The following is a 71,632-nucleotide window of genomic DNA, read 5'->3' as shown; positions in this document are numbered from 1 at the left end:
GCCTCTTGGTCCTAATGAGCTCTCTGCTTATTATAAAGATTGATTCAGATTAACAGGCTGCTATATTGTAGACTTTGGAAATAGGTAATTCTAAAAGATACTTTTAAGTTAAGAAATATTAATTTTAGAAATATCCAATTGTTTATACTGTTAAAATTTGGGTTTTGTCTTCTAAATGTATGGTTATTATGTTCTACCTTCATTATAAAAAATGTAGAAATTGCTGCCTTGGTAGTATGTTTGGCTTTACTTTCTGAATATGCCTATGTTTTTAAATTGCCTGCCATGGCCTTTATTACCACATGGTGGGTTGCCATGTTGATTCAGTGATAAAAAATGGTGGGGCCATAGCCTCTCCACCATCTTAGCTAAGGGCAGTCACATGACTAGCAGCCATTTTGATTGTTGGAGATTCAAGCCTCTCTATTAAAGGCTGCCAAAAGCATTCAGTTGCCTTGCTTAGCACCAAGGGCAAACTTTGTCCTTTAACCTAGATTTTGCTGTTTAGTCTTAATGATGAAATGTGGCAGAATCTGCAAGATTGCCAGTCCCTCAATGAACTGTACCTATGATTAAAAGTTTTGCTTTAATATTAGTTCAGAAATACATATAAAGCTATACCAAGAACTAATAGAGTTTATGGTCAGCTATATCAATGAATCAGTTGCCTGATAGTGAATAAAACAATTCCAAGAGAATGATGCCCCATCCCCTGGATGGGGTAGATGGTTTTCAGTTATTCAAATCTTTGTATACTGATATAAAATTAAAGTTATATTTTGATTGCATCATACTATGTATCAGTTCTTTTAAGATATTGTGCCTATGTAATTCTCTAAAATACTATGTGCAGATCCAGTCCTTTTAAAAGGTACTATCACAAACTATTTAGGATAATTAAAGCTCCTCCTTCTCCTCCTCCTACTCCTCCTCCTCCTTCTCCCTTGACTCTGCAGAGAAATTATTCTCTGCTTTTTGAAGTTTGCTATTTTAGAAATTGCATGAAGCAGGGGGCCAGGAAGAGGAAGGTCCCAATGGCCAGTCAATCCAGGGCAAAGGAGGGAAAGAAGTCAAGCTCCCAGAAAACTTGAGGACCAGGGCATAGCAGACTTGGAGGCCTCACTGGAGATCCTTAACTGCCCATTTGTTTTGTTCTACTAGCCCAGATTCATTAACATAGGAACAGCCTTCCTCCCCCAGTACAACCCAAGCCTCTGATTAGCTGTCAGCAGGTCAAGAGCTCTACTGTTTTGTAAAGCAACTCCAGATAGGGATGCTATCTGCTGCTGAAGGGACTGGACGGTGGGTAGGCAGATGAGGCATGGCATGGTCAAGCTTGTCCTGGAGGTCAACAGCCAGGTCTTCTGTTTGTGCTAGAGTTGCCCCAGAGGCCCCTGCTGCTCCTGATGAAGTGGGCAGGCTCAATCCTGCAAGCAAGGGAATGTAGTTCTCTCTCTCTCTCTCTCTCTCTCTCTCTCTCTCTCTCTCTCTCTCTCTCTCTCTCTCTCTCTCTCTCCTCCCTCCCTCCCTCCCTCCTAGCCAACTGATGACGTTTTTGCACCAGAGAAGAACAGGGGGGGCAGTGGTTAACACATTGGCTCAATGACAGTGATGTAATGGGAGCACGCAGCAGGATGGAAGCTCCCCCCACATCCAAGATGGCCCTACAAGCCAAACAGGGAAGTACATACCCCACTCAGCAAAATGCTGTCCATAAAGGTAGTGCTGGCAGCCAATGGGTGCACCTTGAAAAATGGTGGCACTTAGCATATTTGTGCCTTAAGGACCATCATGCACATTCATGAAAAGATATATCCACTCACTTCTGACACAGTGATTGGGATCCTCAAGCTTAAAGGAATTTTGGGTGTCACTGGCAAATTCCTTATACCAACAAAGTGCATGTGGGCAATGAGTAACAAATAGCACCTCTTTATTTATTTTTATTGCTCACATACCTATGGCATAGTTGTACTGATTCAGGAAAATTGAAGGGTTCCTCAGGGAGCTGGAATTAGGATAGAAATGAACAGGAGTCATGTGGACTCCTTGGTGTTTCCTGACACTGACATTGACAGTGTGTTGTCTGCAAGTAGGTACTCAGAACCTGTTGGAGGCCTGAGTGCCTCATGTGCCAGCCTTCCTCTACCAGCTCAGCTGATGTTGCAGAGCCCAACATCAGTCCTGATTTGCCATGAGGAGGAGCATTATGAATGCATGTGTTCTGATCCATACCAATACAGCAAAAGGATGGACGAGAAGGCAGAGCTAGCAGCCAATGGGTGACCCTGAAAGGCCTTAAATCCCATGTACATTTATGAGGAGAGAAGAACATTCATTTCTTCTGACACAAGATTAGAGTTGTCAAACTTACTGTATTCTGAATGTTACTGCCCAATTCTCCATAATCAACCAAATACATGTGGACAATTGGCCTGGGCACATATTCTGGCAGCCAGGGGCCTAAAAACCCGAAGACTGACCATCCAAAGACAGTTCTACTACATCTCAGATGACAGCCCTCAGATAAACTATGATGATTTAAATGATACTGAGCAAGGGTTGGGGCTTCTGCTGCGATTCCAGACAGAGCGCTGCTCTGCCCTGCTGCACAGGCGCTTTTCTCAGCTTACCTTGTCAGAAAGTAGAAAATACAGTTCACGAGGGAGACTGCTTTGAAAGCCTTTATCTTCCCACAGAATCCTGTAGTCTGTACTACTTTGTCAAAGGAACAGCAGAGCCTCAATATGAGCTGCCGCTCCCTGACAGCCCTAGATCTCTCCCACAACACACACACACACACACACACACACACACACACACACACACACACACACACACACACACACCAATGCTGCCCTGAACATGATCTTCCATTGTAGGTGCCAACCTTTTCAAACCTACTTTATTTAGGGTTCTTTAAATGCTTATACCTCCCTTCCAACCCACCTACCATAAATAGGAGAGAAAGGAAGTTTATGGGAACAAAAGTAGACATTTTTGGACTCAGTTCCTAGGAGCGATTCCCCTGGCATAGTTGGCAGGACTTCAGCAGACCAGCAATTCAATCAAAGTTGCTGCAGGAACCTGGAACAGCAGCTGGAGCCCAGAGCCTCGAAGCCTTCACTGGAGCAGTCTCTCTAGGAACATCTCAAAAAGGAGCGATGAACAGCCAAACAAAACCAAGTCCCCAAAAGCCCCAGCCTCCTGTTGTGGGCCTATGTATATATCTCCTCTCAGAAGCTGTACTAGGATGTGTTTCAGCCAGCAAAACTCAAGCCTCCATGAAGTGGTTCAACTTCTAAATGGATAAACATCACCTGCTCTCTCACAAGCCTGTTCCCCATCCCACACTTGGGATCAAAATAGAAACATATTTATATCCACTATACTTCATACATCAGGAAAAGCCTATAGGAGCACTTGGGATGCCACATGGACCTTAACACGTGTCCTAGTGAAAAGTGAGAAGCAGAAATGTTCTCAGCCTACATTTCTGTGAACTAGGACCAACCCAGGAGCCCAACAGCTGCTGTCCTGTGCCTAAATGCAGAAAGTCACACCAGTTGGACTGTCAACCCTTGACATCACTTCGTAGAAGAGAGTGGCAGGGAGGATCATGGAATCCTCGCCCGAGTGTCCAGCCACTCCACACCGCGTGTTACATGCAATTCTACTCTAATAGCATATGGCCTCCAAGAGAGGCTAGAGTACATAGGCTCCATCTACCCAACTGTGAGAAAGTCTGATGACTTTCTCTTACATCCTGCCAGGAAAAGACTTTCTAGTGCAGCCTTTTGCCGGGAGCGCCCACAGTCATGTGTGTAACCTCTCACCTGTGTGTGGGAAGTAACCCCGATAAACCCATTAGTATGGAGGATTAAAATTGTTGGCACCATGCCTTGGCATGTCACTGGAACACTGGGGAAGGGGGAAGATATTGTTTCTATATCCTCAAGGGAGAGAATTATATCCACAACATTGTCTACTGCCAGCATCACTGAGAGGTCCAGAACACAGCGGGGTGCATGGCTACCCACAGATCTCAGCTCCCTCCTTTCCATTTGCATGGAGCAGACAAATTATGAGTCCCAGGAAAGTGAAGACAAAATATTTAAATTCCTCCCCACTGAATGTGAGCTCTAGAGCACTGCCCTTCCCTTCGTCTCTAACTTGTTCTCTCTCTCCCTCCACAGCCACACACCTCTCCCTGTGCACAGTTGTCTCCCCTTTGGTCCTCAGCCTACTTCCTTTCTTGTCATCTCCCCACATTGTCCATCTTCATTGTCCTGAAAAGAGGGAGCACATCAAGACAGGTTTGAGATATGGCAAGATTCAGAGAGTGAAGGTGCTTGCCATCAGGCTAGACCACCTGCTTTCAGTCCCTGGGACCTCCCTGGTAGAAGAAAGAGAACTGACTTCAGACATACATGGCCAGGACATGCAAGTGCATGCATGCATACAGGCACACACACACAAAATAAATAAGTAAATAAAGTAATTAATTAATATTTGTATAAATGTAGAAATAAATATAAATGGAAAAAAGAAATAACTTTGGGTGGCTTATGACATGGTTCTTAGCTGTATAAGGAAGTTAACCCCTGCCCCCCAAAAAACCCTGTCATGTCCACAGAGACAATGACAATTCAAAGCAGGTATGGGGTTGACAATCTTATAGGGATAAATATTGACACCTTCTAAACTTGGATCTTGTCTCTTCTGCCTTTAGGTACCACAGACAGCACAAGAGTCTCACCTAACACCAAGATTTCCTCTTCCTCCAGTTCATTAGCACATTTCCACAGACAGAAAACCCATAAAAACAAATTAAGAAACCACCGTAGGTAAGCAAAAGATCTCCAGGATAAGCAAACAACAGCAAACACCATTGCATTCATTCTGTATTGGCTAATCACCACCAGGCATGAAGCCTGCCATTCAGTGTGGTTTATATACTCAGTGAGATTTGGAAGGAAAAACAAACCTTTTCTTTTTCTTTGAAAGCCATTATCAGTTGGCAATAACTTCTGTGTTAGGAGAGAGGATTTGTGTCCACTTCTACTCTTAGCACTGAATCCTCCTCTGCCTTAGTCCTGTGCAGGCCTTGTGTGTGCTGCCAGTTTCTGCAAGTTTCTATTTGCTTATGTCCTACTGTGTCTATAAGGCCTTGTGTCCCTGGTGTCCTCCATGCCCTCTGGCTCTTACAGTATTTCTGCTTCCTCTTCAGAAGAGTTCACTGAGGAACCTAGGAATTTGATGACAGCAGCCTACTTGAGATTGAGTGTTCCAAGGTCTCACCCTCTGCATAATGTCCAGGTGTGGGTCTCCACATTTGCTCTCTGATGAGAACTGAGCAAGGCACTGATCTATGAGTATAACAGATGCCATTAGGAATCCTGTTGTATACCCTGTATAGTCCCCTGTCTATCTAATCTCAGGTTCTTGGCCACTGGAGCAGTGTCTGCATGGGTTATATTTAAATTACAACCAGAAGAGAGTGGTTTGTTGCTCCTAAAACTTTTGTGCCACTGTCACACCAGGATCTCTTTGCAAGAAGATCACCATTGTCAATCACAGGTTTTGTAGCTGGGTTGGTGATTAGCTTTCAACTCTGGCAGTATACAGAGTGCCTTCAAATACCATAAACACTATTTTCAATGGGGGCAGAGGGGTGGGGAGGGAGGATGAAAGCTGTAGATAAGCACCAACTCAACTTCTCCATGTTCAGTGAGAGTAGGTGCTGTGTTCAGTGATAAGGCCTTACCACCATTTTGTGGGCAACAAACATTAGACCTGATAATTGTCTGGGTTGGTTCAGGGTTTCCATGGTACCCATTTGTCCAACAATTTACTTAGGTGTTATCTGTTCCCAGTGCTAGAGGTTTCATCTGGTGGTGAGAGATGCCTAGTTAGGGATTTGTCTCCCCTGTTATTGATGAATTCAATTTAGATTTATTTCCTATCATATATGTTATATTTTAAGAAGCTTCTACAATATTAAGTTTCCATATGACCCCCTCAAACGGCACTTAGTTTTAGCTGTCCCTCCCAGTATTCCCTCCCTTGTCCCCTTCCTCCTCCCCGACCCTTTGATTCTCCCTTTCCTGCCCTCCTCATTCATTCAGTCATAACTATCTATTCTTTTTCCCTTTTACAAAGAGTTTCTTCCTCCTTCACTAGTTCCCTATCTATACCTAACCTTTGTTGTTATAAGGGCAGTAGCTTGCTTATCAAAGACTTAACAGCTAACAAATAAGCAAAGACATCCAATATTTGTCTATTAGGATCTTGGTTATTTCTAACTCTATCTACTTACCTGTAAACTCTTTTGTTGATGTTGGTGGTGGTGGTGATGGTGGTGGTGGAGGTGGTGGTGGTGGTGGTGCTGCTGCTGCTGCTGCTGCTGTTACTTAAGTTGAGCAGGGTAGATCTGAAAGAATTTAAGGAGAGGGAGATGCAGGCAAATATGATCAAAATATATTGTATGAAATTCTCAAAGAATCAATAAAACACTTTAAAAGGAGTTGAATCCAAATTTCACCTATGACATAGTGTAACAAATCAAGATTATCTTCCTATGAGAGTTTTGACAAGATCCAAGATGCCGGCAAGCAGTGTGGACCATGTTTAGAAGCTCCAGTAAACAATTCAGGGAATTGCACAGAATTCTGAACCAGGAACACCGAGGTCCCCACACCACTGCAACAGGAGTGTTCCACGGTTAGAAGGGACCAGGTTGCAGAGGACCTGCATGCCCCTGCACACAGGAGGAGCGTGGATTTTCTTGGATTGGAGTGGCAGTGGCAGCAGTAGCAGCGGCAGCAGTGGCGGCAGTGGCGGCAGCAGCAGCAGCGGCAGCAGGAACAGCGGCAGCAGCGGCAGCAGTGACAGCAGCTGAGGTTTGCAACTCAGAGCTCTCCAGCGGGGCGATTGGTATGGTGGCCGGTGGGGGTTATTGTGGGAAAGGGGACTCTGGGCAAGATTTGGGCTGCATGGTGTCCCGAGACCCAAACTGTACTCGGCGGGCAGTTCAGCCCCTGAGACCCAAGCTCAGCTCAGTGCGCAGTTCTGCCACGGAGACACTAGCACAGCTCAGTGCGCAGTTCCGCTGCTGTGACACAGGCTGAGATCAGCACGCAGATTTGGCCCAGAGTCCCTAGCTGGACTTGCTGGACAGATTGGGCCTAGAGACTCTAGCAGAGCTTTGCGCACATCGCAGTCCTGAGACTCTGGCTGGACTCTCCACGCAGTTTAGGCCCAGAGTCCCTGGCTGAATTCAGCCCTCAGTGTGGGTCCAGAGTCCCTGGCTGAGCTCAGAGTATAATAACGCCCCTGAGACTCTGGCAGAGATAGGCATGCAGTTTGGGGCAAGAGTCCCTACATGCACTTGATGGGCAGTTTGGGGCCAGAGACTCTAGCTGAGCTTTTTATGCAGTCCCAGCCCTGAGACACTGGTTGGACACTGTGTGCTGTTTGGGGCCAGAATTCCTGGCTGAGCTTGGTGGAATGTTCAGGCCCTGAGACTATAACTGACCAAGGCACACACTTTGGGCCCAAAGAACCTAGCTGAGCTTGGTGTGCAGTCCCAGCCCAGAAAGTCTGGCTGGACTCTGTGTGCATTTTGGGCCCAGAGTCCTTAGCTGAGCTCGGCAGACATTTTGGGCCCTGAGAATCTAGTGACATTTGGCGAGTGGTTTGGGCCCAGTGTCCCTGGCTGGTCTTGGCAGGGGACCCAGAATGCTGTGGACACTTTGACCTGACCCAATGCACATTCAGAGACCTAGAACGATTGCAGGACTCACAGTACAGGGGAGCTGAGGATCACTGGCTGTAAGAGTCCAAAACGACAGGGCTAGTCTCCTGCTATCCACACCAGTGAAGCATCAGAGCTTCTGGCCTAGGGAAATCATGAGAAAACAGGTGAATCTATCATCAGACTCTCTCCACCCAACTCTGGAAGCTAGCTAACAAAAACAGAGATGGCAAGATATCTAAAGGACAGCATAAAAGCATACGAAAAAAAAAACCCAAAACAATATGGTGTCTCCAGATCCCAGCTATCCCAAAGAAAACAACCCAGGGAACTCAAACACAATGGAAATACAAGAAAATGACCTCAAATCCTTAGTAATGAGGATGATAATGGAGGAAACAAATAAAATTTGTAATCAAATGCAGGCAGACGCAGCCAAACAGGTGACAGACATAAAAGAAGCCCATAGAGTGGAACTGAAAAATTTTCAGGAAAACACAAACAACCAGATGAAAGAAATCAATAAAACAGTTCAAGCTCTGAAGGCATATAAAGAGGCAATGGAAGAAACTCAGGAGTATACAAACAATCAGATGAAAGAAATAAAAAAAATCAGTTCAAGATCTGAAGATGAAAATGGATTCAATGATAAACACACAGACGAAGAAAAACGAGAACGTGAGACCTCAGAGAAAAAGGCAAGCAACACAGAGGTGAGCTTTTCTAACAGAATCCAAGAGATGGAGGAACGAGTCTCAGGCCTAGAAGATACAATCACAGATCTTGAAACAACCATTAAAGAAAATGCTAAACTGGAAAAGTCCTGACACAAAACATACAAGAAATCAAGAACACCATGAAAAGAAGAAATCTGAGGATAATAGGCATTGAAGAAAGAGAAGATATCAGACTCCAGGGCCCAGAAACTATTCTCAACAAAATCATAGAAGAAAATTTCCCCAATTGAAAGAAAGAGATGCCTATAAACATACAAGAGGCCTACGGAACACCAAATAGAATAGACCAGAAAAGAAAAATTGCCTGTCACATAATAATCAAAACACAAAACATTCAGAACAAAGGAAAAATATTAAAAGCTGCAAAGGAAAAGGGCCAAATAACATTTAATGGCAAACCTATCAGAATTACACCCGACTTCTCAGCACAGACCATAAAAGCCAAACGAGCCTGGACAGAGATCCTGCAAACCTTAAGAGACCATAGATGCCAGGACAGACTATTTTACCCAGCAAAACTATCAATAACTATTGATGGAAAAAACAAAATACTCCATGACAAAAACAAATTCAAACAGTACCTATCCACAAATACAGCTTTACAGAAGGTACTAGAAGGAAAACTCCATCCCAAAAAGACAAGCTACAACCAAAACTACTTAGGAAATAGATAACTATAACATGGCAAAAACACAACTACACAAACGCTTGACTAGAACCAATATCAAAATTAAGACTCATAACAGTCACTGGTCATTGAAATCGCTCAACATCAATGGTCTCAATTCTCCAATAAAAAGACACAGACTAACTGAATGGATGCATAAACAGATCCAACATTTTTCTGCATTCAAGAAACACATCTCATCCATAACAATAGGCATTACCTCAGGGTAAAAGGTTGAAAAAAATATTCCAAGCAAATGGTCACAAGAAGCAAACAGGCATAGCCATTTTAATATTGAACAAAATAGACTTTCAACCAAAATTAATGCAAAGGGATGAGGAAGGATACTTCATACTCATCAAAGGTAAAGTCAAACAAGATGACACCAAAATTCTGAACATCTATGCTCCCAATAAAAGGGCACCCCCATTTGTAAAAGATCTGCTAATGAAGCTTAAACCACACATCGATCCCCACACAATAGTAGTGGGAGACTTCAACACCCCACTCTCATGGAAGGATAGGTCATTGAAAGAGAAACTAAGCTGAGAAATAACATCATTAACCAATGCCATGAATCAAATGGATCTAACAGACATCTATAGAACCTTTCACCCAAACAAGAAGGAATATACCTTCTTCTCTGCACCCCATGGAACCTTCTCCAAAATTGATCACATCGTAGGTCACAAAGCAAGTGTCAACAGTTACAAGAGGATTGAAATAATACCTTGTATCCTATCAGATCACCATGGTCTTAGGCTGCAATTCAACAACAACAGAAACAACAAAAAGCCTACATATACATGGAAACTAAACAACTCTCTGCTAAATGACACCTGGGTCAGGGAATAAAGAAAGAAAGAAATCAAGGACTTCCTGAAAGTCAATGAAAATAAAGTAACAACATACCCAAATTTGTGGGATACATTGAAAGCAGTACTAAGAGGAAAATTCATAGCACTAAGTGCCTTTAAAAAGAAATTGGAAAAATCACACATAAGCATCTTAATGACACAACTGGAAGCCCTAGAAAAAAAGAAGCAGAAACACCCAAGAGGAGTAGACATCTAGAAATAATCAAACTCAGGGCTGAAATTAACAAATTAGAAACTAAGAAAACAGTTCAAAGAATCAGCAAAACCAAGAGTTGGTTCTTTGAAAAAATCAACAAGATAGACAAACCATTAGCCAAACTAACTAAATAGCAGAGAGATAGTATTGAAATCAACAAAATCAGAAATGAAAAGGGAGACTTAACAACAGACACTGAAGAAATACAAAGAATCATAAGATTCTACTTTGAAGGCATATATGCCACAAAATTTGAAAATCTAAGGGAAATGGACAATGTTCTTGATCAATTTCACTTGTCAAAATTGAGTGAAGAACAGATAAACAAGCTAAATAGTCCCACTTCCCCTACAGAAATAGAAGCAATCATTGATAATCTCCCAACCAAAAAAAGCCCAGGGCCAGATGGTTTCAGTGCAGAATTCTACCAGACATTCAAGGGGGCACTAATACTGATACTCTTCAAGCTACTCCAAAAGATACAAAGGGATGGAACATTACCAAATTAACTCTATGAAGCCATAGTCACATTGATACCTAAACCTCACAAAGACCCAACAAAGAAAAAGAATTTCAGACCAATTTCTCTTATGAACATTGATGCAAAAATGCTCAATAAAATACTTGCAAAACAAATACAAGAACACATCAAAGATATCATTCACCATGACCAGGTAGGCTTCATTCCAGGCATGCAGGGATGGTTTAATATATGGAAATCCATCAATGTAATCCACCATATAAACAAACTGAAAATAAAAATCCACATGATCATCTCCTTAGATGCAGAGAAAGCATTTGATAAAATCCAACACCCATTCATGTTTAAAGTTTCTGAGAGATCGGGGATACAAGGCACTTTCCTCAACATAATAAAGGCTATATACAGCAAGCCAATAGCCAAAATCAAAGTAAATGGTGAGATACTCAAGGAAATTCCTCTAAAATCAGGAACAAGGCAAGGCTGCCCACTCTCTCCATATCTCTTCAATATAGTACTTGAAGTTCTAGCCAGAGCAATAAGACAACAAAAGGAGATCAAGGGGATCCAAATGGGAAAGGAGGAAGTCAAATTATCCCTATTTGCAGATGATATGATAGTCTACATAAGTGATCTTCAAAATTCCACCAGAGAACGCCTACAGCTGATAAACACCTTCAGCAAGTTGGCTGGATACAAAATTAACTCAAAAAAGTCTGTAGCCTTCCTATACACAAATGACAAGCTTGCAGAGGAAGAAATAAGGAAAACCACACCCTTCACATTAGACACAAGCAATATAAAATATTTAGGAGTTACTCTAACGATGCAAGTAAAGGACTTGTTTGAAAAAAATTTCAAAACTCTGAAGAAAGAGATTGAAGATGACATGAGAAGAAGGAATCATCTTCCTTGCTCATGGATTGGGATAATTAACATAGTAAAAATGGCCATCTTACCAAAAGCAATCTACAGATTTAATGCAATCCCTATCAAAATACCTAAACAATTTTTTAAAGACATTGAAAATTTAATTCTGAACTTCGTATGGAAAAACAAAAAACCCAGAATAGCTAAAATAATCGTGTACAATAAAAGATCATCCAGAGGAATCTCCATACCTGTACTATAAAGCAACAGTAATTAAAACAACATGGTACTAGCCCAGCAACAGGCTGGATGATCAGTGGAATCAAATCGAAGACCCAGATATGAATCCACACACATATGGCCACTTGATTTTTGACAAAGAAGCCAAATCCATTCAATGGAAAAAGGATAGCATCTTCAACAAATGGTGCTAGTCTAACTGGAGGTCTATGTGTAAAAAAAAATGCAACTGGATCCATATTTGTCACCTTGCACAAAACTTAAATCCAAGTGGATCAAAGACCTCAACATAAAACCAGTGACACTAAGTCAGATAGAAGAAAAAGTGGGGAAGAGCCTGGAACATATTGGCACAGGAGACAACTTCCTGAACAGAACACCAACAGCCCAGGCCTTAACATCAACAATTAATAAATGGAACCTCATGAGGCTGAGAAGCTTCTGTAAGGCAGGAGACACTGTCAAGAGAACAAAATGACAGCCTACAGACTGGGAAAAAAAATCTTCACCAACCCTACATCTGACAAAGGTCTAATATCCAAAATATATAAAGAACTCAAGAAATTAAACACCACCAAACCAAGTAACCCAATTGAGAAATGGGGCTTGGATCTAAACTGAGAATTCTCAACAGAGGAATATCAAATGGCTGGGAAACACTTAAAGAAATGCTCAACCTCCTTAGTCATCAGGGAAATGCAAATCAAAACAACTCTGAGATTCCATCTTACACCCATCAGAATGGCTAAGATCAAAAACTCAAGTGACACCACATGCTGGCGAGGATGTGGAGAGAGAGGAACACTCCTTCATTGCTGGTGGGAATGCAAACTAGTACAGCCACTTTAGAAATCTATCTGATGCTATCTCAGAAAACTGGGAATAGGACTTCCTCAAGACCCAGCTATTCCACTCCTTGGAATATACCCAGAAGATGCTCCAGCACACAAGAAAATTTGCTCAACCATGTTCAAAGCAGCCTTATTCATAATAGCCAGAACATGGAAACAGCCTAAGTGTCCCTCAGTAGAAGAATGGACAAAGAAACTGTGGTACATGTACACTATGGAATACTATTCAGCTATTAAAAACAAGGAATTCCCAAAATTTGTGGACAAATGGATTGAGCTAGAAATGATCATAATTAGTGAGTTAACCCAGAAGCAGAAAGAGTTAAATTGTATATACTCACTTATATCTGCATACTAGCCCAAGGGGCATGTCCCATGAAAGTCTTCACTAACCAGGACACTGGGACAGAGGGGAGGACATCCTATAGGGACTCTAGATGAGAGAAGCATGGGGGAATGGTAAAGTTGAAGGATCCAGAGGATCCTAGAAACCTACAAGAAGAACTTTATGATAGGCAGATTTGGGCCCAGGGGTCCTGCTCAAACTAAGGCACCAGCCGAGGACAATACAGGCAGTAAACTTCAAACCCCTACCCAGATCTAGCCAATGGACAGGACATTCTCCACAGTTGAGTGGAGAGTGGGGTCTGACTTTCACACATACTCTGTGCCTCATATTTGACCACGTCCCCTGAATGGGGAGACCTGGTGGCACTCAGAGGAAGGATACCAGGCTACCAAGAAGAGACTTGATACCCTATGAGCATATACAGAGGGAGGAGATCCCCCTCAGTCACAGTCATAAGACAGGGGAGTAAGGAGAAAATGGGAGGGAGGGAGGAATGGGAGGATACAAGGGATGGGATAACCATTGTGATGTAATATGAATAAATTAATAAAATAATATTTTTAAAAAGAGTTGTGGCTATTACAATTCCTTAGGCAAACCTCATTGTTACTTGGATTTTGTTAAAAAAATTTTTTACACATCGATTTCTCTCACAAAAACATGAGAATCACAAGATATCACACTGAGTTAGAGTAAACTAAGATAAAGGAAATTCCACGTAAACATGAACATTGAACTCTATTTGCAATCAGTAACAAGCAGATCAGAAACCACAGAGAGCCAAATAAAGTTTGCACATTAACCTTTTATTGAATACAAAAGGCATGTCCTCCCCTTCTGTTCTACCCATAGGTAATGAGAGGCCAGGTTCCAATGCGGTGATACTATGACCACCCTGTTATATGCCCAGCTCATTTGTCGAGCTCTCAACTCAGCCACAGGGGGGGTGACAAGGACCAGATATTTTCCTGTCTCTAACTCTTCTTTTCCCCTTTTGCCTTACATTAAAATAACTCCTTCAAAACAGAAATATGATCTTGTTGATTTTGACAACTATATCAATTACTCCATATACAGAAATGGCCTGTTATATTTATACTTTCAGTATTGAAATGTAACAGAATTTTAATTCAGAACATGGGTGCTCTGGCAAGAGATCACATCCAAAAGCCTTCTAGGTCCGTATGATCCAGCTGGAATATAGATACTCCTTTAAGCCCAGGAGACAAAAGCAAACAGACCTATAATTTCAAAGCCAGCCTGCTATAGAGCAGGTTTCAGATAAGGAAAGCTTAGATCCAGGGGAGGTGGTACACACTTGGATACATACCCAGGAGACAGAGGCTTACAGATCTCTGACTTCTGTTCAGGCAGTTTGGTTGAGTAAGTGAGTTGAGAGGCAGTGCAGTGGAGTTGAGTTCTTGGCAGCTCAGTTTGTGGAATCCAGAGGCAGTTTTTACCAGCAGAGTTTAACAGAGACAGGTTGAAGAGAGAACATACTAGACACATGAAAAGACAGAACGAGCCAGAGAAGAAGAAGGAGCCAGGAGATTAGAACAGATTGCTGAAGTTAGTTTGATGCCAAGCCGAGCTACCTAGTGAGAAACTAAAAGAAGCCAGATTGAATCTGTCAGCTTGGAGAGGAGTCTGAGCCAGAACAGATGAGTTGAACTAGCCAACCAGAGGTCAGAAAGAGCTAGAAAGGGTTAGCTTATTCAGCGGTAAGTCTCAGAGGCTGAAAACATTCTAGGCCTAGATTATATTGTAGAGAGGCTAAAAGCTCCAGATGTAGGCCTACATTAGCAAATGCAGGCAGTGAGCCTAAGAGAAGACAATCGCATATCCATTGGAGGACATGTTGCAGGAAGATTAAAAAGTATGGTCTTATTGGAGGAGATATGATACTGGAGATGGACTTTGAAGCTTCCAGAGAATTCTGCCACTCCTACTGCATTCTCTCCAACCTGCTCACTGATCAAGAAGGAAGCTTTCAACTGCCTTCAGGATCTCTCCAACCCTCGGAAACAAAATGTAAGTTTAATTAAATGCTTTCTCTTATAAGTTGCTTTGGCTGTGGGCTTTTGTAACAGCAGCACAAAATAACGAATATTCTGCCTGGTAGGGAGGTTTCCACTTATTTGGGTGAGCTTCCTGTTCTTTGCTCCCACACTGGATATGTTTATACCATGAGTCAGACAACAGTACACTCTGTTGACAATGTTTGCCCTAACTGTTCCCAAGGGTTCTTTCTCCATATCACAGGGGGGAAGGACGGGGAGTCTTTCTGAGCACAGGGTCTTAAAAAGGGACATTGGAGGTAAACGTGCCTGAGTCTGAAATTGAAGGAATGGTCTGGCTCTCAGATTCAGCTCTCCATGTTTGTAAACAGTATGTGTGAATTTACAGCTAGAAGTGGTAACAGGATGTGTCTTCAGAACCTCTTACTCATTTGCTACACAAAGCGTCTCACTTCAACACCTACCTTCGTGTCTTCTCCACAGCCAAGTGCACTGACCTGATAAATGTGTTGAGTGTCATTTACCTCATTTCTGTGTTGATGGACATGTCATTTATCACTGCTATGTCAATGGGGTCTGACTGAATGGTCAGAAAAATAAGGTGCTGCATAAACAGATTTTATCAAATAGCTGGCACAAGGAAAGAAGGCGGGGCAAGAGGCGGAACGCTTTGAATAGAAATATACATGGCAATTTAAAGTCTTGACTAACATGAGCCAGTTGTATAAACATGATGAGAATCAAAGAACAGAAAGCCATTGGAGGAAGAGAAAGAGGGAGAGAGGAGCATATGGAGGGAGGGAGAGAAGAAAGGAAGCAGTGGTGGAGAGAAACATCCTTTACCATCACTTGAAAACACACCATCTGGGGCTGGAGAGATAGCTCGAAGGTCAAGAGTACTGGCAGCTGATCTTCCAAAGGTCATGAGTTCAACTCCCAGCAACCACATGGTGGCTCACAACCATCTATGATGAGATCTTGTGTCCTCTTCTGGTATGCAGGTGTACATGTAGGCAGAGCACTATACATGTGAGAGAGAGAGAGAGAGAGAGAGAGAGAGAGAGAGAGAGAGAGAGGCCATCTACACCAAGGCTACTCCACGACTAGGCCTTCCTGCAGCACATCTCATTCCCTGTAAAATAGTTCCTCATACCCTCCCCTTGCTCAGGCTACCCTTCCCAGGGATTCTCCAGCCTGCTGGGGAGAGTTAAATACTGGTTGAAGGCACTGCTCATTCTTGACTGTGGTTGTTCACTAACTTATTGATCGGCCCACAAGTCTCTCTAGACTCCGGTAGACTACCTGAAGACCTTGCCCAAAATGAGTATTGCATGATCCCATAGAAAGTAAGAATGAGAGGAGACAATGTCCAGAAAGGAAGACTTTCAACTGTCATGTCCAGTATGTTGCAGCGGGGTTGGACACCCCTATCCAGATGGCTCTGCTATTTGTAGCACGCATGGTCTACAGCTGGTTCCACTTGTTTGCCGAGCATGTCCTCTACAGTTGCTCCAGGTTTTGTTACTTCTAACATCTTGGCATCTATACTACGGTGTGTGCTTCACTGTGGTAACCCCATGCATCAGTCTCTCAGAGTCTCTCAGAGTCTCCCTACAGGGGCTCTGTTCTTGTTATACATTACTCTGAGTTCACAGGCTTTCTTTAAAGTTTAAACAAGAGCTTCCATGGACTGAGAATTCTTGCATTCTTCGTGCCTGAAAAGCTAGCATTGTGTAAACGATGCTAAGCTTTACAGAAAATTACAGCAGCCTTTGGACTCTCTTGGGTCTAGTGTTTGAACCCAGGAAAACGCTTCTTAGCAAACCTATTTGAGTCCTGCAGCTCTCTCTTTGAAAGGGCTTTGAAATAATGTACTCACAGTTTTATACATGGGAGCCTGAGATCAAGAAACACAGTGTTCCTTTGGAATTTCCTTTCACAAATTATTTAGCCCACTACTTTTGAGTTGAGAGTTGCTTAAAATGTTTAGAGGATGAGTGAAACTGAGACAAACTCTTTGTCAGAACCTAACACAAGTGGTTTCTAGCCCAAATGATGTCTTTGTTCACATTTGAAATGGCACAGATCATATCTAAATGGTAGTATTTACCACCCATATATATTGGCATTCTGGTCTTCTGCTCTCCGACCAATCATGAACTATGATATGCTTATGATGTTCTAGAATTTGGTAACCTGTTCACATTATGGTGAACCATGAATCAGAGAGCAAAGGTAGAACCAGGGATACACTACTGCCTTTGAAGTCATCAGTTTCCCAGTGTCATCACTGGCACTCATTTTGTGGCATTGATTATTGCTGTTTGCTCTTAGGTTTACTCTGAGAATCGAGAGCCAAAGTAAACTGTGGGGCTGGAGAGGTGACTTGGCTGTTATTCTTAAAGAGTGCCCATGTTCCATCCCCACTACACAGGCATCAATTGACATAAAATTCACATGGTCATAAAAACAGTCTTGTCTGAAAGGAATTAAGAGATAGTTGGTTCTGGAGCCATTTTGAATGACCATGACTAGAAACACAGTTTTAAATAACTCCAAATGCCATGTTCCAACATGGAAGTAGTTTCATGGGGTTTTTTTATCATTTTACAGAATGGGAAAGTCATAAATCAAGGCAACTTTAAGATACATTGACAGATACACCAAAAAGGCAGGTACAAAAAGGTGTAGGAAACTATTCTATGAGCTAAAATGCTCTCTGATGACCTCCTTAGCTCTTGGATTAGTAGAAGTTAGTGTTCTGCTAAGTGGATAACTTCCAAGAAGCCCAGGCCAGATGGTCTTCACAAAGAATGTTACCAGACTTTCCAAGTAGAGTTGATGACAGTACTCCTCAAATTATTGCAAAAAATAAAAATAAAAAATAAAGGAACAGTGCCAAATTTGTTTCATGAGACCACAGTGACCCTAATACCCAAACTACTTTAAGAACCAACAAAGAGAGATTTAGAGAACAATTTTCTTTATGAACATAGATACAAACATTCTCAACAAAATACTTTCAAACTGAATCCAAGAGCACATCAAAAAGACCTTTGACTATGGTTGAGTTGGCTTAACCCAAGAGATGCAAAGATAGATCAACATATGTAAATTCATGAATGTAAACCACCATATAAATCAACTGATAGCCAAAACCCACAGGATCATTTTAATAGATGCAAAAAAAAAAGGCCTTTAACAAAACACAGCACCCCTTAATGATGAAAGTCTTGGATAGATCAAGAACACAAGAGACATACCTCAACATAATAAAGACAATTTATAACAAGGCCATAGCCAACATCAAATTAAATGAAGAGAAATTCAAAGCATTTCCATTAACATCAGGAACAAGACAAGCTTGAAGAGAAACAAGACATGTTGAAAAGGAACTCCATACCTATTCAATATACTACCTGAAGTCTTAGCTGGAGCAATAAGACAACAGAAAGAGATCAAGGGGTACATGTTGAAAAGAAAGAAGTCTTTATTTGCAGATAATTTGACAGTCTACTTAAATGATGTAAAAATATTCCAGTAGAAAACTCCAACAGCTGATAAACACTTACAACAAAGTATCAGTTTAGAAAATTAACTCATAAAAGTCACTAGCCTCCTATACACAAATGACAAGTAGACAAAGAAAGAAATCAGAGAAATAAAAACCTTTACACTAGTATGAAATAATATAAAATATCTTAGGGTAATTCTAACCAAGCATGTGAAAGATGTATGATGAAAACCCTTAGCCACTGGAAAAAATATTAGAATATGGAAAGACTCCATGCTCATAGCAATAATGGTCATCCTGCCAAAAGCAATCTACAGATTCAAGGCAGTCCCCATTAAAATTCCAGTACAATTCTTCAAAGAATTTCATATGATGCAGGCTTAGATTTTATAAAAGCTTACTTTATTTAGGGTTCTTAAACACTTCCACCTCCCCTCCAGCCCACTGACGAGAGATAAGAGGGAACAAAGGTTAATGTGGGATGTGGACCCTTTTACATAAAGTTCCTTAGCATGATTCCACTCTGCAACGTCAGGATACCACCAGCCCAGTCAAATAGCAAACACCAAACAGCAACAGGAATCAGCAGTGGTGGCATGATCCAGCAGAAACAACAAGACTCCACTGAATCGGCGTGAGTCAGCAGCCAGACTCAGTCGGAGTGCCACAGGAAGCTCTTTTTGGAGTGTTTCTCTCTGCAAACTGCAGTGTCAAAATAGGAAGACCAGTGAAGCAATGTCAATTGTTGCAAGGCGTAGCATGTAAAACCTGTGCCTCACTGTCTGTGGGCTTCTATTTATATCTTCTCAGAGTCCACACGAGGTGGTTTTTGAAACTTGCAAAAACCATTCCCCTCACACAAGACAGCTTCCCGTAAAACATCACAGGCCCTCTCATCAGATAGCTTACAGCCAAACATCACATGCCTTCTCATAGGTCTACTTTCTGCTAACAAAAGTCACAAAATCATCTTTAGCAGTGGAAAAACACTCCCACATCCCATACTTCGGACCAAAACAAAAAATACAATCACATGACACAACTGAGTCTTCAAAGAAACCAGGAACTTCCACTTCAATATAGAAACTCTCTCTCTCTCTCTCTCTCTCTCTCTCTCTCTCTCTCTCTCTCTCTCTCTCTCTCTCTCTCTCACACACACACACACACACACACACACACACACACACACACACAGAGAGAGAGAGAGAGAGAGAGAGAGAGAGAGAGAGACCCTAGGATAGTTAATACATTCCTGCTGGAGGTATCACTAGGTCTGATTTGTGTTTGTACTACAGAATTAAGGTTTTTTAAGGCAGACATAATTAATAGAATCTAATTAAAGACACAGACTTAAATTACATATCTATGGACACCTGAATTTTAATAAAGAGGCCAGAAATGCACACTAGAAAAAAGTATCTTGGGCAAATGGTACTGGTCAACCTGGATAGCTACATGTATAAGAATGCACTTAGATTGGTACTTATCACCCTGTATGAAACTCAACTCCTAAAGAATTAATGACCTCAAACACTAAACCAGATACATTGAAGTTGAAAGAAGAAAAAGTGGGAAATAGCCTTGAACTCATTCACACAGGGAAGACATTCTGAACATAGCACTGTTAGCATAGGCACCAAGATCAATAGTTAACAAATATGATCTAATGGAACTGAAAGTTTCTGCTGAGCAAAGGATACCCTAATTTAGACAAAGCAGCAGTATAGAGAATGGGAAAAGAGTTTTACCAACTACATATCCAATTGAGAGCTAAGATCCAAAATATTTAAAGAACTCAACAAACTAGATAACAAGAAAACAATCCAATTAAAAGTAGTGTACCAGTTTTTTAAAAAAGAGAAGAAGAAGAATTGTCAAAAGAGGAGACTCAAATGGCTGAGAAATGTTCACCATCCGTAGTCATAAGGGAACTGCAAACGAAAGCTACTTTGAGATTTCACCTTACACCAGTCAGAATGGCTAAGATCAATAGGACGAGTGAAAGCTCATACAGGTAAGGATGTGTAACAAGGGGAACACTCATCCATTGCTGGTGAGAGTGTAAACTTGTACAAACAATATGGAAGTCAGTGTGGCTTCCTCCGGAAGATGGAAATAGATGTACCTCAAGATCCAGCTATACCACTCATGGGTATATACTCAAAGGATGCTCCATCTTACCACAGAGACACTTCCTCAGCCACGTTCACTGATGTCCTATTGATTAGAGCCAGAAATTAGAAAAAGCATAGATGTCCACCAACAAATGAAAGGATAATTGAAATGTGGCAAAGTCGTTGAGGTGGGGTGGGGGAAGGGGCTGAGTGGCATCATGAACTTTGCAGATAAATAGAAAAAAATAGAAAAAACATCCTGAGTAAGGTAACTCAGACTGAAAAAGACACATATGATATGTATTCACTTATATGTGGACATTTAGCTGTGAAGTCAATGACCACACTACAGTCAGTAGAACAACAGAGTTTTGGTGTACAGTAAGGAGTTTGGGGTCAGACAGATCTCTCAAGGAAAGGGAAATGGAACAAATAATTATACATGAATGAAGGGAAGAGACTGGAATGAGAGGATTAAGGTGAGAAAGGGAGAGAAGAAGGGAAACAAGGAGGGAACACAGGGAGACAGCTAGAATTCAAGGCCATTTGACGGGCAATATGGACCTTAATATAGTAGAAGCTCATGAAAAAGATATGCGTACATGAGGGAGGCCTAAATGAAGTCAGCAAGCAGTGGGTGAGACAGAGCCCCAACTGTACATCTCCTGTCACCAAATGAAGCTTCCAGTACCAGGACTAGGTCACACCTAATTGGATTGTTGGCCAAAGGGGTCCCATGGGAGCCCTTAAACAAACGAAGCTGTTTCCAAAATGTCGGTTGTTCATGACAAACTGACAGCAAGGCCCCATTGCAGAGGAAACAGCTCCACAACTCAATGAACACGGAGAAGTCAATCCAGTGTCTACTTGAGCCTTCATTCTCACCTGCTGGCATCTTTGGTACTAGAATGCACTCTGCATGCTACCAAAGGAGAAATGAAAACACAAAGCCAGCCACGAATGCTCTGATCTATAATGGTGTCCTGCCTGCAACATATACTACTATAAAATGATGACACAAAGTTTGCAGCAGTAACCAGACAGCATCTTATTAGATTTAAGGCCCATTCCATGAGTTGGAACCTCATATCCTGCACTTCTTGGGTGACTAAGAACCACAGACTAGGTAATCCGGGGAGTGGAGGTAAAACCAAGTATTACTGTTCTGAAAGGGAAAACAAAACACCAATAAAATGGGTCCTAATGATGCTCTGCTATACTCATATATCAGTGCCTGGCTCAACCATCATCAGAGGAGCTTACTCCTGCAGCAGAAAGGAGAGAGAGAGAGAGAGAGAGAGAGAGAGAGAGAGAGAGAGAGAGAGAGAGAGAGAGAGAGAGAGAGAGGCCAGACACTGTGCAGAGAGTGAGAGATCTTGGAACACTGTCTTAAATGGGACGTCTCCACCAAAGCCCTCCTCATCAGAGCTCAGGAAGCCCTATGGAAGAGGACGCAAAAAGAGTGTTAGAGCCAGAGGACCTGGAAGGCACCAAGACACAATGCATTCTTAGTGAACATGATCAACACACATATGAACTCACAGGGACTGAGACAGCAGGCACAGGGCCTTGGTTGTACAGCTAACATAACCTAAACTCATCTGGAAAGAGGAAACCTCTAATGATGTATAAACTGTGGGGCGTTGTCTTAATCCTTAACTGGTTTAGGAGGCCCCAGTTTCCTGAGCCATGGGTAATGAAGAGTTAACATTCTTGGAAGTTGATGCATCAAAAGAGTAGAAGCCTTATTCCCCAATTTCATTCCTCACTCTGTGCACCTCTTCCTCTGTATCCTTTGTAACATCCTTCTTAGGATGCTAACAGACGTAAGCCTTGGTCTCTGACGTCTGTAGGAAGCTGAGGGAACTAATCCTATGCAGTGAGAGGTTGTAGAACCCCAGTGTGTGAGAGGCTTCTCAGAAGCACAGGTAAGACAACCCGGAGTTTGTAACTGGCATCTACTGTGTGAGGGGCAACCTTGGGGCCCATCCTGACACCGTGTCTCAGTGTCAGAGCTGACCTGAGTTACAAATTACACCTGTGGGTCTCTGCTGCACAACTCATTTTCTTACTTCTTGGTAGAGACCCACATGCTTGAGGACATTTTTTTCCTACTACGTCCTCATAGTAGGAACTCCATGACTCTGTACCCGTTGGACCTCTTTTTCTAGCCCTTTCCAGGGTCACCTGACATCACACCTGTTCCCACTGTGATCTGCTTCCTGCATTGACCATGCCTGGCTGGAGCTGCCTGGTGACAGGAGCAGGTGGATTTCTGGGCCGGAGGATCATCCGCATGTTGGGGCAGGAGAAAGAGCTGCAGGAGCTCAGGGTCTACATCAGAACCTTCAAGCCAATTCTCAATGAGGAATTATCCAGTAAGTGACCTAGAGGCTGGTGAGTACGGACTGGGCATGGAGAAGCCTTTCCCGTCTACCCAGTGAGAAGCAAGTGCATCTATAAAGAGCCTCAGCAGGAATAATCACAGCGGGCACAGCCAAGAGGCTAGAAAGCAGAACAAAGTGGGTTCTGGCCTGACCCAGAACCAGAATATGATGGGGGTGGGGAGAATGCCTGGGCCTTCAGGTATCTCTCCTATTGCGACACTACAGGTCAGGATTCTCTTTTGCTGGAAGTTCTTTAGTGTCCTAAAGGGACCGGACTTTGAACTATTGTGCAATATTGTACAATACTGAAAAGGTTATTAACTCAGAGACCTTCGCAGTGTGTCGATGCCTCTTATGAATGTTCCCAATCTGCCTTGTAGCATATTTTCTGTTAACAACTAGAAAGAGAGTTCAGATCATAGCAGGGAATGATTATAATGTAAAGGTAAATTTATGAAGCTGTAGGAAAAAGGATGGAGGAGGGGAAGAGAGGAGGCTGGAGAGCATACAGGGAGCTCAGAAACATAGTGAGGGTCAGTTTGACTTCGCATGTATCACCAGGAATCCTCCAAGGTCATTCCCCCCATCCCTCTTCTCTGTCCTTCATCTTCAGAGAAAGTGATAATACACTTTGCTGGAGAAGTACTTCATTTTTTTTTCCTTTTATCTCTACCTCACCCCTAAGCCAAGTGCAAGGACTGGAGAGAAGGTGACGTTTCCCAGCTGCTCTGTTCTCACATCCTTCTGTGGAGGTGGCTTGTGGAACAGCCCTGCTCCTAGTGGGAGGCCATTGTGAGCACCCCCTCTTTCTCCATAGACCCCGGAATTCATTTACACACAAGTGCTTGGATCCCATCCCTTGGCTTTGTCAGATTGAGTCTGGATCAAGCCGCTTATTGGATATGCGATGGCTTGATTTTGATTGTCCCTCCTTCCTGAGACGAACCTATCCCTGGAGTTGGTCTGATTTGGTCCTGTGAGGAAGGAAGGTGACTGAGGCCTGTCTAGTTACTTTTCTGTTGCTGGGATAAGACATCGTGACCAATGCAACTTAGAGAAGGAAGAGATCACTGAGGAACTGCAGTTTCATAGGGTGAGAACCTAGGACCATCATGGCAGCCGATAGCCGGCACGACACTGTGGCAGTAGCTGAGAGCTCCTATCTTGATCCACAAGCACGTGGCCGAGAACAAACTGGGAATGGTTCAAGTCTTCTGAAGCCTCAAAAGCCACCTCCAGTGACACACCTCCTCCAACAAGGCCACACACAGCTCCTAACCTTTCCAACTGGGGACCAAGTATATAAACATATGAATCTACTGAGGTCACTCTCATTCAAACCACAAATCAGTGTCTAAACACTTGAAGACAAGTTGGAGGTTTAGAAAGAGTGGTTTTCTGGCCACACTTAGCTGGACTCCATTGTCAGGTTTAATTTTATGTATTTTGTAAGAATGGTTACCATTAGGGCGGGGTCCAGGCTCCTGGAGAAAGGGCAGCCATGGCAGCTGCAAGGGAGCATGCGCAGGGCTTTGAGTAAGTGGATCTGGGACTGAGCTGGCCAAGGGCGAGCTCAGGCAGACTGGGGCAGCAAGCGCACGCACATGTGGTCCCTGGAAGCTCCGGGGCGGGGGCCGGGTTGAGGGGGAAGGGGAGGGTCAGGTTTTGGTTTTCACCACGTCACTCAGTTTTGGTTATTTAAAGTTTGCGCCTGCTTAGCAACAGTGTTCTGGTTTCTAAAGAGATTAATATGCAGATCTGGCAGAAGAAGGAAATTAAGCCCACCACAGTTGACTATTCGTCTGTCCCTCAGTAGACGGATGTGGAGGAGTGGACTTCCTAGGATGAAGATGCACCCACAAGTGTAAAGGTTGAAGGAGGGAGTGGGATTGTGACAACACAGAATTCTTTGGAGCAACTAGAACCTATTCCAAGCACATGACACCAACTACATGAAAAAGTCAGAAAACGGTCATTGAGAAGAGAGAACCTGCCAAGAGCCGCCCTGTTAAGGGAGCTCACTAAGCATGTGGGCTGTCTAGGAGGTGATCTGGTGTTTGCAAGGTCTTATACCATGATGTACCCTGAAACTGCTTCCAGCCTCTGACATCCTGTCAGGAGCCATTGATTTGGGAAAGTCCAGGAGGCATGAGAGATCTCTGGAGGTGATCCGGTATTTGCAAGGTCTGTATCGTGATGTGCCCCAGAATTGCTTCCAACCTCTGTCTACCCTGTCAATTGTGCACTGCTGCATCTCTCTGAAATCTGGCATTAGAGCCGGGCATGGTGGCACATGCCTTTAATCCCAGCACCCAGGGAGGCAGAGGCAGATGAATCACTGTGAGTCTAAGGCCAGCTTGGTCTACAAAGTGAGTCCAGGACAGCCAGGACTACATTCATGGCCAGCCTGGTCTACAAAGCGAGTCCAGGATAGCCAAGATTACACAGAGAAACCCTGTCTCAAAAAACCAAAAATAAATACATCTGGCATTGGTGTGAATTGTTATTTTCTGGGTACTGACCATCTCCGATTGAGCAAACTTCCTAGACGATCTTATTGAAGATGTACTTTTTGTTATCGAGATGAATTAATCCCTGGTTATGGAATTCCTGATTTGGCTCAAATAGTTTTAAAAGTTAAAGTTAGTTTATGGCTGCAATAAATACCTTTGTGGACCTCCAGATGCCTCATCAGGATAGCCTACCAGCAGATTTGTGGCTTCAGATAAGCCTCTACCACAGATGGCACCACGAATCTTGGTATTTGACCATAAATATAGCCAAATTTGTTTAAACTCCATGTGAACCTATGTGGAATGAAGTTACCTAGAGATGTCTGAATTTACTCTATTTCTTCGAATGAAAGACAGACAAAATTATTGTCCTGAGCTCATAATGAACTAAGAGATAGCTGGATAATGTATAGTCAGGTCCGTCTTAACTGGTAAGTTGTATACTCTTGTAAATTTCAGACCCTATTAACCTTAGACCCTGTCAATCTTCGTCATTCTGAACTCACCATGAACTTATGTAATGAAAACTTAGATAAGAAATGTTTAGATTTAAAACATGTAACCTGTTGTATTTTAGAATTCATCTGTTTTTGTGATTAATTGTACTCTTTTGACTATGAGATAATTCCTTTTTCTCAGAAGTGTAAGTACGGTCTACAATAAACATGGGGAGGAGAAAATTGAGGAGAAACTTGAGAGCAGAAGAAGAAAGATTGAGCAGCTTAACTTCAGTTGAAGTTAAGATGCCTGACTTCATCCACCTTTTCTCCTGATCCTCTTCTCTTGAATGTATGTGTGTGAGTGGTTTATTTTCTATCTCTCTCTCTCTTCTTATTTCTCTATAGATTCGCAAATAAGTTAGCAGACTCAGGGCCATCAGCCTTCTACGGCTAATAAGCCTACGTTTACACCAACTTATTGGAGATCTCCGCAAAGAGGCCCATCTACAGATCAAAGAGTCTCCTTTTATGACCCACGTACAGTGTACAGTTTCTAGCCAGAAGCCGCTTTTACAGCCTCAGCCATAGGAAAAAGGGTGGTCAGTTTAAGTTCTCCTCAGCTGCAGTACAGCCAGTCCCTAGAGAAGAAACCTTGGGCTCTTTTTCCCTTTCCTTCCTTTTTCTTCTTTCAATCCTGATCGGTTGCCTGAGCCATCAGCTCTGGCCACCCAAGAGATAAAATGAACAAGAAGGGCATCTGCAATCCAACCCCAGAGAGAAACTACCCTGTACCCTCTCCAGAGCACTAGTCGGGCATTAACAAGAACTGTTGGATGGGAGTACAGGTTTTTCCAGTAGGTTGGCGGCTACACGCGATATGCCTTTTACTCTTCGATCTTCAAAATTAGGTGACTTAGATGCCTGGCAAGAAAATACCAACGCATGGAAAGAGGAAGAAGTTGCAGCCTGGCAAACAGAAGAAGTCCTGAGGCAGCAGAAAATAACAGTGTGAAGAGAGCAGCAGCAGGACTACAGAGGAAGAAAACGGAGGAGGAGGAAGCGCAGCTTCTGATGAAGGAACAAAGCAAAATCGCTGTGAAGCTTCGCTAACACGCACTGGCTCACCAATCCCCGGGGCCAGGGGGAGGAGTCTGGGCTCGCGCCTCCCAGTGGGAGGAGTCGGGGCCCGCAGCCTGAGCTACCAGCATCCATGGGGACTGGAGCGAACTTTCAGAATACAAACACACCGCTTGATCAAGGACACTAGGATTCTCCCACAATACCTTGAACTACTAATAATCAAGGCTCTAAACACAAAAATAATGAGACAATTATTTTCTTCAACATGTTCCAAATATAAGGCAACTGTTTGCTGTAGGGAAGTGATTTCAAGTGGAATGTCCCAGGCCAGTACCTCTCGAGCTAGTGTTTCTACCCGAATAAATAGGTGTAAATAATTTTATGGTGGAAGAGTACTCTGCTATCTATTATGCTTTTATCTGTTGTGAGTAATTATAAAATAATTTTAATAGTCTTTTGTTTCCATGATCACTTGACATAAATTAAACAAACTGCAGGGCTTTGTATTCATCTTAAATTGGTTTTTTGTTTTGTGTTGTTGTTGTTGTTGCTGCTGCTGCTGTTGTTGTTGTTGTTGTTTCAAGACAAGGTTTGCTCTAGCTGTCCTGGAACTCACTCCTTAGACCAGGATGGCCTTGAATTCACAGAGATCTGCCTGCCTCTGCCTCCCAAGGGCTGGGATTAAAGGTGTGAGCCACCACCGCCTGGCCTTGAATTTGTTTTCATGTATTGTTGACATATCTATAATTTGAACTGGCTTTGTTTGGTACTATATTAAGGAAGGTGATGATTTGGGTTTTCAAGAAAATAACATTAAACACAATAATTTTATTTATCAAAAAAAGAATGATTAGCATCTCAAGATATGGGGCCAGTACACTCCTGTTAAAAGTCATAGTCTTCAGGTTTTGAGAAGTGGGAGCTGCAAAATTTTTAAAGGAACACACGCATACACACACACACCAAAGAAACCCTGTAAGAACTAAACAAATTCCATATTTAGAGTAATTTAGAGCCAAAACACCAAATTTTAATGAATTCCATTTTTTCCATAAGGGAATTATTTTTAAAAAGTAATTTGGTTACTTTTTGAAAAATTCAGTAATATTATACTACAATTACAATTGATAACATACAGTCAAACATATCAAATTTCTAGAGATCTTATATAACCTTGGCACATGTACAATTGCATATTTGCAAATACTGGTCTAATTTACATGTCCCTTGGATATGCGGGACCTTTTGAAATCCCAGAGTCAGTAGTAGATCAAAAGGATTTAGGGGATGAGGGGATGGCTCAGTGGTTAGGAGTACTGGATGGTTTTCCACAGGACTGGGATTCAATTCTCAGCACCCACAAGACAGCCAACAACTGTCTGTAACTCCAGTTCCAGGGGACCTGACACTCTCACACAGACATGCAGGCAGGCAAAACACCAATGAACATAACATTAAAAATATTTTAATAATGTTTAAACAATCAAAAGGATTTAATTTTCAGTTTGGGAAACATAGAGAAGATTAAAGTATTTGGTAAAAATTACAAGGCAGCACAAATAAATACAAACACAAAGCATAGGAGATTTCTTAATCTAGATTGCTCACCTGTGGTGGTTTGAATAGGAATGGGGCTTCCTAGATTCACGTGTTTAAATTCTTGACAAAAAAAAAGTGTGGCACTACTAGGAGGTGTGGCCTTGTTGGAGGAAGTGTGTCACTGTGCGAATGGTCTTTGTGGTCTCATATGCTCAAGCTAGGCCCAGTGCGAAAGGCAGTCTCCACCTGCTGCCTCAGGATCCAGATGTAGAACTTCCAGCTCCTCCTGCACCGTGTCTGCCTGCACGCTGCCTTGCTTCCTTCCTTGTTTGATGATGGACTGACCCTCTGAAACCATAAGCCGGCCCCAGTTAAATGTTTTCCATTATTAGAGTTGCCATGGCCATCGTGTCTCTTCACAGCGATGAAACCCTAACTAAGACACTCATCTTCCACTTCCTCAAGGCCTCCTCAGGCTTGCTTACCAGGAGAGAGGGGCCTGGGAAAGGTGAATCCACCAGGGGTTTTCATCTGTCCCAAGAAGGATTTCTCCGGCTCTGTATTTCTACTTGTGCCTCTCGCAAACTATTCTTTGGCTTCATTGTAAAGTCAGTCGGCCTAATTGTCTCAGAAGAGTTGACAATCAACCAGCCTTGTGCTTGGGGTGCACAGAGAAGTGACCATGGCTTGGACTGAGGCCAAGGGACAGTAGAGCCTTCACTAGGCAGATGTGTGTCCTTAAACATGCCCCTGGAGCTTTCTGTGTTTCCCCAACCTATCCCAGGGACACTGGAATCCCTGGTGTCATGATATAGCTGAAAAGGGAAAGGACAGACTGAGAAAGTCATGTGCAAAGTGTGAAGCTCAAGCCAGTGTAGGGTACTGGGACAGGCTGCATGGGGGCACACTGTTCATTTTGTGAGCTAATTTGTGTGACGTTGTGATTGCTGCTATCATCCTATAGAATTCAGAGAAACCTGAAGATACTAGTGTATCCATTGCCCCCTGGCTACAAGGCTGTGGCATGCTCCCTTGGAAGCTGCCTCGTTTACAATGTATCTATCTGAGAAGAAACGCTCATCTGAACCCATCCCTGGAACTCACTCTTCACTCACTAACGGAGGATGCCTTTTCCTCTTTGTAGTTCCGCTAACTTCATCTGCACTCAGCCTAGACCCAGGAAGTACCAAGACCTATCAGGGGCAGGGATGAAATCTCCATCTGTCTCTGTCTCCGTGTCTGTCTGTCTGTCTGTCTGTCTGTCTGTCTGTCTGTCTGTCTCTCTCTCTCTCTCCCTCCCTCCCTCCCTCCCTCCCTCCCTCCCTCCTTCCCTCCCTGGTTCCTCCTCCTCACTGGAACTTGGAGGACACAATCTGAGTAAACTGTTGCTTGCCCAGATTGCTCTCACATCTTCCTGTCAGCTTACAGCCTGAGACGCTGTACAGCCTCCCAAGCCACGACACTGCCGCTGTGTCTCCTTCAAAGGCACGTGTGAGTGCCCGTTCCCTATGAAGGAAATGCTGGTTCTCCCTCTTACACTGACTGCCACCACCTCTCCAGTAGCTCTCATGAACGTATGAATTCCCCATAACACTGTTTTTTATGTGCAAAGCACAAATGGCATCTTACTGCTCAGATTCATTTTCCGCAAAGGGATGGGCTGGAAATCAAAGCTCCCTCCTTCCCTACAAAAGCTACATTCTGCTCTTTGTGTATCTATTGTCCCTTCAGAAGAAAGGCCTCCTCCTCAGTGTCTTCTCACTATTCGGGCCCTTGAAGGCCTAGGTAACTGACACCTGTGTCAGGGAACTTCCATCCCATGCAGACAGCTTCCCATGCACCTGTTTTGTCTTCCACAGAGCTGCAGACAAACACCAAGGTGACAGTGCTCCAGGGAGACATTCTGGATGCCCAGTGCCTGAAGAAAGCCTGCCAGGGCATCTCTGCTGTCATCCACACCGCTGCTGCCATTGATGTCTCAGGTGTCATTCCCAGACAGACCATCATAGATGTCAATCTGAAAGGTACAGAACCTGAGGAAAATATGGAATGGGTGGGAAAAATGAAACCAACAAAATAGGTTGGGGAGGACATCTCCTACTTTGGAACATCTGGAGGAAAAGTTGTCACAGGTGGGGAAATTAGCATTGCTAAATAGCATGAGGATAGGAGGAGGGACCATGCCAATCATGAAATACCGCTGCGCTCCTGGTAGGTCAGATCTATCTGCTTGGCAGCCAAGCTGGCAGAACTCAGGGCTATTGTCCTCAGTGTTTAGAAGAAGAGGCCAAGTTGAGGGGGAAAAAAAACAGTGGCCCCATGTGTAGTCAGTAAGAGAGAGAAGATACAGAGCCACATCCATGGCACTGGACTCCATTCCTAAATGTTTGATGTCCGTCTACCCAGTGCCACTGTGGACCAAAGGCCTGACCTTTTCCTCCGTAGAAAGCCTTCAAAGTTGCTCCACAGGGGTCTACCACGAAGGAAGAGCGAGCACTTGTTTTCTTAATAGTAGTGGTTTTCCAATTTCCACAACACCCTCTCCTCAGATCAACAGCAGTCTGCTCCTGAAGACGGTCCCAGCCAGCGCATAGGGTCTCTCCTCCTTAGAGCTCCATCCTTACATGATTAGTGGCTCTGATTGCAGATTTCCCATCTACTTTGAATAAAGGACTTGACCATATAGCACAATCACTCTGACCCCCCCCCCACACACACACACACACAGTCAGTCTTCTTAGCACCATTGTGCTCCAGGGTCCTGCCTGGCGTGTATCCATGTGACCTCCAAATTTAGTGACTGGGGTTCCTTTTCTAAGTCAACTAATTATTTGGGGATGGCCACTACTAACTCCAGATGGCAGCCTTTAGTTCTGTATAGCTGCCTCCCTCATACCCTCACTCTAAATTGGTGCTGTGTGAATAACCTGATTCTCACCTCTCTGCTAACTCTTATTACCTAAGGGAAAGGCACCAGCTTTTAATGTATACTCCTGAGTGGATACTAGACCCCCAGATGTGGTGGTGAACATCTGCAATCCTAACACTCAGAAGGCTGAATCAGGGCAGTCACACCTTCCAGCCCAATCTGGACTATAGCATAAGACTCTATTGGGAAAATAAATTTAAATACAATAAAAATACGTATTTTCTATACACTATACCCGAGTGTGCATGCTGTAAAATCTGAACAACTTCTGAGAAGTTGATATCTTGAATTCTTGGATTAAAACCTGACCCTTCTTTAATGAAGTGAAATACATGACTGTCGGTTAACTGTTTGCTTTCCTTTGAGTGGTAGTGGCGGAGGGTAGGGTGGGCGGAGGGTGTCTTTCTAAAAAAGATTTTGTTGTTTCTGACAATCAGTCTTTGAACATACAGCAAAGACTTAATCACTCAGCAACATCCCTAAACTAATTTATTGTTGTCAGTTTTTAGAAAATGTAAAGGAAACCTTTTCCAAAACATCTAGGGAAGTACTCTCTGAAGTAAAAAAAAAAAAAAAAAAAAAAAAAAAACTGGTTAGTTTTGGTCCACTGGATACATACTCATATGTATGGGAAGAGAGAAGCTCGGCTGAGGAACCTATTCCATCAGATTGCCCTGTGGGTTTTTCTGCGGGTTATTTTCTTGATTAATGATTGATATGGGAGGCCCCGCCCACCATGGGTGCTGTCAACAAAGAGCAGGTGTTCTTGGGTCATATAAGTAAGCAAGCTGAGCAGCCTATGGGAAGCAAGGTGGTGAGCAGCAAGTTACCTCTTTTAATTTTGGTTTGTTCTGTGGCCATAGAACAGTAGATTTGAGTCACAATCAGGTAAGAATGCATTTAGATCTGTAGTAACCCCTTCTGCTGGAGTTGTGTGGAGATGAATGAATCTCACTCCATTGCCACAGTGGGCCCTTTGGCTGATTTCCCAACAGTGATGGTGAGCTTCCTATGAGCAGGTACTCAGCTCCTGTTGGATGCTTGTGTGGAAGCCAGTGTGCCAGTCTTCGTCTACAGCAGCTCAATATCTGTGGCTGGACCAAACTCCTACAAGGAGGTCATCCGGAATGCCAGTGAGGAAGAGCATCTAGAAAGTACATGGCATGACCCATACCCATACAGCAAAAAGATGGCCGAGAAGGCAGTGCTGGCAGCCAATGGGTGCACTCTGAAAAACGGTGGCACTTTGCATACTTGTGCCTTAAGACTCCCGTTCATCTATGGGGAAGAATGCCAAGCCACTTCATTCACAACGAAAGCAGCCCTCAAGAACAATGGCATACATAAAAAAATCGCCGCATTCTCGGTGGTCAACCCAGTGTATGTGGACAATGCGGCCTGGGCACACATTCTGGCAGCCAGGGGCCTACAAGACCCCAAGAAGTCCCCAAGCATCCAAGGGCAGTTCTACTACATCTCAGATGACACCCCTCACCAAAGCTATGATGATTTTTATATCACCCTGAGCAAGGAATGGGGCTTCCGCTTTTCCACTTGGAGCCTCCCTCTGCCCCTGTTCTACTGGCTTGCCTTCCTGCTGGAAACGGTGAGCTTCCTGCTGCGTCCAGTCTACAGCTATAGGCCTCCCTTTAACCGCCACTTGGTCACATTATTAAATAGTGTGTTCACCTTCTCCTACAAGAAAGCTCAGCGCGATCTGGGCTATGAGCCACGTGTCAGCTGGGAGGAAGCCAAGCAGAAAACCTCAGAGTGGATTGGAACAATCGTGAAACAATACAAGGAGACACTGAGCTCAAAAACTCAGTGATGTGAAGACGGCAGGGACACGGTCGTGGGTGTTATCAGATCCTCCAGAAAGGGACTTAGAAACAACTCAACGATGACACTTCCCTTTGACACTCTGGCCAACTTGTCTTCAGTTCACAGGAAGCCTTGCCAGTCATTGGCTGGCCCAGCCATGAACTTTCTGCCCTAAGCACTCACCTAGTGCCACATGGGCTCACATTCTCTCCCATTGCTTTATGAGGCTCAAAGGAAAGATGAATAAAATATTTTAATGCGTAATCTGGAAAAGTTGTGGGTTTGGTCACTCTAGTCTCCACCTTCCCTTTTTCTATCATGTTAAGACCATAATCAGCACAGTAGAACCTAGTTGGCCCCAAGCATGGACTGGACCTCTGATCTAGAGTGGCTCGGTTCGGCATCTTGCTCATTGTCTTAAGAGATTAAAGCCCTCCTCCTCCTCCCACAGAGCGGTGGAGCTCTCACTGGGTGTTGGGGTGGGGGCTATAGCACAGCCCTTGAGCATAGTCCGTCCCTCTAGAGTGATTCTTTACTATGTTGGTCTCTCTCCTTCTTACCAACTGTCAACAAGCCTGGAGAGGTACCCAGGGGGCCATGGGCACTCTAGCAAATGGCCCTGGGCATCAGAGATGATCCTGTCCAAATGTATCTCATACTGGGTCATGGTGTGGAAACCTACTAACCCCACCTCTAAATGTAACTGGCCGCCTTTTCTCTTCCATTTCCCCATCTCTTATGCCCGTCGCCTCTCCCTTTATCCTTCTAGCACCATAGCCTCTTTCCTTCCCTTCTCCTCCCCTCTCCCTCAGTTTCCCTGAGCAGAGGAAGCCAGTCAAGACCAGTTTGAGATCTTACGTGATAAGTGAGTAAGTGGCTGATCTCAGAACCCAGAGCAGAAAGAAGCAGGCGTTGTCTGCTCAACCAGACAGCATCAAACTGAAAGGGGTGTAGGGGACACATTGTAGAGGAAAGAGCACTGTCTCATGTGACCCCTGGGTGTTGACTTGCCTGTCTTTTAGTATCACAGACAGCACTAAAGTCTCACTCGGCATCAAAACTTCTTGTTTCTCACCTCATGTTAATTAATGTTTATAGGAAGTCACTGGGTAGGACTGAGCTCCCACACTAGGGTCAGGAGGCAAAACCATGCTGAAGTTCCATACCCTAACCTAAGAGTATTTACCTGATCACTATGAGACAGAGAGATAGAGAGAGAGATAGAGGGAGAGAGAGAGAGAGAGAGAGAGAGAGAGAGAGAGAGAGAGAGGGAGGGAGGGAGAGACTGCACCTTTTCCAAACAGGCCATTAATAGCACAGGAAGCCCAATTTGTTTCACATTACAAAGAGGAAATCTGGAAGTAGCTGCTCTGCCTTGCTTTGTCCCTGCCATGGCAAGAAACCCCATGTGCAAGGTGCCTGGGCTGGGCGTGCTCGTCGTCAGGTGCCCACAAGCTGGATGCCCAGTGACGAGATGTTTCTTGTGTGCATGAGTATTTCCCCTTCCTTTTATAGAGTGAACGCTGCTTGGACAAAGTGCAGTTTATTGAACAATATTCTACGGTGTAACAGGAAAAGTTGCCTGTTTCTGAGAATAAAAGTGAACTCCAGGTGGGCGTGGTGGCACACGCTTTTAATCCCAGCACTTGGGAGGCAGAGGCAGGTGGATCACTGTGAGTTCAAGGCCAGCCAGGTCTACAAAGTGAGGCTAGGACGGTCAAGGCTACCAGAGAAACCCTGTCTCAAAAAACAAAAAAAAAAAAAAAAAAAAAAAAAAACCAAAAAAAAGTAAATTCCAAAGAATTTGAGTCCGGCACCCATAAATTCTTTGAGTTGGACAGTTGGTAAGCTATGGCTTCAGCATTCACTCCATAAAAGGAAGCGAAAGTCCTCAGGCATCAGGCCTCGCCTGCGATGACACAGGTAGCCGCTCATCACTGGGCATGCAGGTTGTGGGTCGCTGATGATTGGAGCACCCACAGCCCAGGCACCTTGCACAGAGTGGGTGTCTATCAGCACTGGGGAAACGGAACACCTTCCACAAACCTGTTCCATTAGCTCAGAAGGAAATGATGCTGGTAGGGAAGGAGAAAGGATCGTCAATCTTGATTTTTTTATCCTACGGAAATCCTTTATTAAAGCCACTAGGCCATTTTCTCCGGGGAAAGCAGTCTTCCAAGGTCTAACGAAGATTAGTGGAGAGAAAGGAGAATAAACTGGTTCTCGTATGTGGCTTATAAGCATAAGGCTTTATAATGCTTTCGATTACTAAGATCCCCTCTCAGACTCAACCTGCACACAGAGTTGCGGGTAGCAGTTAGAACTCCTATACCCAAGAGCCATGTACTATGTGCAAACTACCACAAGGGGGCAGTAAAGGTACAGAAAGAACGGCAGCAGCCCCAGGCTGTGAGCCCCCTTCGGAGCACAGGAAAGCGCTCACCCAAAGGCATGAGCGTCATGTACAAATGATTGGAGACAACGGAGCTGAGCAGAAGGTGTTCGGGAAAGCTTCAGACACCACGAGAGACTTGGAATGGAGAACCTGCAAGGAGGGGAGCCTGAGAGCGGTGCGGAGGATGAGTGTGCAGGGAGGGCAGAGAGCCAAGGATAGTAAAGAGGCTGGACAGGACTGAAGACTGTTTGCTGAGAGACATGGGGTGTGTAGGGTGCCAGGCAGAGCTGGGCACTAGTCAAGCGTGGCCCTCTGGATGGTCCTGCCTAAGAGGCCATCTGCAGGTGGGTGGCAGGATACCAAAGGCAATCAATATTTGATCTTAGATCCCCAACTGCTGTGGCGTGAGCTTTGGGCAGCAGACTGAGAACAGCTCAAAGAAGAGGGTGAATTGGCTACTGCTCCTTGAGTGAGTGTGAAATCCTGTTTCTCCGCAAGGTGTGGGAGGTTATGGTGACACGTCTACTTCTCCCCGATGTGGGTCCTTAAGCGTACACTCCACCAAAATCTGATTCTTCAGAAAGCCTTGATGGTAAAGAAAAGAGATCTGATGGAAAAGAAGTACCCAAATTGCCTGGCAGCAGTGAGGAGGCACACCTTTAAACCCAGCCCTTGGGAGGCAGAGACAGATGGATTTTGAGAGCAGCCTGGTCTACAGAGGGAGCTCCGGGACACAGGACAGCCAGGGCTACACAGACAAACCTCATCAGGAGGTGGGGATGGGAGAAGCAATATACAAACTGAGACAATGTATTTGATACTGAATCTGGGGCTTCTATTCTCAGTTTTCCATCTCTAACCCAGACTTATGGGGGAGAGAGAGAGAGAGAGAGAGAGAGAGAGAGAGAGAGAGAGAGAGAGAGAGAGAGAGAAACGTGACACCCCATAAGAGCTCTAGACAGGAAGGTGCCGTGTCCTGGGAAAGGTCAAGCACTAGGGAGGTGAAGGGAGGTCAGTATTTTCGCTGGATTTGGGAAATTAATAATGTCAGCTCTCTCCAGTGAGCACGAGTCAGGAAACAGAGCCTGCTCAATGTCCTGTGGAAAGAAGTGAATATTTGGCTTCATCTTCCTGGACAGCCTCCTGGGGCAGATGGGTTAGAAGAAAGGAGGGGACACCCCCAAGAATCTAGCAGCAATATGGAGCCCTGATGCGTGGGACTGTAGAAAAATGGAATTCATGTCTAGGGAGGCAAGCCTGGACCTAAATGGACAGGACGCTGGGGTGGAGTCCACGTCCTCACTGCAGACCCATGGGCACAGTTGCCCCAGACACAAATCCAATGGCATCCACAGCTTTCTCCGTCCTAATTAGCTTTAACCATGGTCTTAATACAACCTAGAATCATCTGGAAGGAGAGTCTTAATGGGAAATTATGGAGTCCCAGTTGGCCCCTGTGCACGTCTGTTCTTAGTCAAGGCAGGAAGACGTGAGATGGGAGAAAGCTCAGCAACAGAAACGAAGCTAGAAACTAATCATTCAGTCCCATCCCCTCGAACTCCAGCTCCTGCGTGCTCCATCTTCTCTCTAGTAGCCTAGCCTTGCTTCGATCCTCAGCGTTCCTTGCCCCATTCGCCATTAAGGGTTTACTGCCTGGACAGTCATTCATGGCATCCTTATCCATCCCTAGATCCCTCAGTTGGATGGTTCATCAATATGTTGAAACTTGACACTTCCTATACACCCTATGTGTGTATCCATATGGCCATGCCAGGATACAGAATTCCTTCTGTTTAGGAGGCGTCACGTGCCAGCTAGAACTTCTCTTTTCACAGCCTTCCCATCTTGTGCATATCTAATTACATCGCCCTTATTATTCATATATTCTACCTCCTCTTCTGTATAGCCATGTGCTAAGGGTAAACTCATCATATATACAAGGAGTGTGTGTGTGTGTGTGTGTGTGTGTGTGTGTGTGTGTTAAATCATATGTGTGCCACCAGTGCTTGACACAAGAGGGCACACAAGAAGGAAGAGAAGGGAAGAGAAAGGAAAGGAAGGGGGAAAAATGGACAGAGACAGTAAGATAGAACAAGAAGCAAGTGAAGGGAACGGGTGAAGGAAGGAACAGGAAATCAGGGAGGCGGAATGTTTTAGATGGCAAAGGAAAACATGACTTCAACAAAAGTGACTTCAGCATTTCAGTGAACCTGAACACATCATCGTTGTGGGCATCAGAGGAACAAGACGGCGCTGGGGGACATGGCATGAAGTACTCATTCACATTACCTGTAAGGGAAGGTGGGAGGGAGAGGGGAGGGAGAGGTGGGGCGACAGGAAGGGAAGTGGACAGATCTGAGAAGAAAACAGAGTAGACTTCCAAGAAGGCAAATGCCAACTACGACGACTATAAGAGGGATGGAAATTGGATAAAGTTCTGAAATAAAGTAATTCCATGGCATTGCTCTAACAGGTGACAAATCATCTAGGGTTGTGGTGGTGTATGCTTTTAACCCCAGCACCGGGGAGGCCGAGGCAGGTGAATCGATGTAAGTTCAAAGCCAGACTGGTATACAAAGTGAGTCCAGGACAGCCAGGGCTACTCAGAAAGAGAGAGAGGGAGGGAGGAGGGGAAGCTTTAAAACTCTTCAACTCAGCAGCACCTTCTGGGTCTCTCTCTACAGAAACTTGCTATGTAGACCAGGCTGGCCTTGAACTCACAGAGCTCCACCAGCTTCTGCCTCCCGAGTGCTGGGATTAAAGATGTGTGCCAAGACCCTTGCAAGCTCTTTTCCTTTTTAACAGCCAAGATGTCACATAAATGTGATGAGCCTAAAACAGAGAAATTTTTTCTGAAGCCTGAAGGGGGAACGGGGATGAAGGCAAAAAGAATGTTCACTGTCCCCAAAGTCAGGGGATTCTGGGTCACTGTGCTCAAAGGTCGGGGACTCTGGGTTGCTATAGGCTGTCATGAACCTGCTCTGCAGCCTTAAAGCTCCCCCTCAATGACAAGCACAGTGGCTCCTCGTCTGTTGATACAGGGACCTGCACCAGTGAACTCAGCCCTGCCAGCATGGTTGCTGTGGCCTGCAGGTGCCTGAGAGGCTCTGGCATCTTGGCATGGACACTTGTCAAGAATGCAGAATTCTTGGAAGTCTCTAAAGCATTTACTCCTGTACTGGCTCGAATCTGGAAATCATTGTATTTTTAGGAGAACACTCTTGTGAGCCATGGATTGTTGTGCACTGCCCTGTGCTTGCTTGGCTTAAGGGTACCCCCAACTTAATTTTACATTTAGTGGCCAACGTGTGCCACCAATGTTGACTGTGGTCATCGTCTCCAGCCTGATGCAATGGGCTCTTTCATGTCCCTACTTATCAGTGAGGACACTGAGGATTTGGAGGTGAAGAAACTGGCCTAAGCCTACCCAAACCACTAGTAGCAGAGTTGGCTGGACCCCAATTTCTCCATTCATCTGCTAAAGAGAAGGCGAACATGGCTGTGGATAAGAAGGGGAGAGTGTAGACCTGTGAGTACAGGGCTAGGAACACGAAGAGTCGGGAGGCGGAATGCAGCCAGAAGCTGGGGGTTACTTTACATTTTCTGCCTTTTTACCAACATCGGAACATGCTCTAGGCACACCTGGCCTCCACCAGGATGGCTGCTGCCTGAGCATGTCCCATTTCATTATGCAACTGCCCCATATGTCATCAGCCCTCTGCTTTGAGCTCCCTTTCCCTGAGGGAGTCTTCAGGCTCCAAGGAGAGCTAAAGCCTCCCTCTGCCAGACACCAGTCACAGGACAGCGTGGCTACTCATTAACTTGTCTGTCACCTTCTCAGTCGATGGACCCTGGGAAGCTACCTCAGGAGCTCTGCATTGACAACCCATATGCAGCTATTTCTTAAATCTATCCCAGAATAAGGTTGGAGGGGAGGAGAGAGAACTATGGGACCCTGGACCAGGGTGAACAGGGTGTTGGGAAATGCTTCCGAGCTGCCTGGTGTGGCTCTCCACAGTGGAGTCTGACCCCACCTGGAATGCTGACTCTGCCATCCCTCAGCTAAGAAGAGAGTAGGTGAGGCCTTTCTTCCTGGAGGCCTGGAAGGCACAGGGCAACTGAAAGATGGCTTATATATTCTGTCTTCTCCAAACATGTGCAACTTGGTTTTCTGGTCACCGTTCTGAACATGTAGATCGGTCTGTTACTTCCGCTCCAGCCCCACTGGCATCTGAGCATGTTTGTAAAGGGCCATCATATTCTCCAAGGACTTGGAGGGCCTAGGGCAGGGAGGAGCTCAGCAGAGCCAGCCCACCAACAGGTGTGCAGCCTCCTCCCTGACTGCTCAGGCCAGCAGAGCCTCCTGCTCCACCAACATTGAGCTCTGGTGTTTCCAGTAAGAATGAAGACCTTTGACAGTCACTAGACAGGAAAGCCAATGATGGCGGTGTCTACTTAGAAAGACCAAATGAGCCAGGTGTGGTGCACACCTTTAATCCCAGCACTCAGGAGGCCGAGACAGGTGGATTGCTGTGAGTTTGAGGCCAGCCTGGTCTAAGAAGTGAGTCCAGGATAGCCAAGGCTACACAGAGAAACCCTGTTTCGGAAAAAAAAACAACAACAACAAAAGGAAGATAGAAAGAAAGGCAGACAGACAGACCAAATGATCAAGACACCTGCTACTTGCTGGCAAAAATCTCCCCTGATCATCCCCATAAGTTGATACCCAGCTTTAGATAATAAAGTCACAAAACCTGTCCACCATTAAAAACATGTCTAGTCTCAACTAGTCAAACATGTGCATGCCAAGGTGTGCAGACAAGGTACCCTGGACCATGCAGAGGCTGCCCCATCAACACTGGCCAACTCTAAACTGATGCCAGGAAACAACAAATCAACCTTCTGAGTTTGTCTGCTTTGCAGTCTTCCAACTGTTATACTTGAGACTGACCTCCAATTCATGATCCTCTTGTAGCAGTAATCTCCTGAGTGTTGGGATTACAAGTGTATGCCACCATACCTAGCTGGTCCCGCTGCCCTTCAGTAAGCGGCTTTCCATGGGTTGGGGCTATTACTCAGTTGGTGCAGTGCTCACTTAGCCTCCATGATGCACAGTCACCAGCACTGTGTAAAGCCAGGTGTGATGGCAAAGCCCTACCACTGCGCCATAGGACTACCTGCTCTAATCCCAGCACTTGGGAGCTAGAGGCCAGAAAGATTCGAAGTTCAAGACCTTCCTTCCCTAGCATCGCCTATGCTAAAGCTTTGGGTTTGGTTTCATTTTCTTGAGATGCTTGTGGGGCCAGTAGCTGCTCTGGCTAATGCTTCTAGCTGGGTAGAGCTTGGTGACAAACACAGCTCTCTTTGCCCCTGCCCGCCTCATAGCCCTGCTGAATAGTAAAGGGACTCTCTGGGTCATCCAAACAAGAAAGCCACTGTGGATGTTAAAAGGATAGGGTGACGAATTCTCATAATTCTATTTCTGCCTTCAAGGTCTCTTCCCCTAGGAATTGCTGAGTTGGTGTTCTCATGTGGTTAGGCCCAGACCAGCAAAGACATGTAAGCAAAAGTTCAGCTTAGTCTACTGATTAATTACCACTAATCACTAATACACATTATTGAAAACTAAGGCAAAGGAAATTTTGCTATGAGGTTCGGGGGCACGTATCACAGTCTCTTCCCTTCTCAATAACTGTATTTTCTTGAGCCTTCCCTCAGACACCTCCCACCACCATCCCCACACTGTGAGCGTGAACACAGCTCTTTGAGAATGGAGACCAGAGCTGAACAGGATGGAAGCACTGCCAGCAGCCCAAAGGCACCCTAGCCTCGATGCACAGCACTGAGTCGCTGCTAAGCATGGGCAAACAATTTAGAGCTCAGCCATTAATCAGTTCCAGGATGGCCTGGGATCTGCCTAACGCTCTAGTGCAGGAGTGAGCAGCCTCAGCAGTTGTGCCTATGCATAAGCCCAAACGCTTTGGAGACCAGGAGATCATGAGTGAGTCCCAGACATGCAACCCAGGGGTATTTATACTGGTGGATTTGGGGTTCACCTTGATCTAATTCAATGTGTGTGTCCTGGTTCCTCCCTCTTGGAAAAAGATAGTGTGTTTGTTTGTTTGTTTGTTTGTTTGTTTTTGTTTTTGTTTTTGTTTTTCAGGAGCCTACAGCTGAGAGGAGCTGGAAATTTTCAGTGTCTGAATTTCTTAGAGATGACACAACTTTTAAAATTATACTATTATATATTGTGACATTAGCACGATCTTGGAGACATACAAGAAGGAAAATGTTTTAACAGTGGTGTATTTGTATGTCAAGGACACGGGATCAATTGTGCTGCTTAGGCACAAAGTTATTGTGTAATTCAAATGCTGATTTCTGTATCCACCCCCATACTTGGTTGCAAGCCTTGTTCTGAGACCCTCCTGTCTCAATGTTGTATACATTCTGTTCCCCAATTGTCCCCTGATATGCCAATAAAGCAGCTTACAGCCAATCACTGAGCAGGGAAGAGAATAGGGCTGGCCTTCCTGCCAAGTAGGGGATTCAGCCCGGGGTGCAAGAATCACCAGGAGGCGGGAGCTGGAGCAGGAAAGCTACAAGGCAAGGATTACAGGGATGTATTCTGGGCGGAAACCAAATTAGCTTAGAGGGCTAAGACCAGAGTAATAACTGCTCAGGTCTTGTGCTGTGAAGCTCATTATTAAACAAATATAATATAGACCCTCAATTATTTATGTGATAGCCGGGTTAAGAAATAAACTAAGAGAAACAAGCACTGTTATATAAAAATAACATCAACAGGTTTTTTTTTCTTTTTTAATTTCATAGAAAGAGTCATCTGGGAAAGATCGTGACTGAGAAAATGCCTCCACAAGATTGGCCAGTGGGCAAGTCTGTGAGGCATTTTTTTTAAATTAATGATTGATACGGGGAGAGAACAGCCCATTGTGGTTGGTGCCATCCTCAGGCAGGAGGTCCTGAGTTAAAAAGGAACTCAAGGAAAGAGAGCAAGCCAGGAGGAGGGACAGCCAGTAAGCAGTGGCCCTCCTCCGGGGTCTCCGCTTCCGTTCCACCTCTAGGTTCTTGCCCTGACTTTGCTTCACATGGGCTGTGATTGGAATAAATAAGTCACGCAAACCCTTTCCTCCCCAAGTTGTTTTCGTTCATGGTGTTTTATCATAGCCATCAAACTAAAACATATGTGTGTGTGCATGCATGCATGAATACATACACAGATCAGTGTCTTACTGCAGGCTGGCTTCATACTAGCATGTGTCCTGCGGCAGCCTCTTGTAGCATGCCCACTATACCCCAACTAGACTGTGCTTTCAAAAGTATACTAGTAAACATTTTAGGACTATGGCCCCATGTGATTCCTGTTACAATTACTCAGCTTTGCAGGAAAGTCTCCCTAGACCATTTGTAAGCAAACCTGCACGGGTGAAACTGTATTCCAGTAAAATTCCATTTACAAAGAGTCAACTGTGTGACACATAATAAAAAAGAACGATATGATGGAAGACTGGTAGGAATTTAATGACAAATATCCCATATTGGTCACTGAATACCTAGATGCTGTTCAAGGAACCATCATTAAATAAAATCTGAAAGCAAGGCAATTCTCACATACACAAGCACACTCACACAGAATCTGGTACTTTTAGCATCATTAAATTACTTACTACCTTACAAATGGATGTAAAATAGCACTACAATGAAAAATATGCACAGACTTCAGAAACACAGGTCAGATTGTCTATGGACATAGGCTTTTCTTTTCCTTAATTCTTACTTTTCACATATATGCACAGCCTCTAGACTGCAAAGAGGCGATGTGGCTCAAAGGGTGACTGCTCACCTTCTGCCTCAGAACCAAGTCATCTACGCTGTGAGACTTCTCCAAGTTTTGCTTAGTAAAGGGCTGCAAAGAAGCCCACTTTTGACTAAATCCCCCAGGAAACAAACAGTACAAATAAATGCCTCCAACATCAGCAGTGAGTTGGACCAAGGAATCTTTAACATTTCAAGCATGAACCACAGTCACGAGGGTATCCTGAAAAAAACACTATTATTCTAAGACGGAAGACAAGAAATGACCAACCACCTGGGCACATGGAATCTCTCTTAATGAGCGCATGTTCCCTGAAGAAGTAAGAGAAATAAAGTCACATTTTAAACAAGCCGTTGGAGCACGCATTGCTGGCTGAACAGCTTCTTCTGCGGAAGGGTTTGGCTCAGAGAAGGAATAACACAGTAGCTCATTCTCTTATCCGTGGCAATAGAAAGAACAAGAGAGAGAAGTCCAGAGACTTCTCCTGCCATTTCTTCATGCCAGCTTGGATACCCACCCACAATGGCCCCACTCTCTAAAGCTGTTGTTCTGTAATACGTTTGATAGTGGCTATCCTGTGTGTAATGATGGCACAAAAGGCCAAAACAAAACAAATAAACCGTCAAGTGGCTAAAATATACATATATGAGGAATCAAAAGTTGGATGAGATTTCATTGGCACACACTTGAGAGAACTTAAAACACCTAGAAGAGGTAGATGTGCTATAAAATAATAATAATAATAATAACAATGTGCCAGTTGTAGTGGCACTTGCCTGTAATCTCAGCACTCGGGAGGCAGGAGCAGGCAGATCTCTGAGTTCGAAGCTAGCGTCGTTTGCAGAGTGAGTTCCAGGACAGCCCGGGCTATGTAAAGACCTTGTCTGAAACCGGCTGTATTATTTTAAGTGGGTCTCATACACTGGGCATTCAGACTGTAAGAGTCAATAAATAATGGGCACAGACTTTGCATGTGCAAATCTTCACTAAATATACTGGAAGAGAATTAGTGTTTTTCAAAACTTTCCCTAGTGTGAGCATCTGTTTTCTGTGAACAATAAATGGATTAAGTTGACAAGATCAGCAAGCGATATACAAAAGCCTGGACATTCACCAGATTTTAAAAAAAAAAAGTTCTTAAAATGACAAAAAACAAACAAACACAATCAAACAACAACAAAAATATGCTTCAAAGAAGTTCATTGCTAAAATACAAATGATCAAATATAAAATCACTAGCATTCACAGAAACTTCGCTAAAACTGTGAAAACAACCTTCAACTGCGTCCAAGAGTTTGAGACTCCCATGGACAATGTAGGGTAATAAGTGAAGTAAACTTTACCGCTCGACACGACACTGTCTAAAGGCTAATCTAGGGGAGGGACCTTCAGAGTAGGTAACCAACATCTATACAAGTCATTGGACTACAGCTCCCTACTAGAAATAGAACGCAGCGAGGGCACTGGAGTCAGGTGACAAAGGCCAGCTTTGTCAATAAGGACATCTTTGGTCCTTCTAGGCTTTAATTATCCATCAAGTGTAGGAACGCTCAGTGCTCTTGCACATAAGTTGTCCTAGCAACCGAGCTTGAGAAAACAAAAGGTCAGGCTCCACCATCCACCATCCTCAGCCTTCCTTCAAGAAGGAACACTCCTACCATAGGCCTTTCCCGAATCACAGTCTTTAACACTGATTTACCTCACCGGCATGTGAGAAACACTACCAATCATTAAAAAGCATAAAGCACTCTGTAAATACAAAGGTGCTGTTTTGGCATCTGTGTAACTAGAAAACATTCATTGTTTGTTTGTGCTATTTGGCAATTTTGCACTTTCACCTCTCCTTGACATGTGTACATCCTTGCCTCTTATATATGGAGGGGAGGGGGGGAAGAAACTCCTGTTTGGATAAGATCCCTCATTAATTTGTGCAGAAGTTGTGGTTCATGAGATCAGGGCACGCGCACGCAAATGAAAGCATTCCATCCTGTCTGTGAACTCAGCTTTCAGGGTCCACACAAAGCCAGCAACGCTGAGCTGGTTGATTTTTGTGAACAGATTTCCGAGGCAGCTAGCTATTGACGGTCTTCAGTTCTCATGAAACCTACTCTTCAAGCCGAACTGCGACCCAGCAAGTCCTGCCTTACACAGGCAACCCTGACCCGACATGAAGCTTAAGTCGTTTTAAGAATTAGCGAAGGACCAGGTACCGGATCTGAGAACCAATTATAAGGGAATTTCTAAACTCGAGGTTGCTCCTTGAAGTAATTGTGCGGTTTTTCTGTTCAATTTCCCCTGGATGTTTCAAAATAGCAACTAACAGAGGCTCATAGAAAGGGAAGTGGATACTAAGCACCCTCTTCTATTGGGATAAGAAGGGTCTTAATAGAGCTGGTATGAGAGGAGACAGGACTTACCCATCCTGGAGTGTGAAGGACTTATTGCTACCCGCGTTTTATTGCATGGCAACTCTAAACAAACCACCTCTCCTGGTTCCCAATCCTCTCTATTCAGCCCCAAATCCCCTTCTTGGGGCGGGGGTCCTCCAAGCCTTCTCACCCAAGCTTTTCACGCCTTACAGTGTGTATTTAAGTAAGCCTACTAAAGCACATGTCCTAAGAGTTACTTTGATGATGGACGTAAGCACCTCGAAATAATAACTCTTATTAACCGTCCCGGTAGGGTGCCCCCAAACATGAAAAGGCTCCCCCACCCCCGCCCGAGATACTCTCAGGCTGACCCTCCCGCCCCTTCCCCCAACATCTACAGGATCAGTAACCAGGCCGACTATTCTCAAGGCAGCCTCCTTCGGATCCCTGCCCTAGCACAGGTGCAACTTCTGGTGCTGCGCAAGGTGCGTCTTGTAGCGGAAGCCCTTGCCACAGCCAGCGCACTTGTGAGGTTTGTTGCCGGTGTGGATGCGGCGGTGACGGATGAGGTGGGAGCTCTGGATGAAGCTCTTGCCGCACTCGATGCACGTGTAGGGCTTCTCGCCCGTGTGCGTGCGCTGGTGCTGCGTGAGCGTGGAGAAGTCGCTGAAGCGCTTCTCGCACTGGCCGCAGCGGAAGGGCTTCTCGCCCGTGTGCACACGCAAGTGGTTGACCAGGTGCGAGTTGCGGCCGAAGCCCTTGCCGCACTCGCGGCACACGTAGGGCCGCTCGCCCGAGTGCGTGCGCTTGTGCGTGAAGAGGTGCGAGCTCACGCTGAAGGTCTCGCCGCACTCGGAGCACATGTAGGGCTTCTCGCCCGTGTGCACGCGCTGGTGCTTCACCAGGTCTGAGCGCCAGCTGAAGCGCTTGCCGCACTCGCCGCAGCCGTGCGGCTTCTCGCCCGTGTGGATGCGCTGGTGGTTAGCCAAGTGTGAGCGGCGCACGAACCCCTTGCCGCACTCCCCGCACGCGAAGGGCCGCAGCGCCGCCGAGCCCGCCCCGCTGGCCGCCGCGTGCGCACGCCGATGGCTGAGCAGGTGCGAGCTGAGGCTGAAGGCCTCGCCGCACTCGGGGCACGGGTAGGGCTTCTCGCCCGTGTGCAGCCGCCGGTGCTTGAGCAGGTCTGCGCGCCAGCTGAAGCTCTTGCCGCAGTCGGTGCACAGGTTGGGCCGCTCGCCCGTGTGCAGCCGCAAGTGGTTGGTCAGATAGGTGTTGCGGCTGAAGCCTTTACCGCACTCCCCGCAGCGGAAGGGCTTCTCCCGAGGGGGCCGGGCCAGCGTAGGCCCCGCCCCGAAGCCGCCGGTCACGCCCACGCCCATCATCCCCACCACCCCTCCGCAGTCGCCCCCCAAACCGAAGGGTTCCAAGCTGGCCACTGCCGCGGCCTCGGCCAGGCGGTGGATACGCTGGTGCTGCAGGAATGCAGCGCCGGGGCTAAAGCTCTCCCCGCAGTCCGGGCAGATGGTGGGCGCGTCCATGATGCTGGCCATCAGGCTATCGAGTTCCCCGAGGTCCATGGCCATGGGGTGATGGAGCCGGTGGAAGCGGCGATGAGCAGGCTTGTCACCTCGGTGTCGACCGCCCAGGGAGAGGTGACGCCTCCAGGGAAGCACTGGGGTAGACAACTGCTCTTCTTCCTCCTCTATCAACCGGTTCTCCCCCGAGCTTTCCTCTTCTTCCTCCTCTTCTTCCTCGCCCCGGGGACTCCGGGATATGCTGTCGGATTCTGACAGTCCTGGGAACAGCGCCATGTCAGCCATACCAGACTGGTCGTCCTCTACCTCACGGAGAACAGCCCCTTCTTGCTCGCTCAGCTTCTCTGCAACAGACAAGTCGGCAATGGGGTCAACTAGACCTGGTGTGGGCAGGTATTCGCGGGGAACCACCCTACAAAGAGAGCGTGAGCCAAAGCCTCCTCAGCCTTTCCTTACACTCCAGCCTCTTCTCCACCCGTTTCCTCCCGGTAAGACCTAAAAGGCAATGCACTAGAGTCGCCTGAAGCCTGCAGAAGGCCAGCTTCGTACCAGATGGGGACCAGGGAGCTAGGGCTCCAGAAAAGGAAAGAGGATTTTTTCCCCCTCTCAACCACACTTCCTAATGCAAGAGCCTCAAAGCACAAGTAGGTTAGTCGCGAAAAGTAAGAGACCAGAAAAGGAAGAGTAGGACACATCAGGTTCCAGACAGATTTTAAAAGCAAAAACAATCCGTTTGGTCAACCTGGAACAGCTTAAGAGTGTGTCCAACCTTCGACTCTGCAACTGCGCTGTTGCTGTCTACAAAGTTTGTGCTCAAGAAGCAGTCAAGTACCAAGAAAAACAAATCAGGAGGGCACACTTGGCCCCCAAGACAGTGGCTCTCAACCTTCCTGATGCTGCCACATCATGTTGTGGTGACTCCCAACCGTAAAACTATGGTTGCTACTTCTCATAACTGTAATTTTGCTACTGGCAAAGTCCAGTACTGTTCCTCTTCTTTTTTTTCCCCCTCCCCCTCCTCCTTCTTTGGTAGGGGGAGAGAGAGGTCACGGGGTGGGGGAGCACACCTGGGAGGACTAGGAAGCAAATGTGATGGGACACTACAATGTGAACTTCCCAAATAATCAATAAAAATATTATGTTGGGGGGCGAGGAAGCCAACTGGGGTGGCTGGTGGTTGTAATTCATGGAGAGACAGAGACAGGCAGATCTCCCTGGGGCTTGCTGACCAGACAGCCTAGCCTATGTTGGTGAGCTCGGGCCAAAGAGACCCATCTCAAGATTCAAGTTAGGTAGCTCCTAAGGAATAAAACCTGAGAATGGCCTCTGTCTGACACACATAACAACCCCCCTCCCACAAACACAGAATCACACACACACACACACACACACACACACACACACACACACATTTTAATTGTATTCACTGTTTTGTGTTGGGTCTCATACCCAGCTGTTCTCAGCAGTAGATCGGACACACCTGTGAGCAGACTGAACTCGGCCTTGGTGAGGGGAGCAATGGATAAAGGATAACAGGCAGCGCAGGACTAGTTAAGACCAAGTTAGAAACTGGGGGAGGATATATACCTGTCCATCCCTAGCTGCCTTCTTCCCCAGCAGAGGGCCTGCGTGCACCATGGAGCAGCAGGGAGTCTGGGACTGTGCCATGGGGAAAGGGGTGTGACCACACAGCCCTCGCCAGCTCCTTTCTGTCGGTGCTGTCTACCCTGAACAGGACAAAGCAACCAATGCCCAAAGATAGAAACAAGGAAGCAGCTAGAGACCCAGCATTTGCTTTTCTGGTCAATAACCAGGAACTTGGGCACTTGGGCAGTCAGCCTCATGAACACAGATAGGTCACTTAAGCACCGAATCTGCTTACCAAGAGAGGAAAATGATGATTTAGCTAGAAATATCAATGTACTTTGCCCAGCACTGTGCTAAGTCACTCTTGAAAATTTTTTTTAATCTTTATTCACCTATTATGTGTGCATGTGAGTTTGTGTGTACCAAGTACATGCAGGTGCCTGCAGAGACGAGAAGAGGACATTGGGTCCCCAGGAACTGATTCCAGGTGACTGTGGGAGGAATGATGTGGGTGCTTAGAACTGAACTCAGGTCCTCTGCAAGAGCAGGAAGCACTCTTAACCACTGAGCCGTCTCTCTGGGCTCCAAAGTCACTCTCTAAACCCAACGCATCATGTCACTCCCCCAACCTTGGTGAGGTAGGCCCCCAGCATTGCCTGGGATTCCACTGTGGTGGTGTTCCAAGTGGTCCCCTGTAGCAAAGGGCAGCACCATGGTGACCTTTACCCTGACTTTCCGGGGTGGCCTCAGTGCTGGACGGTATTAAAGAAAAGGACCAACATTAGGAAGGCCAGGTCAGCTGAGGATCCTGCTCAATAACCTCGGCAGCCCACCCCCTAGGTCCTCAGGATGCAGGCCCTGGTCGTATGCCAGAGAAACCAAAGGTAGTGTAAGTGCTGCATCTTCAGTGGATGCTCCGGTCGGTCTTCTCACCTGAACAGACAGTGGACACTATTTCCCTGTCTTGTGAGTCCCCTCTTAGGTCATCCTCCTGTGGGTTGGAGTCCCTCTCCTGCTCCAGGGGACCTCTCTCTTCTGTGTCCTGTAGGTCACAGCCCATTGCTCCTTCTTCTGGGTCCCCTCCTCGCTCCTCAGGGTTCTCGAAGTCAGAACCCATGTCTCTACCTTCAGAATGCCAGTGTTCACACACACCCTGGTTATCTTCCTCTTCCATTCAGCAAGAAAAGGGCGGAGGCGGTCACCAAGGGCCCCTGCTCAGACAAAACACAGAGAAGGCGGTGTGACTCCCACCTGGAGCCAACAAGCCTTGGCTACATGGGGGTCTTCATTTCCCCTTCCAATGAAATACCTAGAGTTGCAAGTGCCAACAGCAAGTCTACTTCCTCCCTATCACGTGCACGCTTAGGAAAAACAACTGTGTGAAGGAGGACGTTTGGGCCGGGGAGGAAGAGTGGCCACATCCTGAGACCACATGCCAGCACTCATGTCTCCAGGAAAACTGGGATCATAACTAGGTCAGTTCAGCCTGTGAGGTACGTGTCTGAGTGAACACCTACAACATAATGCTGAAGTAACCACTGCTTTTGTTCTTCATTTTTACTTTAATTCTGCAGTGCACGGGCATCAAACCTAGGGCCACAAGCTCTCTACTACTGGGCTATATCTCCAGCTAGTTGGTTCTTATTTGGAACAAGGTCTTGATAAGTCACGCAGGCTGGCCTTGAACTCATTCTGTAGTAGCCCTGAGAGGCCTTGAACTTTCCATTTTCTGCATCAGTCTCCTGAGTGGCTGGGATTCTAAGACTGTGCCATTTTTCTTTTGTTTAAAAAAAACTTTCATATTTATTTAGCTTCCTGATTCTGTGCTCTCACCACAATTTCACCATAAAGAGAGCCAGCTTAACACTGCCACTGACACACTTAGCAGACATGGAACCACCACAGGCCCTGTCCACCTGGGCACACACAGAATGTAGGCCGTGATGTTTTGCCACCTCCTTGTTATAAAAGGTAAACAACTCTCTTTCCAGTGGTTTGGGGTAGAAATGGCTATGATGGCATATTAAATCACAGACCACTCTGGATATCTCTGAGCACTGTCCCCAGAAGAAGAAAAACCACTTATACACCTGGGGGAAAAAAACAACAATAAAAAACAAAGAAACAAACAAAAACCTTAATGTTTTGTGTGTGTGTGAGTGAGAGAGAGAGAGAGAGAGAGAGAGAGAGAGAGAGAGAGAGAGAGAGAAGAAAATCCCTAATTTTGGTGTAGACAGGAAACCAGTTTTGCTGTCTCAAAATCCTGTGCTTTCCTCCCTTTTGCTAAGCCTGCCCTCCATAAGCCTGTAACTTTCTTACAAGTGTTGAGCTAGTTACTGGAGGGCCTCTATGAGCCAGAGGGAAAGCCCACTCAGTTCACAAGAATAACAAACACCAAATACGGCAACTCCTTATCTAAGACCATGGCCTTCAAAGGCACCCTCAGCCTGGCTTTGTGCCAAGGATCTGCTGTATCTCTAGAAGAAGAATGCCAAGATGATTTAAGCTGGGGCAGGTTTGCTGGAAGCCAGAGGGAGGGATGCTAGGGCCTGCTATATTAGAAGCCACCTCCGTAGTCTAAATACATGCATTGCAATATGTCAGTTATAAACAAACTTTAAAAGGAATGTGTACCAGGAATGCACAAGCCTTCTACAAAAAAAAAAAAAGCCCAACATATGAATTTCAGGGAGAAAACAAGATCAGATTTTGAAGCCCTCTGTGGATGTCAGATTTCTATCTCAAACACAGAGAGCGGCCCTGTCTAGACTGGTCAACTGAGCCGAAAGTTCATTTCTTTCTGCCACCCATCATGCTTGTAGCTTAGCTCAAGGAAGGAAAGCCACGTCCAGTTACCTTACCTGGTTACCTGGTTACCAGGTACCAGGATCTTAGTCCGTGGTTTGAAAGGCACCACTTCGACCACTGTCTCAGCAATCCCCAAGCAGGACTGAGAGCATCCAAGCTGTAGATTTGATCCCTTGCATTGGAAAAAGAGGCAGAGGGAGTCGTGGCTAGAGATGTGGCACAGCTGCTAGAGTATTTGCCTATCACACACAACATAAAGCCTGAGTTCAGTCCCAGGCACCGCATAGAACCAGATGTGCTCATGTGTATCTGTATTCCAGCCGTCAGGAGATTGGGGGGGGGGGAACACGGGAAGATAGGAAGCTCATACAGTGAGTCAGAGGGCAGCTAGGCTACATGAGAGACCCTGTCTCAAACAGACAAACAAAATATAGACAAAAAAACAGATGAGCAAGGATGCTCCTTCCTTGGCAAGGTGCCTTCCCTCCTCTACCCGGGTCCTCCCCAGGCAGCCTTGGCTTTGGCAGGAAAAGCAGGCTTTATGGATACAGCAAACCCCTCTGCTGGGTCAGGCAGGGGCCCAAGGTAGGTCGGTTAGCCTCTCTTAGTTTCAGCGTCTCATCAGTGCAAAGAAGTGCTACTTAGCCTCTCTCACAGGGAGGGGTGTCAGGAAGAAACTAATTAAAATGCACTTTGGAAAACATCAGAGAGTCCTTAATGCTTTGAGCGACATGACGTGAAGTGTGTGCCGGATTCCTCTCAGCCCACCACCCCAATAGCCAACAGCGCCTTGGAGCTTCCTCCACAGTGATGACATACTCACCTCTTAGGGTGCAGAGATTGCGTCCTTCCCTAAAATGTCCGGGGGAAGCTGCCCTGTCTGAGCTCAGTCAGTCAACAACATCCTGCAGGGCAGGTGGGTTCCTTTGGAAGGTGGATTCCCCCCAAGCTGCCAAGTTTTGAACAGATGTTTTCTGGTAGGAAGAAAGGGATATTAATTACAGTGATGAAGCTTTTCTGAGGCAAACGTCACACGAGACGTCTGTCCCCAGTCACACTCTTGCTTTCTGGAGGTTAGACTGAACGCACAGGTACATCCCTTTAGTGTGTACATACAATGCACCTGAAGGAGGTGGGGGTCGGGGGAAGCATGCTCAAGGAGGTTTGCAAACATGGCTTATTGGTTTGCTAGTCCAGGAGGGGTTTCTGATGGTCTGAATGCTGCAAGGAAAAAAAAAGTCAAGTGTATCACCAGAAACTCCCAGAACTAAACGGCAAGGTCAGTGACTGTAGCCCACGTCCCAGAAGGGTGGAGCATGGCCGTCCATCCTGGGAAGCAAGGAGTGCAGCTTTACCTCTGAGCCCTTTACATGGCAGCTTCATAAAAAGCAAGAAGCAGAGAAGGATGCTCTGACTGGTGACGTCCTGCACGCCCAGAGATCAAATCAAGTGCAGCAGCGTTGGTTTCTAACTCCAAAGAGAGCCAGGGTCCGAGTTCCCCCACTGAGGGCTGGCATCTTAATTCCTAGTACTGCCACACTGGATCGAGGCAGGCTCTGAGCTCCCAAAGGAAGCTTTCCTGGTCCTCACCCCCTGGGGAGGGAGGGTTAGGCCAGCTCTAGAAAGGAGAGGCCCTATCAACCAAACCAGCAATGTTCACAGACTTGTTTTTAAATGCCTGATGTTAGCTTTCGGGAGACTAGAAGTCTGTATCTGCTGCCCCTCCACCATACCTACACCCACCCCCCACATACCTACAGAGACACAGATACAGTACCACTCACACCATCCCACCCTGGATTACAAGCAGCTGTCAGGCAATGGTGGAAAATATTTAGAGACAAGGGTAAGTGGTCAAGATATGTTACTTGATGAAAAGACACAACCTAGTTTTAAGAGATATTTTATTTTCATTAGTATAGACACAGTAGTATATAGGTTAACACATAAATATGCATGGTCACAAAGGAATGCCATGAGATCATTAAAATATTAACCGTCTCTGGGTTACTCCTTGGTGGCTTCTGGCTGTTAACTCTTACCTTACCAAAACCCAGTGATGTAGGCTATTTCCAACTTCACAGACCAGAAACAAGAACAGAAGTGATTAAACCAAGCTCCTACACATGCTGAACAATGGCAAATTGAGGCAGAGATCCCGCCCACCTCTCGGAAAGCCTTCTGGTACTTTGCGACATCTTTGCCATTTTTGGATGCATCTGCATTTCTTACAGTAAACATGTATTTTTTTTTAAAACCAGGAGAGAACAGCTACCTTTATTTTCTGCACACTCAAATATGTTCAAGAGAAGTCTGTAATTATTCTAGAAGCAGCCAAAGCCACAAGCAGAATGGCTGTGATTCTCTTGCTCCTGAAGGCTTACTTTTCAGAAGTGCTATCTACTCACTATGGGGTAACCGCAGTGTCAGGCGGTCATCGACACCCAGGCACATTTTGTTCCATCCCTTTTCCTACTCATTCTCAAAGGCTACAGCATGAATTTGAGGGGGAGAGAGGCGCTCGGCCAGGGGTGGTTGATGAGTAGGCACCATGGCCAAGTGACAACTCTGCAGCCAGCCTGACCCGTGTTTGAATTGTCTGCTCTCAATCAGCTGCTTGACTTTACGTGGGTCATGTGACCTTGGAGGAGGCCTAATTCTGTGTCCATAAAATCAAGGATGCTGTCACCCACTTGCAGGGTCATATGAAGAGCCTGTAAAATTGCCATTTGTTAAAGCTAATGACACATTAGCTGCACAGTGAATAGAATCTTTAATTAATTACTTTATTGTGAAGTTCCAGGTCAACTTCTTGACTTAAACAATTGCACAATAAAGATCACTGTCCACAGCAATGTCTCCTGGGAATAGACTCTTTTCCCCCTCAGCTTTGGGCAGAACTTCCTTCAGTCTTGCTTCTGTTAATAAACAACTCACCATGTGAACATGAGAATCAAGGAGGGGTGATGGCAGAACGGAGCCGGATACAGGATGAAAAGATGATAATTGCTAAAAAAAAAAAAACCGCATTGTAAGCACAGAACATGGGTCTAAAGCTAAAATGGAGCAGTGGGCATGTGGCTTAGCAAACCTCAACTCAGGTCATCACTAAGGGAGCCTGCTACCCCAGAAAGAACAGAGAGAAGTTTGTAAGGGAGAAGAGCAGAGAAGAGGCAGTGGTCCAGCAGGAAAAATTAATTCCACACCCAGTTCTAGGGGCTCATGCAGGGAAAGGAGCAGCAAGTGCTGATGGGACAGAGCTCCAGGGGCAGCCAGCACCACCATGGGGCTGTGTAAACTCTCCCTGCTGCCTCTGTGAGTCTGAAGGCTGGAGGTAGAGAGCTGGCTTGGCAGTTAAGAGCACTGGCTGCTCTGCTGGAGGACATAGTTCAATTCCCAGCACCCACAACTGTCTGTAACTCCAGTTCCAGGGGATCTACACAGACATACATGCAATAAAAATAAATAAATCACCAAAAAAAAAGTTTGAATGTGTCTGAGTCCTTCATAAACATTTAAGTTGATTAAGAAAGGCATTAAATCAGTTTTATCTAGAGACTTTCAGCTCAGCCACCCAAACATGCCCACACACACACACACACACACACACACACACACACACACACACACATTCACACCACCTTCATATAGTCTTTTTCGTAAAGATGGAGCCAGGCACCTCCCTGACACTGCTCAAATTCAAGTTTCTAGAATGTGTGCCTTAATCCTCCTCTATGGTCCCAGCTTTAAAAAACAAAAAGCAAATTTTAAAAACCCAAAAAAGTTATTATCTTAAAGTAACTAGGAAAATGCTCAAGAGCTTACCCAGTCCCATCTAAAGGATGTCTGAAATGCTGCCCAGTCAGTGCACCTAAAAGATACTGCTATAGAATGGGACTTGGGTGGGGGTAGGGGGCGTGTGAAGGCGGGTGTTGGGCTTTCTGTTTGTTGTTGTATGTTAACATGGTCTCTAGCCCCAGGCTGGCCTTGAACTCCCTATGTAGCCAAAAATAATCCTGGATTTCTGATCCTGAAATTACAGGTACTATCTACCAGGTGCATGCCAAACCTAGGGTGCATCTCTGACCACAGGAAGAGGCAGAGAGGGCTGAGGCAAAGGAGAGGAAGCCAGGAGTGGGGGGAAAACATAGACCTCGGCTTACTACTGTATGTAGCCCCCTGTAGAGCTACCTGCAAACTGTTCCTTTTGCTCAGGGTCCACCCGTTTTTTAGATCAGATCCAACTTGCTGTGGCTGGGCAGTCATGCCCGTACCACCCTCCCACCTTCCTGGATTTTACAGAGAGAAACTGAAGCCAGAAATAGCATCAAGTGACAATGCACTAACAACTCCCACTCTCAGTGGCATCTAAGACCCCACACTGCCCTGTGCTGCGGGACAACATAGGCCTGGGAGAGAAGAGAGCAGCTATGATAGTCCCAGGCTAGGAGGCAGTGTCCCATTTGAAAGGACCTATGCAACTTCTTGTACTGTTGGTGTAGTCTACCCACTATTAGGAGAGTGGGTAACTCATTTTATGTGTCAAGAACACAGCCAGGCAGTGCTAACGCATAGCTTTAATCCCAGCACTTGGGAGGTAGAAGGGCGGATCTCTGTGAGTTCAAGATCAGCCTTGTCTACAGAGTGAGTTCCAGGACAGGCAAGGCTCACTGAGAAACCCTGTCTCTGTCTCCAAAAAACAAAAGCAACAACAAAACAAACAGAACACTGGGCGTGGCCCATGCCACAGGTAGAGTTAGGACTCACCTGTCCCATCACAAATGGAGGCAGCTAGCAAGAAGCCTTGTGACTCGCAAGAGGCAAGCTAAACCCAGAACCTCTTGCTGACTCCCTCAGACCTTGAGTGGACAGGAATCATGTGCTAAGGCCACCGCCAAGTGGCAGGCAGCCAGGCCATCAGAGGCGTCTTGTCAGGGACAGGAAGTGGTTGCTGGGCAGTGGGCCAGGAGTGGCAGGCTCCAGACCGAAGTCCCTTTCCTGTCTCCTACTCATCTTGGGGGGGCCCTTTCTTACCTCCTCAGGGGTAAGCCAGGGAGCCAGGAACAGAATCTAGAAGCTTCCTCCTGCTGCTTCCCAGGCCTGGCCTACCACTCTCAATCAAGGGATAGGTTCCATAAGAGTCCGAGCAAAGACACCGGAGTTGTAAGAGGCTGACAGGACAAGTTCAGCCCACAGGTCAAGACAACCAGTGGGATCCAACTAGGGACTCCTGGGGTTAATCATTTGTCCATCTTCATCAGCAACCAAGTAAAAGAGTAAACTGGTCAAATTACCTCTTGGGGGTGGGGGAGCATGGTCTCAGAGCCCTGCCTCCTTACTAGCCAGCTCACAGTCAGGAGCTGTACTACAGAGCCACCTCACTGGACAGAGGATGTCTCCAGTGAGCAAGGAGCAGCAGCTTCATGACCGTCCTCCCATGAGTCACATCCAGAGAGGCCGACTGACCCTCCCTTTGGCTAGCTTTCGCAGACTGCCCAGCCCCCCAGTGCCAGCCTCCCTCCTGAGTGGCAGACTGCTGGGCAAGATGAACTTGAAGATGGAGGCAACTAAATGCTGACTAGTCTCCAGACAGAAGCCAGCACAACCCAGTTTCTAATTGGTGGTTACTGCCTTTTCACCTGGAGAGGAGCACAGCTAGTGGGAGTTCAATGTCTACACACACACACACACACAGAGAGAGAGAGAGAGAGAGAGAGAGACAGACAGACACACACAGAGAGAGAGGGAGAGAGAGAAACAGACAGACACAGAGAGAGACAGAGACAGACAGACACACACACACACACACAGACACAGAGAGAGAGACAGAGGCAGACAGACAGACAGACAAACAAACAGAGAGAGAGAGAGAGAGATAGACAGACACACAAACAGAGAGAGAGATAGACAGACACACACACACACACACACACACACACACACACACACACACACACACACACACAAAGAGCCAGAGACAGAAAAACACACAATGTCCTTGGGGCAGGCATTTCCTGTCTAGGGCAGGACCCTTCAGTTTGCACAACCATGTCAAGCCTCCATCATATGACCATGATGCAACTCTTTGTAAACAAAATAAGAATTGGTGTAATACAGAGACAGATCCTAAATGAAAATTAGATTATCTGCCTTCATTACTTATTTAGTAACAGAAACCCTAGGCTGCCTCAGCAGACTCGGCAACTGGCTTATCCATTCAAGGTACTTCATAGACCCACAGACCTGGAAAAGCTCTTGAATCTTTATGAGAACAAACTGAGGCTGAGAGACGGCAAATGCCTGGGTTAGAGACAAGCAGGCAGACTGTTGGAAATGTATCCCAAATCTTAGTTTCCTGATGGTCCCGCCAGCAATCTTCACATCCCTGTAATACAAAGTGCCACTTAAAAACAGACAGCCAGGGTCAGGTGTGGCAATATACACCTATGATCCTGCCATGGAGAGGCTGAGGCAAGGGGATTGAGATTTTAATGCCAGCCTACATAGCAGGACACCCCCCATCTGCCAAAATATGAAGAAATAAATCTATGGCATTCTCTAGCCCTCTGAAATCCCACACTATATCAGTCAGGGTTTTTCCAGAGGAAACAGAACCAGTAGGGTGTATATATATTTAGAAAGAGATTTATAATAAAGAATTAGCTTATGCAGTTCTGGAGGTTGACAGTTTCAAAATCTACCCTGGAGAGCAGACACCAGAAGCACCAGGCTGTAAATATCCTCTGGGCTCAGGAAGGTCGGACTTTTGATCTTCTACTCAGGCTTTAAACTGGCAGGAGGGGGTCCAGCCACATGGTGGATGCTAGTCCACTTTACTCAAAGTTCATTCTCTTAAATGTTAGCCACATCCAAACCTGCCTTCGTGCAGCGCCTGCAAAGCCTAATGTCGTGTATGTATGAGGATGCCACGACAAAAAAGTAAAACTTATCAATTGCATGTATTTGTCCTCATTCTCTCTCTCTCCCTCTCCCCCCTGCATACACATGCATGTATGCGTGCGTGCGTGCGTGCGTGCGTGTGTGTGTGTGTGTGTGTGTGTGAGACACATGTCAGCGGTGTGTGTAACACACATGTCAGCAGAAAGCTTGTGGGGTTGTGGGAGTGAGTTCTCTCTCCCTCTCCCTCCACCATATGGGGATGGAATTCAGGTCATCTAGTTTGGCATTAATCACCTTTACCCCCTGGGCCATCTCAGGAGGCCCTAAAAAGAACCCCCCTCACAGAAATATATCCATTAAAATATTCAATCATGTATCTTGCCACCCCGAGGCCCATACAAACTGGCACGTAAATTAACCACGGCATACACTGTAGCTAAAAAGCCAACTCAGCTAATCCCTTCACACTTCAAGTTTGCACATAAAAGCATCCTTTTTGTCACAAAAAAAACCACAATATATACTTGGGTACAGTTTCTGTATCATGTGATGAAGAGGATGAGGAGGAAGCGTCAAGATGAATCTTAAAGATCTCCAGACAGACCTGTAAGGCCGACATGAGAGAGGCCGAGACAGGAGAATGAGGGCAGCTTGAGCTGCACAGCGAGCACCGGGCTAGCCAGGTCCACAGAGCAACTAACAAAAGTCCTCAAAGTGAGGGAGAGCTTCCTGGACACGTGTGTGCTGTGCCCAGCAGAAAGAGACACAGTTTAATAACTAACTGGGTTTAAGGAAGGAGAGACTTGGAATGCAGGAGGAGTGTGGCTGATGACACTTGCGCATCAACAGCCTTGTTCTGCAAGTCCTGGGGTTGGGGTGGTGTGGAAGGGGGGGGCTCCATGCTAAGATTTCTCGGTGGGGTCGAGTGACCTTGGCATGTCTTTCCCAATCCAGGTGAGTCTGTGATCCTTTTTTTCCCTAGGATGAGTAGTCCTGAGAGAAATGTTCTCCATAGCAAAGAGAGAGGGGGGCTGCCGGGCAGACATTCAGTCACCCAGCCTCCCATGGAGATTGGACAGGAAAAACTGCCACTCCCTTCTCTGCCCAAAATAACTGCATAGTGTTATTGATGAGGAATGGCCGGCCTGTTCCGGCTGGGTGCGTTTCAGCTGGGTGTGTGACACCTCTGCCTATAATCAGCCAGAGGAGAGTCCAACAAGAAACAGGGGGTTGGGGGCACGGGATATTGCAAAGCTCCCTGATGTCTAAATGTCCCTGCCTTATCAAGTCTTAAAACTCCACAACTAGATTATCTTTAACTCAAAGTAAAAAAAAAACAAAAACAAAAAACAAGAGAAACCTTGCATACATTTGAAAACACTTTTTAAAACATTGCTCACTCTTATTTCCTTAAAACTAACAGAGTACACAAAGCCCAAATGAAAAGAAACTGCATAAGGCACATGGCCCAGTTTCTCTACCAGGACAACAATGACAAAATCAGCAAGAAAAAATATAAGGAAAAGCAGAAAGAGGGGAGGGAAGCTCAAAGGTCAAAAACTTAAGTACTATATTAACCAACATCAGCACACGTGCTTACAGAACTCCAACTCAAGTTAGAAAACTACAAAAGCAAGTTCTAAGTGGTTGGGCAAGGTACACGCAAGAGACAGGGGCATTAAAAATGTAAAGTCGGGGCTAGAGAGATGGCTCAGTGGTTAAGAACGCCGCCTGCTCTTCCAGAGGTCCTGAGTTCAATACCCAGCAACCACATGGTGGTTCACAACCATCTATAATGTAATCTGATACCCTCTTCTGCAGATAAAGCACTCATTTGCAATAAATAAAATAAATAAATCTTTACAAAATAAAAAAATAAAAATGTAAGGTCAGCCCGAGCTCTCCAAAAACCAAAGGCAAAACCAATTATGAGACAACTAAGGAATCGTGAATCCTGATTAGATATTTGAGATCAAGACTTGCTCATTTTTATGATGCTGGTACCTGGGTAAGTCTGCAGAGTTCTTTATCTTCAGTATAAGAAATAATTACAGATGAGATGATAATGTCAGTGTGATTCCAAGGAAAAAAATAATTATATGGGTGCAGATAAGACAAGAAAGGCCGTATATCAGCCGCTGATGAAACGACGCCTATATCTAAGTTCATTATAGATATACCTTTGTCTTTGTTAAATAGAAAACCCGCACACACCCATAGGTCAGTGCTGCTGTCGACCTTAGCCAGAGAAGCGTGTCTTTGCAGTGGGCAGCAGTCAATGCAGAGACTCATAGTTGACTTTAGTGCTGAGAGGGTCAAGCCCTGCCCCCACCCAAGGCAGACAGAACAGTGAAGAAGAGGGCAGAAAGAATGTGAGAACCAGAAGATTGGGGGAGAGGGGAGGTGCAGTGAAGTGCTGTCTACAGGATGAGACGTGACCTTTGCACTCATGATCTCACTGCGGCCATGGTTACCACAGACCAGTCAACAAGCCAACGAACGGGTGGACTCTGTGGGCTATTAACCGAAAAAGAGGACAAGAATGGGCAAGGGCGACATGTTAGTGGGTGCTTAGGAGGAGAGAGTGGAAAGAGGTGGGGGTTGGAGTGGGAGGGGGTTGGGGGTGCATACGATCAAGATGCAGCTTTTACAAGTATGAAACTGTCAAGACAATAAATAAAAGATACTCTGTTATCAAAGGAATTAGACCTTTTTTTTTTTTTTTCTGAAGTTGAGATAGGGTTATATTCATTCAAGTTCTGAGCCAAGCATAATAAAACATCGGAGACTTCCATAAAAGGAATGGCCTGTTTCTATAAATTATGACAAGCCAGTCATGCTCCGTATGCTTAATACGGAACAGAGCTCCTGGGAACCAGGGTGCAGGGACAGGGAAGTGAAGGAACCAGGAGAAAAATAATGTTGATGCTTTCCGACGTCTCAGTTTTTCATGGATATAAAGATAGGTGCGGCTGAGCTGGAAAAACAGCTCAGAGGCTGTCAGCACTCACTGCTCTTGCAGAGGACTGGACTTCAGTTCCCAGCATCCACCCGGGTGGGGCAGCATGCAACCACCTCGAATTTTAGTTCCAACAGAACCGACATCCACTTCTGGCCTCTGCAAGTACCATACACATGGCATACACTCATAGATATCTAAATTTTAAAAAATTAAAACTAAAAAAGAGAAAACTTAATAGCTGTTGTGTACAGGAGAACTGGGGCTCTGCTTCTACATTCAGCTAAACTCCCACTGTCCAGGAACCCGGGAAAGACCAGGAACACAGTCAGCTCAGCGCTCACACAGTTCGGCCATGAACTCAGCAAGTCTGCACTCAAAAGGCAGGGAATGGGGTTGGGAGTCCAGGTGACAGCTCTGCAAAGAAACTGCTCTAACGCTAACTCTGGGATGGCCACACTGATGAAATGAGGTGAGTGGGCAAGAGAGGAAGTCCACCAGTAACTGACATCTCCAGAAAGATCTAAGTGGATGACAAAGGTGTACATTGAAGAAAAGGAGAGATTACAGCAGCAGTTTGTGGAAACAGGATCTCTATGAGACCACCCTTAGCAAGACAGACTTACTAATAGTTAACCTGAGAGTTTTGTTTGTCTTGTTTCTAAGACCAGTTCTCACTGTGTAGCCCAGGCTGGCCTCAAACTCTTGATTTCTCCTGCCTCAGCCTCCCAGCTGCTGGGATAACAGGTGCGTACCACCATGCTCAGCTCCGGGAACCTTTAAATGTAGATAGTGTGCTCCTTGGAGAAGCTCGGAGGATATAAATCAGGTTTAATCATTCTGTGTCGCAAACAAAGCAGCTAGAAAATACGCCTTGGCGTTAGATGACACAAGCTCACGGTTTCTGGTACAGAGCCGTGCTCACAGAGGTCAGCTAGCCTCCAGGACGTGATGCAGCATCTGTCTCGGAAGTGTCCAGGGCTTGCTCATAACTGGAACAGCGCAGTTACTAACTCATTCATCAATCTCTGTCTGCTTGGGTTCCTTGAGCTTCTACCACACTTGGCTCTTCGTATTCCAGAAGGAAGTGACGGTACCACACATACTCATAAACACAGTACTGGCTGATTTTTCTTTCCTCTTGAGCATTGCCAAGAGCCCTCTGCAGATGCCTTCATCCAACAAGAAGGCCCACAACTTTTCCTGGGGCTCAGAAAGGATGCATGGAACAAAACCAAAACAAAGTAAAACCCTATTACAAGCTGCTACTCCTACTACGAGAGCCTCCTGACTTCCTTCCTTCTCTTTTTCTCTTTCTTTCTTCCCTTCTTTCTTTATTTTTGCCAATTAAGATCTTTAATTTTGTTTGTTTGTTTGTTTTTGGTTGGTTTTTTTTTTGAGACAGTATTTCTCTGTGTAGCCTTGGCTGACCTGGACTCACTTTGTTGACTAGGCTAGCCTCGAACTCACAGCAATTCGCTTACCTCTGCCTTCCTAAGGGCTGGGATTACTGGCGTGCGGCACCACATCTGAATCCTAATATATTTCTAATCATTAAGATATTTCAGAAATGGTCCAGGGTGTATTAGAGAGGAAGGGGAGCAATTTTACCACGGTGTTTGGCAAAATATTTGGTTAGGCTAGTGGAGAAGAGAAAATCCAAACCGAGGACGGGACAGACAAAAATACCAGCAGCTTCAAATGGGATAGAGAAAAAAGGGTCAAGGCACTGTCCAGAGCCTGGATGACCTCAGCCACCTCAGCTAGCAGCCTGATGTGTTGTAGTGAGACCATGGAAAGCAGGGAGGCTCAGTGAGTTGTCCAAGAACACACAACCAAGTGGCAGGCAGGAGCCTAAATCACTGCCATATCAACTTCTGCTCTACTCACTCTTGCTACACCACCCAATGTGACCAGAATCCCTTGGCTAACCGCACTGGTAATGGGCCCCTGGCAGCACTAGTGTGCCTGCTTTTTACTTCTGTTCTATAACAGGTGCCCTCAGAGAAGGAAGCTGCTCCCTGAGTCTCACTGGGATATACCTCACTGGGATACACCTGATTTCTATATTTCTATATATATTCTATATTTCTATATTTCGCCCTGGAATTTGTAGCTTCTGTTAAGCCACTTAATTGGTCAATGAATCAAATTACATTAATTATCTCCTAATCTACCCAGTACACGGATGCTTTATTGGGTAATCTCCACCCCTGCCATAGGAAAAAGAGTTAAAGTCTTGCTAAAGTCACCAGCTCATTCCTGAAAAAAAAATCTTCAAAGCATTAGCCAAGTCATCCTACTGCAAACCACTTTTTCACAATTGACCTTAAAGCCCATTCTATGAGATGGACATTGTTAATGAGTCCAAGAACCTGAGAGTAGACAGCTCATGGGCCCTAGGAGAAAACGTAGTAATATTATTCTGCTTTTGTTTTTTGTTTTTTGTGGGGGTTTTTTTGTTTTGTTTTTTGTTTGTTTGTTTGGTTTGGTTTTGGTTTGGTTTTTTGTTTGGTTTGGTTTGGTTTAGTTTTTGAGACAGAATTTCCCTGTGTAGCCTTGGCTGTCCTGGACTAGCTTTGTGGACCAGGCTGGCCTCAAGTTGCCTGACGTGGTGATCCATGCCTTTAACCCCAGCACTTGGGAGGCAGAGGCAGGTGGATCTCTGTGAGTTCCAGGCCAGCCCGGTGTACCAAGCCAGTCCAGGACAGCCAAGGCTACACGGAGAAATCCAGTCTCTAAATAAATAAATAAATAAATTTATTTTTTAAAAAGAAAGAAAAGAAAAAAGGTTATAAATTGACTCCTAATGACATGTTGCTATACACATTGCTCAGCATTGTTCAGTGCATTGCTCAATGCTGATTAGAGACGCTTATTCTTGCTGTCGATGAGCATTAACACAGAAACCCACAACTGAACTGAAGGGCAGAGATCTGAGTCAGCTTCTCTCTGGAGAAGCCAGTTTACCTGAGCAAGGCTGAGGGGAAGCACTCCTGTGTCCAGAAAGTAACCATAAAGTCCCATTTGGTGAGAAGGGGCAACTAACCTGGTTCTGTTTGGACACGTCAAAGCAGCCTCTGAATTAACAAGAGGCCCCAGAGACAGGCACCTAGGAGATACCCTGGGGCTGTCTCTTTTACAACCTAGGACTCTAACCCCTGCCCCGCATCCGCATCCGGAGCTGAGAGAGCCTTTTTGTCCCTTTCTCTGTTCTCCCAGCCCCAAGCCTTCTGTCCTTTGCTCCTTTCTCCTAGGCGTCTCTTCTTCGCTCCTTTGGTCAGTTTAGCTCTCACCTCTAGAACAAATGAGACTTGGTACGTGAATTAAAACCTACTTCTTTGTTTCTCCACTGTCTTATTTTTCGCCAGGCAGGCTAAGCTACCTTGCACTTCCTCAAGCCCTGGGTTCGACCTCCGCTTACACCCCGCCCCCCCCCGACACACCCGTCCCTAACCCCCCTCCCTCATCCCCGACGTGCCCCCCCATCCCAGTCCCCCCTTCACAGCCCCGCTCCCCCCCCCCGCCCATCTCCACAACGGAAGATCCTCCCACGGAGAGCCCTCTGTGCGACCAGATCACCAGATCACAGAAGGAGCCTTCACCCAGCCAACTTCCTCAGAGCTCAGAGGAGCAGAGGAAGGTGCACCTGGCTAGCTTCCCGCAGAAGGCTGAGGGAAGATGCCGCTAGGGGGCGCAATCCAACACTGAACATGGTGCAAAGAGTGAGCACTAGGCTCTTCTACGTGGGATGACTCCCTTCAAGGCTCAGGAATCTATGGGGAAGCAGAGGTAGGAGTGTGGGGCCCAAGGAAACAATGTCTTCTAGATACAACAGAGCTGATAAATATGAACTCAGAGACTGTGACTGCATGCATAGGTTCAAAGCAGACAAAATGCCAGCACTAAGCAGGATGAGTGCTGCAAATTCCCAACCTTAGCCAAGACCACATCTGCAGCCGATACCTACTGGGAAAGGATAAATCCGTTTTGCCCAACCAAGTGACACTGGATACATCAACAAGTGACACTGGATATATCAATGTCACTCCAAAGAAGGCCCCTTGCCCAGAAGTAAAAAGCCAACACAAAACAAAACAGACTCTATGTTTGTGCTTTTTTTCCCCCCTTTTGTGTGCATACACTCGTAGTTGTTGTAATCTGGTGGGATTTTTGTTTATCTTGCTTTGTTTTTCTTTTGAGAGAGAGACAGAGACATAAAGTTAAGTGAACAGGAAGTTGGGGAGGGGCTGTGAAAGGTTGGGGCAAGAGAAAGAGTATGATGAAAATATAGTATACAAATTCTTTGTGAAGATGTAAAGCAGTCACCTTGAAAGGTGTTTGTAACGACCTGAATGAATTCCCACTTTGTAGTTCAGATATGTAGGCTGGGTCACATCAGAAAGCAAGGAGGGCACACTTCCTGGAGCTTTGCCGGCCAGCTCCTCCTGACAGAGCTGGTTCTGTTAAAGCTGCCTTTGTTCTCTCAGGCCGGCCCCAAAACCTGAAGCCAACCCTCACTATCTCTATCACCCTCAGTCAAATCAGTTGCCACTTCCTAGCCTTGACTTCCCTCCTTTTTTTTTTTTTTTTTTTTTTTTTTTTGGTGCCACGGTCACTGCATTGGACACTCACACTAGATACAGGCTCGGGCCAGTCTCTGTGGGATCCATGCCAAAATATACTTGCCACTGTTTACTCTCCTGCTTGGAAGCTCTAAATGACACTAGTGGAGAAACACAGATTCTCGGGCCTCGATGACTGAGGCCAGGACGCCACCTAATGCCCAGAATCCCATAAAGGCACCTGCTGTGCACTGGCTCATGCTGCCCTTTCCAGGAAACACAAGACAGGTCTACTGCTTCCTTCCAGGAACCTGCAGCATCAGAGTGGGGTCTCTAGAGCCAGATGGATTGTGGGACTCAGCCTCTAACGTCCACCCTAGACACATCCCCAGGCAGCCCTGCAGGAGCTCTCCGGCCCTTGGTTTGTTCCATTTATAAATTAGGGGAAAGAAATTTAACTTAACCTACAGAATTACTGTTAACAGTTCAGACAGAATTATTTCACTCATTTGTCTTTATTTCATGATGACAGACTCTTGTTTTACTTAGCAAATACTTAATTATTTCTGTAACCAAACCCACATAGGTAAGACCTCACATGTTTAATAATGTGTTACCACTGTACAAATGGGAAAAATATGTTTAATGTTTCTAGACCAACATGGCTGCAAATTTCCATATAATGACAACTTCATATAGCAGACACCGGCGCTTTAAGGTACCTTCCCTCATCTTATTATGCCTAACATTTGTTAGTAATTATGGTCATATTTATGCTTGACTAGGGTTTGTAACTTAGTGGTAGAATACTTGCCTGGCAGGCAAAGGGCACTGAGAGCGGGGAGGAGGGTTGAGCCTCAGTGTCACTAGAAATAAAAGCAAATATATATGCATGTGTACATATAATAAATGATTAATGATTCATATCTACCTACTGGCTTTCCCTTTCCATACCACCTCTCAACTAACTCTGAGTTTTTGCAGCAAATAAGTTGGGTTTTATTCACTTTGGTGAGTCTACCATATGAGTTCTCAAATGTTTCTTGAAACGTATAAAGCTCTGTGTTGGCACATAAGCAGCTCCCCTAGCCTGCCTCTAGGTTGCTTAGCAACCTCTGACATCATCACCTGCCACCAGGGGCCCAGGAAAAAAAAGGACAAGCCCACCACTTGTCTCTCCCTCTTGCACTCTCCCTGCCAGGCCTTCTCCCTCCCTCTTTGTGTCTGGGGCACTTCCTCCCCCATCTCTCTCTCTCCCACTGTCTCTCTGTCTCTGTCTCTCTCCACCCTCATGGCCCACTCAGGCCCTAACTCCTCTCCTGTTCCATTTCCCCAAATAAATCTTTTCATATCATATTTGTTTTGTGTCATCTCAATCTTGATGGTAATGTTCTGTATAATCAATTCATTGCCTCTGCCTCAAAAGGAAAGACTAAGAAAACAGCTAGGAAATCCAGTGATCAGAAAGATGGAACCATAAAAACAACTTGTTTAAAAAAAAAAAAACCTCTTTTGGTTTGTTTGTTTATTTGTTTCTTTGTTTGTTTGTTTTCTGAGACAGAGTTTCACTATATAGCTCTGGCTGTCCTAGAAAGCCTTGTAGACCAGGCTGGTTAAACTCACAGAGATCACCCACCCTTGCCTCCCGAGTGCTGAGATTAACGGCATGTGCCACTATGCGCGGCTAACTTGGCACTCCTAACCAGATCCCACCAGCACCAGGAGCCAAGCATGCCGAATCATCCTAGTACAGAGGCAGGCATGACAGAAAGTGGTAGTTTACTTCAAAGACTGACAGAATTATCTTAAAAAACGAATTCTGCAGTACTCGGTCAAGTATTACCACCTCCTGCTTGTATCAAATGGCCCAGCATAGATACTTCCTCCACTCTAGCTGTGCAAAAAGAAAAAGAAAGAGGAAAAGGAAAAGAAGAAAAGAAAACGAAAGAGGCCCAGTGTGTTTGTGCTCGCCAAGGAAAGCACACCAATACTCCCCAGCCCTGACAAGTCAGCTGCTTCTCTCTCACCAACTACAGACAGGATGAATAGCATAAATCAGATGAGGATGAGAAAAGACCAACACACAACCTGTCCAGGGTAATAAAGGTGCTGGACGAGGAGGAGGGCGGGGCACCAGGCAAACACCAAGAGGCATCTGCATTTAGTACTAAAAGTGTCTATGTGGATGGAAGTGATTCTCTAACAATTCTGTTTTGTTTTCCTTGCTACAGTTTAAAAGTTTCGATTTCCTAATTCCTCACATCCCTACATCCAGTCATCAGCCACGAGAATCCTTTTCCTAGAGCTAAGCTCTGCCGCCAGAGGTGCCTGCGGTGATACGGCGGTTCTGGCTCTCGGTGATGCTGATGTTAGTGGGGGGTGCAGCAACCACACACTCTTGAAGAAGTGTGAAAAGATTTTGTGCCACACAGGAAGTGGTGACCACAAATAACCAACAAACCATGGACTCAATCAATAAGCCCAAGCACCTCTTAGGAAGTAAAGAAAAAAGTTCCTATGGTAACCACAGGCTGTTTACCTTTTGTTTTGTGTGTGTGTGTGTGTGTGTGTGTGTGTGTGTGTGTGTGTGTGTGTGTCTGAGTATTTTGCCTGCATGTACATATGTGTACCACGTGCTTGCATGGTGCCCTCTGAGGCCAGAAGAGCGCACAGATCTCCTGGAACTGGAGTTACAGGTAATTATGAGCTGACATGAATTGAATTTGGGTCCTCTTCAAAAGCACCTCTAATTGCTGAGTTATCCTTCTGGGCCCCCGTTGAAAAACTAAAAATGAGCAAGAAGCATGTATTTCTTCAAGTCTAACTCATAGTTTTGCCTCCTGATTCTAGGATAAAGAAGGTTTTGTAACTGGCACCCCACACCCACACCCACAGAGAAGAAAGAGGTGAGGAATGTTCAGATATAAATATAGATATGAGTACATGTTGGGGTGACCCTCCTCACTGAGAAGGTGCGTCTCTGTACTTACAATGGTTGGTTACTATACTGGCAGAGAGCTAAGTGCTGGCAGGATCTTGGCATTGTAATTTCTATGGCCCATCGCTGTCTTTATATTTGTAAATCCTTGTCCTTTCTTACCTGACCCAGCAAAAGGCCTAAGCTTTAACCTATATATTAGAAGTCTCCGTGCCTTATTTATACCTCAGGCAGGTCTGCAAAAGTCCTGCAGTATCTGGCGCCCACACTGGGTGCCACTTGTAACCAGCATCTACTACTCTGCAGGTTCCTTTATCTCTCTCTTCCACCCTTACCCACACCTTTACTTCCTCCCTTTCAACCCCTTCACACTAGATGGGAGAGGGGAAAGGATGGAGAGGGAAGGAGGCGTCATTATCACTGAGACAGCGTCTGCTGATTGGGGCACTGAGCTCCTTGGGGTAAATTGGATCTTCACCGTCAGGATATTTAATTCCTTCCTCTTGTTTCTTTACACATGACTACCTGACAAACAGCATCCAACTACCAACCGGCCACCACCTATTGGGCCTCTAGCATTTATATATCCTCTGAAAAGTCCCCAGAATTCGAAATATCATAGACACTGGCAGAAACTATCTGCAGCTGGCAAAGCTATGCTCCTGCCACAGCACGAGGCAAATCATAGTCAGCGCCTGCCAAGCAGCCCCGTATCCACACACCTGGGATTAAAACAAAAACATATTCCTATAACAGTGTGCATGTGTGTGTCCCATAACAGTGTGTGTGTGTGCATGTGTGTGTGTGTGTGTGTGTGTGTGTGTGTGTGTGTGTGTGTTTTAAAGAAATTACAAAATTCTCACTACCGTACAGGTGTATCAAGACAATGAGAAGATAAATTGTAGACTTGGAGAAAACTTTTGCAAAGATGTATCTGAGAAAGTACCACCCAAAAAATGTACAGAGTCATTTTGTACATATGACAATATGACAAATCATATTAGTCAACAGTAGATGGGAGGAGACAGCTCAGATGCTAACATCCTTGCTCAACAACACAGGGGCCTGTGTTTAGTACTCAGCACCTCAGAAAAAAAATCCAGGAGCTACAATGGCCCCATAATTAGAAATATTGCAGAAGCAGAGACCTGCACAGTTTCCTGCTGAAAATTGCATTTCCCAGCTGCCCTTGTGGACTACAGAAGCCACTTCCACCCCATAAGGAGTCGCATCCCATCTTCCTCTGGGGGCACTCAGGCTATCCACATGTGTGGGTGACAAAGATGTCCACTCACCAGGAATAAACATGGTCCAGCTTGAGGTCAGACCAAGCCTCCCTTTCTTCCCATCCTTCCATTTCTCTACAGCTGCCTCCTAATAATGTAACACATGGTGCAGTGCACTGTAAAAGGATCATGTAGCAATCACTCTGCCCTCGATGTCTCCTGAATTGATACACAAGGATGCTGTGAGCAGGAGAACTCTGTACCTAAGCCTATGATCCAATTCGTATGGGACCAGCATACTAGTTGAATTGGCCATGCCCCTTTACTCTAGCAGTTAATCCTTTCTCTTAGCAAAAGCTAATCCCCTAAGCACTTCATTAAAGAAGGATGCCAGATGCTCCATCATCAAACTCACAACTTGGGAAAGCTATTAAGAGCATCCAAGCTGTGACTCTGACAGTTGGTTTTATATCTGTAAAGTCAACAAATGATTCTATTATGTGATGGCCCATGCCTTTAGATCATTCGCCAGATGACTTACAGCTTCGGTTCTCAACCTTCCTAATTCTGTGAGCCTTCAACACCACGCACGCCTCATGTTGTGGTGACCTTCAACCATAAAATAATTTTGTTGCTACTTCATACCTCTAATTTTGCTGCTGTTATGAATTGTAATGAAAACATCTGATACTGGTAAGTGACCCTGTGGGGTTGTGACCCAGAGACAGAGAACCACTGACTTAGATGAAGGAGGCTCTCTCCATCCTGGGTTTACCTGTGGTGCTTTGAGAGTAAGATCTAGTCTCTACCCACACAGAGGGCCCCAGGGCCAGTGCCCACGACTTGACATCTACGAGGAGCCCACAAGCTTTGACAGCGCAGCTTATGGATGTTTCCTAGGACATTTCAAAATAAAAAAAATTCCAATATCTGCTATCTCATTTGATTTCTCTGTTACTTTACAAATTACGCCTCTAAACAAGCAATGTTTTTTAAATAGAATCACATTAAGAAATATGCTTACTGCTGTCAGTAGGCAGTGACTTAGAGATCCGTCTATCGGCAGGAAGAGTAAAGAACTGGCTGCAGCCCTCCGTGGTGACACAGTCTATGGTGTGAGTTATCTATTACAG

General features: G+C 45.5%; 2 protein-coding genes and 1 long non-coding RNA gene across 4 annotated transcripts; 1 reads left to right on the top strand and 2 right to left on the bottom strand.

Moving 5' to 3' along the window:
* Positions 1-2,855: 2,855 nt before the first annotated feature.
* LOC311583692 lies at positions 2,856-6,414 on the bottom strand. The gene is made up of 3 exons (XR_014774638.1): positions 6,320-6,414; positions 4,205-4,289; positions 2,856-3,140 (listed from the first exon to the last, which is right to left on the bottom strand). It is a non-coding gene; the product is annotated as an uncharacterized lncRNA (long non-coding RNA).
* A 7,958-nt stretch (positions 6,415-14,372) lies between these two features.
* Positions 14,373-33,774, top strand: LOC311583691 (NADPH-dependent 3-keto-steroid reductase Hsd3b4-like). The gene is made up of 4 exons (XM_084757475.1): positions 14,373-15,056; positions 22,843-23,049; positions 30,490-30,654; positions 32,579-33,774. The coding sequence occupies exons 2-4, from the start codon at positions 22,905-22,907 to the stop codon at positions 33,385-33,387; spliced, it is 1,119 nt and encodes a 372-aa protein (XP_084613601.1). The 5' UTR covers positions 14,373-15,056; positions 22,843-22,904; the 3' UTR covers positions 33,388-33,774.
* Positions 33,775-45,178: 11,404 nt separating this feature from the next.
* Positions 45,179-52,869, bottom strand: ZNF697 (zinc finger protein 697). Of its 2 annotated transcripts, XM_084757561.1 has the most exons (3): positions 52,735-52,869; positions 50,037-50,314; positions 45,179-47,860 (listed from the first exon to the last, which is right to left on the bottom strand). In XM_084757561.1, exons 2-3 carry the CDS (start codon positions 50,275-50,277, stop codon positions 46,434-46,436), a joined length of 1,668 nt encoding a protein of 555 aa, XP_084613687.1. In that variant the 5' UTR covers positions 50,278-50,314; positions 52,735-52,869; the 3' UTR covers positions 45,179-46,433. The 2 variants fall into 2 exon arrangements, with proteins under 2 accessions (XP_084613687.1, XP_084613688.1); XM_084757562.1 differs by lacking the exon at positions 50,037-50,314 and having other exon boundaries at positions 52,735-52,822.
* Between the last annotated feature and the right edge of the window lie 18,763 nt (positions 52,870-71,632).

The sequence above is a fragment of the Acomys minous genome, assembly GCF_964271855.1.
Source record: "Acomys minous genome assembly, chromosome: 14".
In the NCBI taxonomy this organism is placed as follows: domain Eukaryota; kingdom Metazoa; phylum Chordata; class Mammalia; order Rodentia; family Muridae; genus Acomys; species Acomys minous.
Note: the sequence above shows the minus strand (reverse complement) of the source record. Positions and strands in the feature narration are given on the sequence as shown.

Coding starts and splice junctions, on each gene's coding strand:
- LOC311583691 (XM_084757475.1), top strand. CDS start 22,905: ATGCCTGGCTGGAGCTGCCTGGTGACAGGAGCAGGTGGATTTCTGGGC. Junction 23,050..30,489: donor TCTCAATGAGGAATTATCCA/GTAAGTGACCTA, acceptor TGTCTTCCACAG/AGCTGCAGACAAACACCAAG. Junction 30,655..32,578: donor CATAGATGTCAATCTGAAAG/GTACAGAACCTG, acceptor TCCTATGAGCAG/GTACTCAGCTCCTGTTGGAT.
- ZNF697 (XM_084757561.1), bottom strand. CDS start 50,277: ATGGAAGAGGAAGATAACCAGGGTGTGTGTGAACACTGGCATTCTGAA. Junction 47,861..50,036: donor AGTGTCCACTGTCTGTTCAG/GTGAGAAGACCG, acceptor TGTCTGTTGCAG/AGAAGCTGAGCGAGCAAGAA.